This window comes from Parasteatoda tepidariorum, chromosome 10, assembly GCF_982258835.1.
Source record: "Parasteatoda tepidariorum strain Cologne lab strain chromosome 10, Ptep-v5.0, whole genome shotgun sequence".
In the NCBI taxonomy this organism is placed as follows: Eukaryota; Metazoa; Arthropoda; class Arachnida; order Araneae; family Theridiidae; genus Parasteatoda; species Parasteatoda tepidariorum.
This window is the reverse complement of record NC_141764.1, coordinates 34,505,621-34,574,539: the sequence shown is the minus strand read 5'-3', so window position 1 is coordinate 34,574,539 and position 68,919 is coordinate 34,505,621. Positions and strand designations below refer to the sequence as shown.

At 29.1% G+C, this 68,919-nt stretch overlaps 2 protein-coding genes and 1 long non-coding RNA gene across 3 annotated transcripts; all 3 read right to left on the bottom strand.

Annotated features, from left to right (window-relative positions):
* Positions 1-25,064: 25,064 nt before the first annotated feature.
* On the bottom strand, positions 25,065-26,977 carry LOC107450434 (uncharacterized). The gene is made up of 2 exons (XM_071183866.1): positions 26,971-26,977; positions 25,065-26,107 (listed from the first exon to the last, which is right to left on the bottom strand). The coding sequence occupies exons 1-2, from the start codon at positions 26,975-26,977 to the stop codon at positions 25,065-25,067; spliced, it is 1,050 nt and encodes a 349-aa protein (XP_071039967.1).
* A 2,776-nt stretch (positions 26,978-29,753) lies between these two features.
* LOC139426253 (uncharacterized) lies at positions 29,754-40,742 on the bottom strand. The gene is made up of 2 exons (XR_011637494.2): positions 40,532-40,742; positions 29,754-30,136 (listed from the first exon to the last, which is right to left on the bottom strand). It is a non-coding gene; the product is annotated as an uncharacterized LOC139426253 (long non-coding RNA).
* A 6,179-nt stretch (positions 40,743-46,921) lies between these two features.
* Positions 46,922-49,680, bottom strand: LOC107450448 (uncharacterized). Its single transcript, XM_087153677.1, has 2 exons — positions 49,619-49,680; positions 46,922-47,281 (listed from the first exon to the last, which is right to left on the bottom strand). Exon 2 carries the CDS (start codon positions 47,279-47,281, stop codon positions 46,973-46,975), a length of 309 nt encoding a protein of 102 aa, XP_087009803.1. The 5' UTR covers positions 49,619-49,680; the 3' UTR covers positions 46,922-46,972.
* Between the last annotated feature and the right edge of the window lie 19,239 nt (positions 49,681-68,919).

Below are 68,919 nucleotides of genomic sequence, written 5' to 3'. Positions count from 1 at the left end.
CATTCTTTTAATTAGAGCCCACGTTGACTCTTTTCCGTGACTCGATTCATTATTCGCTGATTCAGTGCACAGAATAAACAAACTGAACACAACTACCAAGATTGGTATGATTTTTCCAAAATGCATCTGCAACATAAAAAATTGTATGCCTGAAATTTTTGCATATTTTAAATACATACATATTATATTTTGAGTAATATTGTACATGTTACATTTTTAAGCTTAAAATTTAATATTTCATAAGCTAGTAATAAAAAAGCTTTGATTTCGCAAAGATTTGGTTGGTTGGTTGTTAATTTACGTCACACTAGAGCTGCACAATGGGCTATTGGCGACTGTCTGGGAAACATCCCTGAGGATGATCCGAAGACATGCCATCACAATTTTGATCCTCTGAAGAGGGGACGATTTCGCAAAGAAACTATTTTCCAATGAGCTGCACAATCGGTCTTCCCGATGAGCAGACCTAGTGCGTTCTCCAGAGGTGGTATCCACTCTTTCAGGACCACCGCAATGGGTGAGATACCGTTGGTCATGTTAATTTGGGCGTCTAGTTTCTGCCGGGGATGTCCTCTCTGGCCCAAAAGATAACCCAGTGTACTACTCAAAACAGTCCCCCCCCTGAGAACACACCTGTTACTAATGATGTTCAGGCGCAGAGAGGGAGGAAGAACTCCGAGAAAGCTTAGGGGTTACACAATGAGATTGGCATTGGCGTATTTTAGTATCTTCGAATCCTGCTACAATTCTTGAAGACTAGAAACTCGCCAATTCTCTCATGTCTTAAAAGAAGTTGCATACTCGTATTTTAACTGAAGGCACTAGGTATTTTTCATGTTATTACTGATATTAACTTTTTATGGACTTCGTTTTAAAGGAATGTATATCAGTAATTCAGTATTTTTTTGTGTTCTGAAAGTATTAATACAAAAAAGTCACTAAAATTGAATTGAAATAAAAAAAAATGTGAAAAAAGTTAATGTTTTTTTTTTCTTTTCCTGAGGTGGTAGCATATACACACATATTTATTTGCGAGAATTAAATTTTTATAAATCTGAATTTTTGAAACATTCGTTAACTACAAATAAAATAGTAACGAAAAATTAAAATAAATACCAAAAAATTGCTTATTTAAAAAATATGTAATATATATATATATATATATATATATATATATATATATATATATATATATATATATATATATATATATATATATATATATATATATATATATATATATATATATATATATATATATATATATATATATATATATATATATATATATATATATATATATATATATATATATATATATATATATATATATATATATATATATATATATATATATATACACTACCGGTCAAAAGTTTGCGAAAATTTTTAAATCTGCAAAGAAAAGGCCTAAATTCAAATGTTCATAGAACTGCGAAAAATCATTCAAATGGCATGAAAATTTGATATGTTCTGAAGTGAACCCTCTACTGTTAGTTACATATGATCAAATTGCAATACTTTGTTTTTTGCGAACTGAATCCAGCTTTTCATCACGGATTGTTTTTATGGTGAAAAAAGTTGTTAAATTTGAACGCTTGCCAAACTTGCAAAAAATATTTTTTGTACTTTCTGTTAATAGAAAATAGTTATTTGAACAGTTCTATGTAAGCCCTCAAAATTTCAAATCGATTCGATTTTTTTTTGATGAAGTTATAGAATTTTGAAAAACATGTGTACTTCTCTCGATTTTTGAGCATTCCACATATGCAGTCTTCTGGTCTATACATCTTCTATCAAAGAACTTTTTAATTTTTATGTTTCTATATTTTCAAATAATTAATATTTATCATAAAACAAATACTCTTATTCATTATTGTAATTATTATTGTTTATATTTATTGTTTATATTTATTGCTTACCTGTATTAGTTTTGTTGTGATATTTTTACTTTATATTAAATTAAATTAAAAAGTTATAACAATAATTACATAAATAATTCTAAAAAAATAATAACAATAGTATAAAAAATTTGCATTTTTATTAAACTATTTTATTTACAACAGGTCAAATATTTAACATATTCTTATTCATATTTTGTAATTAAATAAATTAACATTTAAATCTTAGATTCCTCGAACCATCCACCTTTTGCTTTTATTATAGCCTTACATATGCATAGCATTCGTTCTAATAAACCATTAATCACTTCAAGTGATATAGAGTTCCATTCCTGTTGTAAAATGTCCCATAACTGACTTCGATTCAAATATCAGAGCATCGTTTGCAAGAACAAACAAATTTTAGATGAAATGTGACATCTATGAGATATTGTTTTAATTATATTCATAATAAGTTCCTTGTAGTAACAATAATTACAATAATAAATAAGAATATTTGTTTTATAATCAATATTAATTATTTGAAAATATAGAAAACATTAAAATTAAAAAGTTCTTTGGTCGAAGATGTATAGACCAAAGGACCGCAAATGTGGAATGCTTAAAAATCGAGAAAAGTACACATGTTTTTCAAAATTCTATAACTTCGTCAAAAAAAATCAAATCGATTTGAAATTTTGAGGACTTACATAGAACTGTTCAAATAACTATTTTCTATTAACAGAAAGTACAAAAAAATTTTTTGCAAGTTTGGCAAGTGTTCAAACTTAACAACTTTTTTCACCATAGAAACAACTCATGATGAAAAGGTGGATTCAGTTCGCAAAAAACCAAGTATTGCAATTTGATCATATGTAACTAACTGTAAAGAGGTCACATTAGAACATATCAAATTTTCATGCCATTTGAATGATTTTTCGCAGTTCTATGAACATTTGAATTTAGAACTTTTTTTTGTAGATTTCAAAATTTTCGCAAACTTTTGACCGGTAGTGTATATATATATATATATATATATAAATATATATATATATATATATATATATATATATATATATATATATATATATATATATATATATATATATATATATATATATATATATATATATATATATATATATATATATATATGTACATTTCTTGCGATCAATGGTAACTAACGTAATGCTTTTTGATTTAGTTCTCGATTTAATGAATGCGACCAGAATTAAATTAGTTTTCTCATTCGCAACGCATAAATATTTTCAAATGAAAGTAGATAACCATGTAGTTACGTTTTTTGGGAAACGTCAAAATTAGACAGACGTCTGAGAAGTAAATTTGGTAATTATAAAAATTCATTTCCGGATAAGTATCTAACGAGGAGAAATTTCTGCATTAATAAATGAAAAAAAAATATGCATACTGAACATTAAAGAAAAGTTTTCTTAAGAAGACTATTTATGAATTTTCTTTTTAATTATTTTCACCTGTATTTTGAAAGAAAAATAAATAAATACTGATATCATGAAATATTTTTTTTTAAATTTACTTTTCGGAGGAAAAGATTATTAGTGAAGTTAAAAAAAAAGAATTAAAAAAAAGGAGACTTTATTTTCTTGCGGAAATTAAAAATATAATTTTTAAATTACTTATTTATAATTAAATTAGTTCAATGTACTTGGTGCGTATTTTTCCTAATAAATTCCTTGGTACATATTTTCCTTACTGAACATTAAAAAAAAGTTTTCTTAAGAAGAGTATTTATGAATTTTCTTAAATTATTTTCACCTGTATTTTTAAAGAAAAATAAATACTGATATCATGAAATATTTTTTTTGTTAATTTACTTTCCGGAGGAATGGATTATTAGTAATGTTTAAAAAAAAGGGAGACTGTTTATTTTCTTGCGGAAAATAAGTATTTGAATTTTTTATTAAAAGATCCGAGTAAAAATTTTAAAAAATACATAAATTTACTTGCGTTTTATAGTATAGTTACAAGATTAAATATTACCTTTAATTTTTACAACATCATCTATTTAACAGTATTTTTACAAGATTAAATTTTACCTTTGATTTTTATAACATCATCCATTTTACTGATTACTTAAACAAAATTGAATGAGAATAATGAATAGTAATGAATTTTAAACTATTTTTGGGGAAGCTATTTGAAGTAATTTTTTTTTTCATTTTAGAAACATTCAAAATAAATTTTTTTTTTTCATAAACACCACTCTTCGCTAGTTTTAAAATTTTTGTCAAAAGGTAAATATTTGAGAAGATGATTACGATTCATGAAAGATTATCCTGATTCATCACAGCGGAATTAAATAACTAATATACAATTTTATTATTGCAAGTGAAAATTGTATGGAACGAAAAGCGGACACTTTTAAAATGTGTAAAAAAGGAATTGCTTTTAAATATTTTTATGCTACATTTACTGTAATTAATAGATTGCGTCAATCTTTAATAATTTTCTTTTTTAAAATGTTACTTCAAGACTACCTATGTGTAGTTTTTCTACCTTGTCATGAATTCTAAGAAAAAAATTGATCTCGCAATTATGGAACAGCCTATTTAGAATTAAATTGCTAATAAATTAATATTAAAAAATTAGTGACAATAAGAATGCTGTTCCTCGTCCTGTTTAGTTCCTAGCATGTGGCTGCATTAAATCACACTAATTTACTAATATTGCTGTAAATAATCAATAAATAAATTTTAATAATAAACACACACTAAGAAAATGTCGTAAGAAATTTCATATTTAATTAACTTTACGTTTCATAAAATGCTGTGAGCAAAGGGGATTAAAAATATTACGAAATAACTCTACAATACTGATATTTTAATTACAATAAATAAATTTTGAAAAATAATCTCGCAAAAAGAAAGCAGTCTTTAAAAACTCTGAATTTCATTTTTGTTTTGTAAAATCATAACATTTTGTAAATAATAAATATTAACGAAAACAATAAATAAATTTTTAAACGAATTACAATAAATAAATTTCTAAAAATAATCTCGCGGAAAATAAGGCAGTCTTTAAAAATTCTGAATTTTATTCTTGTTTTGTAAAATCATAACATTTCGTAAATAATAAATATTAACGAAAACAATAAATAAATTTTTAAGAATAACCTCGCAGAAAAGAAAGCAGTCTAAAAACTCTGAATTTTATTCTTGTTTTGTAAAATCATAACATTTTGTAAATAATAAATATTAACGGGACCAATAAATAAATTTTTAAACGAATTGCAATAAATAAATTTTTAAAAATAATCATCACTCAGAAAAGAAAGCAGTCTTTAAAAATTCCGAATTTTATTCTTGTTTTGTAAAATCATAACATTTTGTAAATATTAACGAAATGGCGCCAATCAGAGATAAACGCATCATGACTATCAACCCCTATGGAAAGAAAGATTATCTCAAGTACGATGGATTAGCGTCAACTCCCCACCTGCGATTGTAAAGGGAAGGGAGGGGGAGAAACTTTGATCGAGGAACACCTGTGACTTTGGGCCAGAAAGGATTCTCCCGTTTCTGCCACATTAGATGGCAGCACCGAGACTCAATTTGGATGCTAAAGTGCACTAGGAATTTAATTTCGCCGGAAATGCCAAGAGCCAATAAGGCACTCCAGGGATCTTTTACATGCCGCATAATCATACGACATGGCCGCTGAGGATTTTCTGCATCCCGAAAATCCGGTGTCTGGGCCGGGGATCGAACCCGCACACTTGGGCTCAGAAGGCCGACGATAAACCAACTGCGCCACCCAGCCGCTAGTTGTATCTAACACTATTAGAATTTTCATTCGGAAATTACAGTAAAATAGCGGACAGCAGTCTGTCCATCCAATTAACCACAAAGTTTACGGTAGGAAGATTTTTTACTTTTACGGCTATTTACAACTAGAATAGTTTCAAAACCATAAAAATGAAAGTTAACTAGATATTTAAGTTAGGCTTTTCATTAACTAATCTGTTTTGCAATTGAAAAATCAACTTAAGCATCAAAGAATTCAATATTGAGATTTTTGTACATTGGGCTTCTTTGTATGGTTAGATACATATTGCAAGAAAATTTTTAAAAAATACATTTAGTTTTATGAGTTTTTTTTTGGAATTCCATTTCATTTCGTTTATAGCATTAGCAATAGGAGAAAAATAGTAATCAAACCATTTTTCTCGGAACCTATTGTGAAGCACCTATGCTGCTTTTTTTTCGCATGTCACGTGGGAGGTCAGGGCCCGCCGGGGAGAATGAAATTTTTGAGTCGTGGTGGCTCAGGGGATAGATCCCTCACCTCATCCCCTCCCTTTTGATCTAATGATCTGGATTCTCGCATTCCAGGACTCAATCTTAATGATTTGAGGGGTAAACCTCAAATATGATAAATAATTTCTGCAGATGATATTTTAAGTTATGAAATCAGACACACAAAAGCACTTTCACTGAATATAATCATACCTTTTTTCGATGGATTCACTTTTCTGACCCCCAAAATATAGAGGGTAGCCGTAATCTGGGAAATAGGATTCCAGTAGTTTGGGAAGGAGGACGCTCCAAAGTTTGGACCCCTTAATTTCAGTTTTACTACAAAATAATGCAAAATTTGAGCGAAATCGGTCGAATAGTTCCTGAGAAATAAAATTTTAAGTATCTGACTTCAATATCTCAGGAACTATTCGACCTACTTCACTCAATTCTTTTTTTGGATGTAAAATTACATTCTTTAAAATGAGGCAAAAAATTTTCAATTCGCTTAAAAAGTTCTTAAGATATAGCAAACTGCGCAAAAAGTAAAATTAATATTAAGGGGTTCAAACTTCGGAACGCTCTCCTGACCATATTTCCCAGATTCAAGCTACCATTATATTTCGAGGCCAATAAATCCGAATCTAAATCCGAATCCGGGAAGAAAAAAATTTATGCTTATTCAGAGAAGGCACGTTTTTGTGTCTGATTTTGTAACTTAAAGTATCGTCTGCACTTATTAATTTACATATTTTAGCTCATTTTCTCGCGCCATTAAGATTGAGTACTTAAACGCGAAAATCCGATCATTCGATCAAAAGTTATTCAAAATGATTCGTTTTTTTTTTCTCTTCGCACACTGTACGTACATAAAATTTCGTTGAGGACGTGATTCAAATGTTTCGAATCAGTTCACGCGTCCGTGACATAGTCAACAGAAGAATGAGTATCAAAAATAAGATGTAAACTATCTGTTTCGAACCGGATGACATGATTTTGCAGGCCTTGAAAAAATCGTAGCAATCATGTACTGAATTTTTAGATAGGAATATGACTCATTAAATTTCTAAAATTGTAGTGAGGAAAAAAGGTAGAATCTGCCAATTCGCATACTAAAATTAGTTTTCTTAAAATAGTATTTTTTTAAAAAAATAAAAAAATATTGATTCATGATAAATTGAAATTATTTAATAACATATTTCGAGCAGTATGTTCCGTTTCTATAAAACAAACTATTCAATTTTGAAATAATTTTCTGCAAATTTCTCTATCTTAACAAGCTCACAACTAGTGAAATACGATTGAATATTTTTAAAAACAGCTATAAGATATTAAAAGAGTCATATTTTTGAACTAAAATCTAGGTTAAGCATCAATGTTTATAATTCAAAAAGACAACAATCGCCTCTTCCACTCTACCTGTTTTTTTTCTTAATGTTTTTTTGATTTTTGTAGAATTTTCTGTTTGTCGAAACCATTAAATTTATTTTAATTAGCTGAACTAGAAGTTTTTTAATTTGATAAATATATATAACAAAAGAATGACTGAAAAATACTAAAATTCTCAATTTAGATTGAAAGATATTTATTTACAGTTAACTTGCTGCGTTGCTTAATTTTAATTACCAAAAATGATAAAAAAAATTACCAAAGGAGGAGCTTTGCAACTTAAGGAAAAGCAGTACGATTTATAAAATTTGGTTGAGTAATAGGAGACATTTTTTTAATATTTAATTCTTTCTTTCGATATAAAATTCTGCTATAAAGTTATTAATTCATCGAAGTGCTGTTTCATAAGTAATTTTTTCTTTAAAACATGTCTGAGTTATTACCGATGAAAACTGAAAAAATCAATTCTCTCAAAAACTGATTATTATTTTAATTTCTTTTTCCTTAAAGCATGGCTAATTGCATTAATACTCAAGAAAAATGGGAAAGTTTAACTTTTTCAGAATTTTTTTTTTATAATTCTTTCACACTGATAGAATTTAATAAGCTTGACGTTACTCAACGTTTTCCAGACTATTTCTTTTCACGCTCATTTGACTATTAAATTTTGTTTTAGTTCCGCGTTATGTAATTTCTAGTTTTGCATAAATATTTTAATTTGGAAGAATGTTGAAAACCATTTTCCTTCATCTTTTATCAATTCATATACAATTAAAATTGTGACGCTATTCTTTGATGTACAGACGTAAAAGCGATTTATGAAGAAAGAAAAGGGAAAAACGCTAAAGAAATCAAAACAAGTGTGAAGATACACTGTAAAAAATTCCGGATAAAATTAATGTGCAAAGAACTGGCACTTTGTGTGCATCATCCTGAAAATTCATTTTATCACGAAATTTTATTTTACCGTAAAAATCATTTTACCATAAAATTTGTTTTATCGTAAAAATTAATTTACCTTGAAATTTAATTTATTGTAAAGTATTTAACCATAAATTTTACAGTAATATTCATTTAATTAGAGTGATTCAATGATTTTACTTAATTATTACTGTAAAAATTACGGTATATCGGATTATTTGTTCCATAACATGTTTCAGTAAGAATGAATTTTATCGTAATTTGACATGGGATTTTATGGAGAGTAAGCGTACCATTTATGCTCTTTTTTTTTTTTTTTTTTTAAATCAAAAATTTTCTTAAAACCACAAATTTTATTAAGTTGCTCTAAACCAGTTGAAAACTTGTAAACGCTTTAAAACTTATACATAAAGACATTCAATAAATTGTTTAAAAATTATAATAAAATCATGTGCATTATTATATATTTTAAAATTAGCTTACAATACTTCATAAAATCTATTGTGGTAAAAGTATTTACAATAGACTTACCTTTTTTTCGTGGATGAGTAGTGTGGACAGTGTGTAAACTTTTTTAATTATTTGACTTGCTTTGTGAAATTTGTAAACTTTTGGAAATAGTTTAATTTTTTATTAACGTACTGGGAAAAATATTGTAACGATTATGAAGATGAGATTTCAATTAAAAAATTGCTGATGTGTTATTCATAATTGAAGCTAAGTCCTTTTTGCATAATTTCTATTACATATCCTTGAAAATTCATTTAATTTTAGTTTTTGATGACACATAAAAATGATATAAATTAATTGGAATAATATTTGACTAATAAAACCGATGATAATAAAATTTAACCTTGAACCTTGTGCGCCAAAAGAAGCCTTGTGCGCCATCTAGGAACCAAATCTAGAACCCGACACTCGAAATTTTTGCTCTGTAACAATCGTACCCTTTTACAATTGACCCCACTCTCCCCTAATCACCATACTTATCACATATTATAGAACCATATTTTATGGTTTATTTTACCAAAATCATTGCCGAAATCGAGTTTTTTGATGTTTCTATAAAGCCAGGAACAGGGTAAAATTTACCATATTCTGATTATTTTTACCATACTTTTTTTTCTCCCCATAGGAATTTCTAGCATATATGATTACATTTTTATCAGAGTATTCCTAACTAATTCGAAAAATATTTTGAAATAGTGATTAAGATTTTCTTCTCCGATCTCGTCAATTATTATTCTTATTATTATTGTTGTTATTACCATTTTTATTATTATCATTACTGTTATCATTGTTGTTTTTGTTGTTATTATTATTATTGTTATTACGAGAATCAGTATCAATGAACGAATAAATACAGATCAATATTTTCTATACTTATTATTTATCAAAAAAAAAAGAAGCACGCAGTTCTTAAGTGAAATTTTGCTTGAAATATCTAGGCATTTGTTTCAGTGACTTTTTTTTAGAATGTGTATAAGCAATTATTAACATCTTCAGGCCCACCAGTGCAGAATTTTACGAATTAAAACTTTTCAAAATTTCTGCTAATGGTACGTATATCTAGGCTTATTGGAAAATCTGGATCTTGGTAAAATGCCGACATTATTAAGCTCGCTTCATTGAGCCTTGTAGACGCAAAGTGATTTTACAAAGCGTTTAAGTTTTTCAACTAGCCTACGACATTTTTTATAATTTTACTTTAGATTGAATATTTGTACAAAAGAATAATAATTTTCATAAATATTGAATTATTATAAATGAGTATTGAGCTGTTATTATTTTTCAAAAAGTCGCGTTTTTAAGATTCGATTTTTCAGGAGCTATTTGACAGATTTCGCTTATCTAATTGATTCGAATGCAGTTTTACCACTTAAAATTACATTCTTTAAATTGATGTAAAAATGGTATACCTTAGAATTCAAAATTTTTTCGACTATTATTAAAAAAATAAGAAAAAATAAGAAAAATTTATTAAAAGTTTCTTTTTGCATCTTATAAAATAAATTTATAATTTTGGGCAAATATTTTTCAATTCGTTTGGAAAGTTCTCGAGGTATGGTGAAATACACAAAAAATAAAATTAACATTAAGGGGTCCAAATTTAAGACCGCTCCCCCAACCAAACTATTGGAACCATATTTCCCAGATTGCGACTACCCTCCATATTTTGGGGGTCAGAAATCAAATATATCATAAAAAAAGATATGTTTATACAGAGAAAGAGCGCTTTTGTGTCTTAATTTGTAGATTCTAATCTCATCTACACTAATTAATTAGCATATTTGAGGTCACCCTCTCGAATCATTAAGATTGAGTCCTAGAACGTGAGGATCCGATCATTACAAGTTAATCAGTGTGGTCAATTTATTTTTTTGCTATTTGTACATTTATGTTACATAATATTAACACACCATGAAATAAATTCCGTTAATTGATTATTTTAAACTTATCTTACAAATATAAAGGTTGATTTCTAGCGATTTATAAGGGTAAAAAAATATTTGTTATTTTATTATTATTACCCAAATGTTTATAAACACTATATTTTTAATTACTCTTACGGAAATGAATATTGAAAAAACATAAATATGTTCAGATGAAAAAAATGAACATTTTCTGTTGCAAAAACGTCTAATTTCCCGTAATGGGATGAATTTTAAAAATTGATATTTGAAATTGAATTTCAGAACAGGATAGTACTATTTTGAATTGGAAAATAGATTAACTTCTAGATACAAATATGTCTTGTTGCATTACTAACAATGTTGCAATGAAGAAAAATAGCAAAAACTGCTGATTTGTAAATTGTATATTTTTGCATAAGAGCATACTTTCTGTTACTTATAGCAGAAATAAAACTGGTCATCTTTAAATTTGAAGTTCATTGGTTATATTCACTGGTTAACGTTATTTTTTAAAGTTATCTTGTATAATATGCCTCACGCGACGCATTATTTTCATTTTTACTTCATAAAAAATGCATCGTTTCTTATGGATAATGGATATACCATACTTTTTATACCATTTTGTTTTTAATTTTGAGTTATGGGTGCATTTTTAGCGGTAAGGTTATTTGTTTATCGTTTTGAAGTTCTAAAACAAGAAATCTTTTCATGTAACAGTTTGTGAAGCTTAGAGGTATGTTTAAGAACTTTACAACTCCTTAAACAAAATGAAGTATGTATTAAACTTTTAGTCTAAAAGCTTCATTTTTACGTTCACCAGAATTTTCTTGAACTAGTTATTATCGTGGTAATAGATTTAAACTAGAAGACTCTAAGTCTTATGATTTCGAGTTTTATTTACACTTTTTAAGGTTAAGTTATCTACACGCAGAGAAAGATTTTGATAAAATTACCTTACTGTATGATAATGACATTTCAAGTTTTAAACAAATTTGGTTAATTAAAACAAAATATACCGTATTTAAAGCATTCATATGGTAATGCTTTCCCGGAAATACCGGTTTTCAAAGTTATAGTTCAAACTAACACATATTTAGAATAAAATTAAAAATTTAAGAGTAAATTTTAACAAAAGATTGGTTTTTATGTCATGCTATAAGATATGATTAAATTACTAAATTTTGCCAAAGGTTTTCACAAGTTATAAAATTATATTTTATTGTTAAATTTACCAAAATCCTTACCACAGCTCCTCGATAAAAATTACCGAGCTTTATGATGTTCCCATGAAACCAGAAACATGGCAAATTTACCATATTCTGGTAGTTTTGACCATACTTTTTCCCCATTGTATTATGGTTATAGGTTTGAGCTACGATACATAGATAACCATTTAACTAACCGTGTGTTGAATTTAACGGTAAGCGTTAGAACTAAACAACTCTTAAAATGACACAGAATATTAATTTTTTTTCAAAATAGTTTTTTTTCGAGTTATCTAGTTTTGATACTTTACTGAAGATGTGTATTAATTATTAACTGATTCAAAAACATATTTTAGAAAAATATCTTTTCTGTATTACATTACATAAGTAAATGAAATATTTCTATATGTCACATTAAAAAATGCATTTCTTTATTTATTTATTAATAAATAAAAACATTTATAAATTTTATATAATGCTTCATTTTTTTCAATATGAAAGAACATTATCTGAAGAAGAATTATTAATTGTGTTTAAACGTTTTTATTAAAATGAATTTTTTTATCGTTTGGATGGGAGAATATTTTTATCGTTTGAAATAAAATTATGTTTTTTTTTATTTCATCAAGAATTTTAACTTAAAAAGCAAATAAATTTATTAATTATCATTTTTAAAACAAATTTCCAAAACAGGTAAAGAAAAGAACACCATTTAAAATTAATTAACGAATATTTAAATTATAATTCATTTAATGAAATTTATCTCTTTTGCATCTACACTTTCAATAAAACAAAAATTCTTCAGCATTAGGAAATGAAAATAAAAAACTTCCACCAGCTTTGATAGAACCAGCGTCGTTTAACTTTACAGTCAGTCGTTTTAACCATTCGGTCATGATTAAACTCAATTTACATATTTTTTTTAAACTTTATTTCTTATCTTTTTATTTTAATAATAAATGTACTGGACCTAGAGGGTTTATATCTTGATGCACAGGCTGCTATTGCAGGGCTAATTTTTACCTCATCTTATGTTTTAGACCATGATCTTTAATTTAAGTTTCGTTTCCTATCAATATGAATTTTACAGATATGTACTCTCCTTGTTAAATAAATAACATGTACGTCATAAAAGGAAAATCAAACTTTTTTTAGTTGCATTACTTATTTATAAATCAAATTTTTTTTATATGTCTTAATATAGGTTTTTTTTTCCTTTATCAAACCAAGTTTAACATATGCTTAAACATTACTTTTTTTTTAAAGTTTTAAAAAGTTTTTTTTCAAAGGAATGCCTTATATTATATTTAAAGAACTATTTTAATACTTCACATTCTAATTAGAAGAAGATTTTAAAAGAAATATAAGGACAAAAGAAACAGTTTAGAAAAAATCTTAATCTCATTTTTATTTATCTACCTTTTTAAAAAAAATAACTTAAGTAAAGCCCATAAATAAGGAAACAAATTTTTTTTGTGAAAGCATGTAAAGAAATATATGCATATACGGCCTACTACAGAAATAATTGAGTTTTAATAAGAAACTTTCAAGCTCCCAAAACATATTTTATCTCTAAATTTTCTCTTTGGGAAATACAATTATTGACGAAATTTTTTTGGTCATAAAATGTTTCTTAAGAAAGTATTTTACATTAATTTGGATAGGAAATATATTGAGCGGCGATACTAGATTATGTAAACATCTACACTTAAAGGATTTTAGATTTGTAAAGTGTAATTTAAATTTCTTTGTGAAGAATTAAATAGTTTTCAGTTTCCTAAAAAATTAAATAGTTTTCAGTAAGAGAAATTCGTTTAACTATCAATAGTTAGTTTTTTTTGTCGAATTAGAATTAAACTTCGTAACAAAATAATTTTTATCTGTACTATGACCTACTTTTTTCTGAATTCAGACTTTGTCATGCGTGCTTTGATAAGGGATTTTAATCTCCATCTATGCTCATAAACTTATAAAACTTCTCAGACATTCCCTCGATAATATAAATTAAAGTTAGCAATCCTGAATAGTTACATTTGAATTTCGAATTTCAATCATTTATTTTTTTGAACATTGATTTTTTTTAAATATAAATTTTAAATGTCGTACCATGCAGTGTACTCTGAGCTCCGCATCCGTGATAATGACAAAAATGACAGCCAGAATTGCTAATATTTTAATGTTTTGAGAATAAAGGTTAACAGTAAAGTTTAAAAGTATCTCAAGTTCCATTTTTTTTTTGTTCCAACGTGATCGATAAAAAAATTCCTATGTTTATTTTTTGGTACACTATTTGTATATCCATACGCTTAGAAATAAAGAAATATGGTCAATAATTAGGTAAATGGTATTATGTTATTAATTCTTTAAACAATAAAGCAAAAATATATTGCAGTCAACGTGAATCAGATAATACGTCTTTGTACTTGGAATAACTGACAATTTGGTTTATTTATCATGTTTGGTTTATTTATGCGATGTGTCAATACATGCTTCAACATGTATTGACACAAGTGTGTTGCATTTTTGTATGAGTCAATTTTTTCGGACATATGTCTCTCTTTATACATAAGCGAGTTTTTCGGATAAATGTCTCTCTCTATACATAAGCGAGTTTTTCAGATAAATGTCTCGCTCTATACATAAGCGAGTTTTTCGGACAAATGTCTCTCTCTATACATAAGTGAATTTTTCGGATAAATGTGCCAGTTTTTCAGACAAATGTCTCTCTCTATACATAAGCGAATTTTTCAGATAAATGTCTCTCTCTATACATAAGCGAGTTTTTCAGATAAATGTCTCGCTCTATACATTAGCGAGTTTTTCGGACAAATGTCTCCCTCTATACATAAGCGAGTTTTTCGGATAAATATGCCAGTTTTTCGGACAAATGTCTCTCTCTATGCATAAGCGAGTTTAGCAATTTTAGCTATTTTAGCAATTTTGATAATTTTTTATAGCAATGAGCATTAAATAAATTTAGTTAGCATAGATACATAATTAAAATATAAAAATTCATACCCTCCTACTTGGTATAGAAGATTTTGTGCAGTGTTCAGTGCAGGTAAGAGTGCATTATGGAAAATTAGATTCTAAATACCTACATGGTGGTCTGAGTATCAAAAGAAAAATATGTTATCGAAATACTCCTATAGAAAAGGAGGAAAAAAGGAACAACAATCACATTATAGCAGTCTTATTTACATGAGCTCTTCAATTGCAGTTGAATAATCTCCTTTCATTGATGGTTTAAGCAAATTAATATTTACTGAGCACAGAAAAATACCTTGAAAGTGGTTCCACTAGCATTTAAGGGAGCATATTTTGAAAAATTTAGCATAAACCATAAGAAAATTGAATACACCAAAAAAGCTGCAATATGTTTTTCTCTTTCTAGGAAGAATATGTTTTCAATATGTTTCAATACCATATGTTTCCTCTTTCTATGATTTGTATATTGCCAAGGACAAATAGTCATAATCGAGAAGACAATTTCTAAATCTATAAGACAAGTAGTCTAAAATTTAAAAATGGTATTCTACGTGTAGTCGAAAATTTAAAATGGTATTCTACACACAGTCTAAAATTTAAAAATGGTATTCTACATGTAGCCTAAAGTTTAAAACAAATTTTTATTTTATTTCTAAAATGCCGAATTATTAATATTTTCGCCTGTTCAAAATAATGTGTAGTATTCGTTTTAAGGTTTTGTACGAAAAACGTTCATCTCCAAGTTCTAATTATTTTCCTAAAATTATGTGACGTAATCACATAATTGCAACGGAATATTTTGTAAGCAGCCGTATTTTAATATAAAAAATAAAAACATCTCTATACATCAAGCGGCTACTCAACTGTTTAGATTTTTCCCTCTCCTGTAAAATTAGTTATGGTGGAGTTGACCGTTATTATGACCCTTATGGGATATGACCATCCCCACTCTTACTTGTGCAATATTAATTGACTATATACGAGTATACTCGTATATCGTATACAACTCGTATATCAAGACTATATCAAATCAAGAGACTATGTAGTACAGTTGGCTTTTGTCATTATACTACATAGTCTCTTGATTTTAGAATGTACGATTTTATATCTCAATTCTCTCTTTTTTTCCTTTGAATAAGCTGGAAAACGGATTGCAGGAAGTGGCTTATCTTTTTATGTAAATATATACTCATAATTTGTTGTATTTTAAAATGTTCACAATACAAAACAAGCTATAACCTGAAATATTATTTTTCATCATTTATTTAATAAAAGAAAATCATTCTGAGTTTGAAACAAGACCTTGCGTAACAAGGAAACAGAATTGCTGAATTGAAATTTCATTTAAATAAAAAGACAAAGTATGGCCATAAACCATATTATGACTAGTAGTTTCATAGTCAAAAAATTATTTGTTGCAAAGTGTTTTGATAAATATCTATCGGAATATCAGCCATATCTTTGAAAAGCTGATAGAACTGACCAACAAGACTGAAGAGTTCACCAAAAAGGGCTCTTTTTTTTCTTGAATGATGCATTGTTTCAGGCATCTCTTCAGCAGCTTCAGAATATGCACATACCAAAACACAGACTAGAATGAGGGCGAGAACAATCTTTCTGGAATTCATCTAAATTTAAAATTATAAAATATGTTAGAAAATGTTGATTCTAATAATTAATTTTATGTATACATATGTATGGAAAATAATGAAGATTAATGACAAAAGAAGAAGAAAAATTAATAAAATAAAATTATTTCTTAAAATATTGTAAATTTTTTTATTTATTAAAAAAAAACACTTGTTAAAAATCCGGAAAACAAAATAAAGAAGAGATATAACCTCTTCATCAGCTCACACGATTACATCCACAAAAAGAAGTGCTTTCTAATATTGCATCAATGCAATAGTGTGAGGAGCACTCAAAAAAATTGAAACGAAAATCGAACCCGTTAAGTAAAAAAAAATATACCAAATAAAACGTATCAAGCAAAAAACAGAAAATAAAATGTAAAGAAAATACAGAAAGACACGAGAGGAAATCTATAAAGCGAGGAGTGCATTCGAATGATTTGAAATATTTTCGTAATAAGATTGCCGGATTACAAAATATGCATTGATATATTTAGCTTTGGCTATATTGATGCAGTATTAGAAAGCTCTTCTTTTTGCGGATATAATCGTGAGAGCTGATAAAAAGATTATATCTTTTCTTCATTTTGTTTCTTGGATTGTTAATAAGCTTTCTTTAAAACAACAAATAAAAAAAATTACAATATTTTTTAAAAATTATTTTTTTAAATAATTTTTCTAATTCTTTTGTTATTAATCGTTATTATTTTCCATATTTTCTCAATATTTTAACTTATTTTATGAGTTCTATGTACTTGCAGCCTATAAACAGTTAATAAAACTTAAATAACTTATATAAAACTTAAATAACTTATATAAAACTTATATATATATATATACAAAATCAAAACAACTCAGACTATCTCTTTAGAGCTGTAGCTTACGATTCAAGAAGCTTTGCTTTACTTAAGACAGCGGTTCTGTGAGCAGAAAAATTTGGCAGATTATAAATTTTGATGAATTCATCGATAAAGAATGAAGCTTTTTTTATTATTATTATTAATATTTTCAAAAGATATCACTGAAGTTTTATTGATTATTTATCTTCTGTTAACTAATTGTATAGTTAAGATATAAATATAATTCATAATTTTAAAACAACAAAAATGTAACTAGTTTTTCATGGGACAAGTGCAATTAAACAGCCATAATATTACATAAAAACCAATAAAATAATTTTTTTACTGAATAAACCAATTGTTGTAAGATTCATTTCTAACAATTCATTTCTAAATTTCATCAATACATTTCTTTAAATTTGCATTCCATGCTTTCAGTTCGAAGGTAGGATTAAACAGAAAACAACACTTAACAGCTATAAACAGCATGCTCGTAGCTTGGTCCTTGTAGCGTAAATGACATCAACATTAGGTAAAGATACGTAACATTTAAAATAAATGCGAGCATGCGCAGTTGCTTCAATCGATTGTACAGGAGAGTACGGAAACTGACGTAAAAGTACGAAAACTCCCAATTAGCTAAGAACAATACTGAGAAATAAGGATCAATAAATATATTGTAGATAAATTCTGTTAACTATGAAATTCCACTCTGGCATCATCACGAATCTTTTCTAAAAACACATCGACCCTTGCGCCCTCTAACTGCACATAAAGGAAACGGTTAATATAATATATTTAAATAAATAGCACTCAAAAGTTATAATTTAGTACTTCTGTCAGATTTTTGTTTATTTTTGTGCGATACCATGGACATTGATTACATTTATATAGTAAGAAGGAATGAGATACTTCTTTGAATCTGATTAGTTTCAAACTTTTGTTTTTTCTCGCTTCGTTCCAATTAATATTACTGAATAAAGATAATGTATGCAAGTGTTTCAATTTTTTGTGCATATTCTGCATTTATATTTGTGTAAGAACATAAAATTCTCAATTAATTCGAAATTTTTTTATCTTAGATTTAAAAGTGTCGAAAAGTGTTTCTGTTGTATTTTCATTTAATCATGTCTATTTCATTCTGTAATAACGCTTTTCTAAATTTATTCTATATTTAAAAAGTTTTAATGTTGCTTTATAGTCCAGAGAAATATATATTTTAATTAACGTTGAATCAAATTTAAGAACGAGAAAAAGGGTCTGAAATTAAAATATATATAAAATAAATCGTTCTTTAACTAAGCAAAGCGAACTTTTGTGTTTATTGACAGACGATGTCCTTTAAAAAACATCAAAGTATTTTATAAAACTAAAATGAAACAAATTATTAAACGATTGCAAAGAATTTAACAAATTCAATTAAAAATAATAAAAGAAAGCGAAAAAATCAATCTAATTAGTAGTTTTTTGCCGTAGCGTGGCTCTAAAAACGTTTTTGATATTGTCACCATTTTCCCGCGCAATGAAAAATAAATAAAGAAATAACGCGTTGCCTTTCTAGCAATGCTCTAGCAATAGAATGGGAATTCTTTATAGATTTCTCAGTGAATAAGAGATAAAGAAATATTTTTTTGGTAAAAAAAATACCATTATTTTTATTAATTCTTTGCTGATAAAAGCCAAAGATATCTGGATCTTTCTTTTTTAATTCTGAAAACATACCATGTTATTTGATTTTCTAACCAATAAGAATGTAACGGTAGCATTCAAAAATAATTTTAGATGATTATGTCTTCGACTAAATTTTTAGAGAGGTTCTGTGTACCAAAAAAAACATCATCCTAAATAACTTTTGATCTAATGATCGTATCGTTACTGTCGAAAGAGTGACCTCAAATATGCTAATTCATTAGTGCATACGATATTTTAAGATGCGAAATCAGACTCAACGTACTTTCTCTGAATAAACATACCCTTTTTTTTTCGGCGGATTTGGATTTCTGACTCACAAAATATAGAAAGTAGCCGGAATCTGGGAAAAATGGTCTCCATAGTTACGTTAGGAAAGAGACTTACCCCTTAATGTAAATTTTACTTTTTACGTATTTCGCCATATCTCGGAAAATTTTTAAGCGGATTGGAAAATTTTTTGCACATAATTATAAAATTCGTTTGTCCCAAGATAATTCCATGCAAAAAATAAATTTTAGTAAATATTTATTTTTTATTATTTTATTAAAAATAGTCTGGAAAATTTTGAATTCTAAGGTATACCATTTTTAAAAAATTTTAAATAATGTAATTTTACATGGTAATGCTAGATTCGAATCAATTTGATAAGCGATATCTGTCGAATTGTTCCTGAAAAATCAAATTTTAAAAAACACGACTTTTTTAACAATCATAATAACTCAATATTCAATTATAATAAGTAAATATTTATGAACTATTTTCACGCCATTTTAAAGTATGTAATTTTGCATGTCAAAATACAGAATTTGAGTAAAATCGGTCGAATAGTTCCTGAGAAATCGAATTTTAAATATACGAGTTTTTTAAAATTCAATTTTTCAGGAACTATTCAACCCTTTTCTCTCAATTATAAACGAATTTTATAATTCACTTAAAAAGTTCTCGAGATATGGTGAAGTAAAATTAACAATGTGGGGTCCAAACTTAGGATCGCTCGATCAAACGAGGATAACCATACTTCCCAGACTGCAGCTAGATAGCGGAAGTCAGAAATCTGAATCCATCAGAAAAAAAGGTATGCTTATTCAGAGAAAGTACGTTTTTGTGTCTGATTTCGTAACTTTAAATATCGTATGCACTAATTAGGTTATATGAGGTCACCTCCTTGAAGCATTAAGTTTGAGTTCTAGAACCTGAAGATCCAATCATTAGATAAAAAGCTTTTCAAAATGGTTCGTTTTTTTTTATGCACTGTACATTATTGTTATTTGCTACTAATAGTATATTAGTATATATATATATATATATATATATATATATATATATATATATATATATATATATATATATATATATATATATATATATATATATATATATATATATATATATATATATATATATATATATATATATATATATATATATATATATATATATATATATATATATATATATATATATATATATATATATATACGGAACAAAATAAATAAATACAAAAAAACACGACTTAAGAAAAACAATAAGTTTCATTTATTGCGCATAAGCTGCAAGTAAACAGAACTCATTAGATAAATTCAAAATGAAGATAAAACAAAGGAAAATAATAGACATACAAAGGGGGGGGGAAGAAAAACAATACAAAAAAGAGGGGGAAGAAAAATAATAATGAACAAAAATAACAAACAACTGGGGAAAAAAAGAAGGAAAAAAAAGGATGAAATTTTTTTTTAAAAATCCGGAAATAAAAGATATATTCTTTTCATCAACCCACACGATTATATCCGCAAAAAAGAGAGAAGAACCTCTTTCTTCAGAGAAGATCTTCATTTTGAACGTATATATATAGTATATATATATATATATATATATATATATATATATATATATATATATATATATATATATATATATATATATATATATATATATATATATATATATATATATATATATATATATATATATATATATATATATATATATATATATATATATATATTATATACATATATTATAGTTTAAACAAAATTTTATGAACATGATAGCAAATGAACTTACTTTTTTTAATTTGTAAGCCGTTGAACCAATGTGTTAAGGTTTATATTTAATATGATGAATTTTTTTTTCAGTTTCCTCAATGCTTCTCTTCGTGAGAAGTGGATGGAAAGAAAAAGAATTTTAAAATAGAAACTGATGATGCATGACCTATTCGGTAATAATATCAGTATCATCTGCAATGTCATCATAAAGAATTTCTAGAAAGACAATATTTATTAAGAATATTTAATTAGTATAAAAACATTAAATTTTGAAAAATGATTAAACACCGTTATGTGATTAATGCTCGCATGTATAATGATGTAAGTTATTCTTTTTTATTTAAAAAGTTCCATCATAAGTATTTTTAATGATAGAGCAAAAAATGATTTTTTTTCAAAGTAATTCTTTTTGTTTCAATAAAATAAGAGTTTTGGAATGGCATTGAAGAGTTCTGTTTGCATGTAAAGATTATTTTAAAATTTCTAAAGTAAAAAAGTGTCATTCAAATATATGTCTTTTAATTAAATTAGTTAATTATTCTTTAAATTAAATATTTTAATAAAATCTTTTAATTAAATTTTAAAACTTTATTTCCATTAAAAGATTTTAACATAATGAAAAGCTTTAAATATAATAAATCTCTTGGTAGAACTATATTTAATTATAATGATGAAAGCAAAAATTTAGGGAGTATTGATATATCCGATTATGAATGTCACTGTGAGGAGGATAAATATTTTGATTTTGTAGATAAACATCATAAACATATTATTGCTGGTAATTTAAATATTATAGAAAACTTATATAGTTTTATATTATAGAAATTATATAAATATAAATTATATAAATATATAGAAATATTATAGAAACTTAGGAATTTAATGATAAAACGCACAAAATTTAGACCCATTTACCATATATTAATCAATAAAATTCTAAAATACTTTCTTAATGATCTCATTAGTTTTAGTTTAAAGATATCATATAGATTCTCTTTATCTTTAGGTATGCTAACAGAATGGAAATGGGTTGTTTGTTATTACTTTAAAAACTTTATTTTTAATAATAAGGATAATTTAAATAACAGTAAAAATTCAATAAATTTTTCCAAAATTGTTCAATCAATTAAGCAACTTTAAAAAAAATTTGTAATTACTCCCATAGACAAAGCTAACAATAATTATGTAATCTTCTGTAAAAAATTCCATGTTGAACTTTTAAATACGGAATTAAAAAATAGTAACATAGTAATTAAAATAATAATATTGTCATTAAAAAAATTTTAGCTTTATATAAAAGATTAAAAATTAAAATTAGCAATATACAATTTCCTTACTTAATTATCAGTCCTAAATTTCATAAAATTCCTGTAAAATTTAGAACTATCACATGTGGATCTAATACTTATCTAACTAAACCTGGCATTACTTTCTCTAACTACTTAAATAAAATTATTAACAATATTTCTAAAGAAGGTTTCTCTTGGATTATCACTAATAATCAACCGATTTTAGAATTCATTAAACATAATAAAATTAATTCTATTGCGACTTTTGATTTCCAGGATCTTTTCAATTACATTCCCCTTTCTAAACTAAAAGATGTCCTTTTGAATTATTACTATGATTTTAAAAATATCCTCTGTTGCGATTTCGATTATTGGGAAATTCGGATTAATTTTTGTTTTTCTCGTAATTATCTTTACAATGGAAGGGATACTTTTCTTCAAATTGATGGAATACCGTAATCTAATTATTCATCTCTCTTAACTAACTTATTTTTGCATTATTATGAAATAAATTATACTCTTAGTATTAAATTTGTTTTTAGATTTATTGATGATTTAATTATCTTTAATTTTCAAGATTACACTATTTTAATAAATAATATTTACCCCGAGGAATTAATCTTGCCTCGGAATCATGAGGATAATATTAATTTCAATTTTTTGAATTTGGGTATTATAAAAGAAGAAAATATCTGCTTTGTTGAATTATACGATAAAAGAAATGATTTTAATTTTAATAATTAAACCAATTAGTTGGAATTCTAATGTTTCTAGTAACACCTATTTAAATACCACCTTTAAGGAAATTAATATAATTAAAAGAATATGCAGTGATATTTATTTATCCAGAAAACAAATAGATAAACTCTTTCAAAATTTGATAAAAAAAACAATGAATACCCAACTAAAGTAATAAAATTCTATATAAAATCATTGAGTTAATCGTATATTATTGTGGATATATTTACTAAAAATTTTCTTTGTTAATATATATAATTTTTCCATGTGCAAATCTATTTCGGTCAAATCCGTGGCCAAAATTGTTTACTAAAAAATTTATTTGTTAATTTAAATAATTTTTCCATGTGCAAATCCATTTCGGGCAAATCCATGGCTAAAATTATTTAGTAAAAAATTTCTTTGTTAATATATATAATTTTTCATGTGCAAATCCATTTCGGGCAAATTCATGGCTAAAATTACTTACTAAAAAATTTCGTTGTTAATATATATAATTTTTCCATGTGCAAATCCATTCCGGGCAAATCTGTGACTAAAATTGTGTGGAAAACAGGCAATTCATGTTTCTTTCTCTTTTCTATTTTATATATCTTTTTTTCTTAAACAAATATTTATTTTCTAAAGTTATTTATTGTCAACTTCTTTAAATTATCCAGTATAATATTACCTTGCGCACATCCATTTTCAGACCCATCTTTGGTAACTAACCATAAATCTTAGTTTAAACACACAATTGCAACTCATTTTCCGGATTTAGCCGGTTTTGCAACAGAACGTGATTTCCAATCGTAAAATCGAATTTCCCATTTTTACTATTCAGTTAATGACTTAAAAAAATAGAAAAGTGCTTATCTAAGCAGATGACAGAGAGAGAGATAACATTTTCACTTTAACAAACTTTTTTGGTTGTTATTAATAATCGATGATTATTATTGTAACAACTCTCAATTGCAGTATTTTAGAAAATTATCGCTGTAAGAAATACCAGGCAAAATGCTGGGCTGTTGCTCTTAGCTTTAATACAATAACTGTGGGGAATACCGGACAACAGCTCTTAATATTACAAACAAAAGCATCTTTGTAAGGAATAGTCACGTCAACTCGAGTTCAACGAACACTCTGGATTAAAGAATGTTATACTTTGGTCATTTTCTAATTGTTATAGGTGTGTAAGACTGTATATTTATATTTATATTTATGAACTAGCTTAATATCCGTTCTTCGCACGGGATGAATAGACAGAAAGTAAAGAATCAATTCATCAGTACTGAGAAACACAAACACAACGAAATCATACTAAAAACTGAAACATATACACCGACACACTTAAAGAGCTTGAGGAAAGAACCAGGTGAGTAAAAAGTTTCTGGAAATTAATGAATCAGAGAAAATGATTGCATCAATATGGGTATGTTTAATGCAGCCGAACTGTTTTTGCTTTCCCCTTAATCTTAGCATAACTAATCCACATTAGTATTTAGTATGCTTGCATGAGTTTTATTTAAAATTTATTTATTTATTACAAAAGCCCAGAAGATTGGATGTGACGCCTTCCAATATCTCTGTGCATTACAATTTAAAAACACAAGGGCAGAACACGAGTCAAGATGAGTAGCTTCAAACATTTGATGTTGTCCACACAAGGGACAAAAAGAAGAATCACAAAGCCCAAATCGATACAAATACCCGGGCAAACAGTCATGACCTTTAGTAAGGCGGAAAAGTGCCACAGCTGCTCTTCTAGGAAAATCTGGAATCAACTGTTTATCCTCAAGCAGTAGGGCCCTTCAGAGTTGCATAATGCTTTCTGTCTTATCCTGGTGTTACATCTTCTTTTTATCAGGAGTTTGACTGCGTGAAAGGAGTGGCTTTTCAAAGGTCTCTGGAGGATCCCTGCCCCCTGTTTGGTTAAAAAGTCGGCAACCTCGTTTCCAGGAATCCCACGGTGGGCTAGGATCCACTGGAAGGAAACAGAGATCAACATTACGAGCTCTCTGCACTCCAGAATACGGGTATTATACTGTCTATCTGCAAAAGATTCCAACGCAGACGTGAAGTCTGACAATGTAACCACTGTACAGAATGATGAAGAGTGGTTTGCCAGTTGTTTCAAAGCGATATAAATAGCCTCGATTTCACCATCGTAATGGGGGGAATGAGCGCCAATTGGTGAGTAACACGAAAGAAGATCACAATACACACCGGCTCCAGCTCCGTCTTCATCGCTAAACATCGATCCATCTGTATAGACGTGTAACCATGTATGTCCAGGGAATTTGTTTTCAATAGTAGATAGAGCAATGGCACGGAGCTGTTGATCTCTCATATGACACTTATTAACCTGCCTGTCTAGACTCAGACACACCGAGATCCCTCCATAACTCAAAGGGCAAACAGGCCTATAGAGACGTTTCGGATTGAGGTGGACATTTATGTCATTAGCTGCCGGAAAGGCATATTGTAAAAAATCTCCTTGTGTTTTAAGATTTCTCTTTGCGTTGGTGTCGTAATCCCTACAAAATGTATTGTTGGGTAGGCGAATTAGCCTTTCATAAAGAAGGATTGCGTCTCTTTCAATTATGCTTCGTACTGGAGGGTTTCCAGTCAAACACTGCATTGCCAGAATAGGAGTGAATCTTATAGTGCCAGTAATGGTACGTAGAGCTTGGTTTTGTTCTATGTCGAGTTTTTGAATGGTGCTAGCAGCAGTAGAGATAAGGACTTCATTACAATAACTGAAAATTGGCTGATAGACAAATTTAAGTGTCCCGGCTGCATCCCCATTTGCAACCAGCCAACCTTTTTAAAACAGGAAGTCTCTTAATAATTTTTCCACACACTTAATCAACATGTCTTTCCCTTCTCAACTTAGAATCCAAACTGCATCCTAAATACTTCGTGCTTTCTGATCTTTGAAATGCCGACTTCTGATCTTTGAAAGGACGACTAATTTAGACAGAAAAATCGGCAGATGGTCTTGGATTTATTAACATGCATGGCGTTGTCAGAACACCAAACACTGAGTTGCTCAAGGGCTTTAATAAGTGTAGCGTTAAATAAATAATAGCCTGTCCTGGGAGTTCTTTGGCTCACTCGCCCACATAGCCAGGTCATCAGCAAACAGAGCAGTTCTTATCCCGGGAATATTTTCCAATGAGTTGATCCGATCATTGATATAAATATTAAACAATAAAGGGCTCAAAACAGCGCAATGTAGAAGTCTAGATTCCATTTGTTTGAATTTGGATACAGAGTTTCCAAATTTCACGGTACAAAACCTCTGACTGAAGAAATCACGTAGCCATCGTGATTTTATTGTTCAGAAATTTTGTTACTAAGAGGTTTCGTTAAATACTTCGTGATTTCTGATCTTTGAGCTTTATTTAAAATTAGGCAGTGTTAAATAAAATTATTAGTCCCACCTTCTTAGAAATCGGTTATAAAATATTTCGGATGCAATTTTTTTATGTCTTGAAAATGTCGCTTACCTGGTTCTTCCACAATTGAATTATTGCTAAAATACAATTGCTAAAATGATTTTAATTTTTTTTATTTAATATTATTTGTTGCCCTTTTCGGTGGCTTTATGTTATTGAAGTAAGCAAATATCGTTTTTTGTAGTTTATCCTATTAGAATAAAGATAAAATGCATTTAGTCTCACTTGCCATGATGCTATTGCTCGCAGCCAACTCAAGATAGTCAAAATTTACCACTATCAAGTAATTTTTTCCTCACATATCCGATACATATTCCTGTCGAGGGGTATGCAAAGCACTTATTTCCAATGTATCGGTATTAAAACCGCTTAGTATTGATGTAGTTTTAATAGTCACCAAATATGTCAATATAATATTTTATACCTATATTAGTACATTTAGTACTTATTACTTATTACTAAGGCCCGGATTTTGATGACATTTGCATTTTTTTGCATTTTTTGCATTTTTGGACATCTTTTGTCCTTTAGAGCATTTTTTGAGATTTATAGGGCATTTTCTTTAAAATTTTGGGGCGTATTTTGCATTTTAAAGCATTTTTTAAACTTTTTGTTAAATTTTTCTAATTTTCATTATTTTTTATAATTTTTTATTATTACACTGGCTTCCAAACAATGAAGAAAATTTCTAGGATATTAACAGGTGAAGCAACATCTTTTCAAATTGAAGAAGAATTGTCAGTAAGTGTGACCGTCCTTTTCAAGTACGCACCAATAACATCAGTAGACGTTGAAAGAAGCTTCTCCTGGTATAAAAATTTGCTTTCAGACAAGAGACGCTCGTTTACATTTCAAAATATTAAAAAAAAATTTAATAATCCACTGTAATTCTGATATTTAGTAATATTATGAGATGGAAGTTGTTATATTCATTTAAGTTTCTATACAAAATGAAAATGTTTTGGAGTCAATATATTTTCCTTTTTTTTGTTATTTTTGGATATAAAACATATTTGTCGAACTTTAATGAACGTAGAACAAGTATTGCATTGCTTTATATTTTTTGAAACGACTCGTAATAATTTTGAAGAGTAAAACATTGTTTTAGTTCAATATTTTTACTTCTATTTAAGTCATGTCATAAGGCATTTTTAGCGCAATTTTCGCATTTTAAGGGCATATTTTGCAGTTCATAAGGGCATTTTTTGCACTTTTTAAGGGCATTAATTGAGATTTTTTAGGTCATCCAAATCCGGGCTCTACTTATTACCCTTCAATGTTTCAATTACTTGCGAAATGCATTTGTCAGTAGCAGCCAACTGAAGCCAATTTTTAAAAAATATCAAATTCTTATTAGAACTCAATAAGGATTTTGGAGCATGATCCTGACTTTTTAATTTACTGCTAAAATATTCATAAGTAGTGGGGGAAAAAAGCTCTTAAAATATTAAAACACTATCTTTGGTGCCACTGAAAAAAATATTTTCTGAAACTACAGAAAACCCGTTATAGAATTCCTATCAAAACTGCACCAATTACCATAATACCAGTAGTACATATTACCGTCAGTAGTACATATTAATTGAGTGTTATCGTTATCTATGACTGGCGTTTTTCTACGGTTTTTTTAAACAAATTACCCATTAACTCTTTTTTCCATCTCTCCTTTTTGGGACACCTTTATTTTTATTTTATTTCAATTAATACATATTATCAATATTAATTAAGCATTAGTATCAATAACAATAAGGCGGTATTTACGATTCCTCAAGACAAATAAGCATTTTTCTGCATTATTTTTTGTTTTTTGGTACATAAGTTATTTTTCTTATTTCAATTAATACATAGTATCAACATTAATTAAGTATCATAGCTGTCAGTGATAGCTTCATAATTTCTTACGGTTCTTCAAGACAAAAAAAAACTTTACTTCACTGCTTTTAATTAGGCTAATAAAAGAAATAAGCTGATAAAGGAATTAATAAAAGAAATGAGCTATGTACTAGAAAGTACATAGCTTATTTCTTTTATTTCAGTATCCTTAAATTAATTAAGCATCATTGGCGTCAATAATAATATGACGATTTCATGCCTTTCTCCTAAACGAATTAATATCATTTTCTCATTAATTTTATTTTTGGATACAAAAATATTTTTTTGATCCACTTACCGTTGATTTTAAGTAACAATTTTTAGTAAAACGTTTTAAAAGAATTAATATAAATAAAAAAGAAGCACGTGGTATCTGTCAACTTCAGAAGTTTAAGTAGACCACGCGTGTTACCATGTAATGTTGTTCCTTGAATTTATCCGACGTAGCGAATATGAAATATTTAAATATGTGCAATAAACTCTTTTTTGATCAAATAAGGCTATAAGCTCAAATATAGTTATAAGCTATAATTATCACCGTTATTTCAAAAAATATGCAAAAAATTGAATCGTCTATAGTTAAATTTAAAACAATGACTAACACTTAACCAATCCGAAAATTTCATTTCATTTTTCTCTCATCCCGCTCGAACGGTTCGAGGTAGAATGTTCTAATGTAGACAGTGCTTCAAACTATCTGTATGCCAAATCGCATTGCTTTTTGTCGGGGTGTTTAGGACTCTGTAAAGGACACACAGACAGACATTTCTTATATTTATAAATGAAAAATTAAAAACATGAATATTTCTTTATTATCACACTTTACAACAAAACAATACGACAAAATTAAGAATCGAATTATCAAAATTAATGTTTTGAAAGTATAACGTTGATTACGGATAGATTTTAAAATGCAAGAAATATAATTCTATATTTTTTGAAGTATTTTACGATCATCTTAATCACACTTTCAAGTATCACGACAGTAGCCTGATTAATGAAGTTGAGAAATTGTTCTTCATTAGAACTGCTTTCCAATGTGACGATGTCATTTACGTCTGACAACATGGTCTTTTCCGTTTGCTGTATATCGATATTACGGCACATTATATTTATACACATGAATAAAAATTAGAAACATGAATATTTCTTTATTATCAGAATTTAAAACAGATAAATACAACAAAATTTAGAATCGTATCATCAAAGTTAATATTTTAAAACTGTAATGCTGATTATAGATAGATTTTAAAATGCAAGAAACTTATTGCGACATTTTCTGGAAATATTTTACAATCATCATAATTACTGCTTCAGGTATCATAACAGGAGCATGCAAGATGTGACTGAGAATTAATTCTAAATTATGAACTGTTTGCCGGACGATGTCATTTACGGCTGACATCATGGTCCTTTCAGTGGAGACATGCTGGGGTTGCACACCGTCGCCTGTTGTTTGAGCTGCAGTTAGTAAAATATTGGCTAACAACAAAACTGCTACTACCTTAATGTTCAGCATCTGAAAAACACTTCAATGATTTATATAGTGCAACAAAATACCTGAATTACTACTTTAGTTAATATTGCGATAAAATACAAAATACTTGAAGTGTACTGTAATTAAAATCTTGTATATATTTCAATGTGCTTGATGGCAATAAGCTGATGTAACTATTTCAATGTTCTTGTTTGTGGTTTTTACAATTTTTTTAAAACAATCAAAAATTAAATATTTTATTTAAATTTAATTGTTTTTTTTTACTTTTTCAGGCTTACTTCAATATTTAAATTATTTAAGATTTTTTGCTTCAGTTATTTATCTATTTAAAATTAAAATGATTTTAAAAGCAAAATTATGGCAATGTGTTTGAATCTGTACGAATACAATAAAATTTGTTTTATAGTGACATATAACGCATGCAAATTTACTGAAAAAAAATAATAATATACCTAGGTTGTAGATACTTACTTTGTCTACAATTTCATAAATATTTTTATAAGGAACAGGTTAACCTACTTATTTGATCAAAACAATCGCACTATAAGCTGAAGCAATTAGTATATATCTATACCTGGTTTTCTTTTTAAATACTATATTATCCTGAAAAAAATATGGTCATAACTACTGGAATATGATAAGATTTACCGTGTTCCTGGCTTTAAGAGAACACAAAAAAGCACGGTAATTTTTACCGAAGCGCTTTGACTTTAGGAGAATTAGCAATATAATATTGTTTTATATATTGCGTTAGAATTTGGCAAATATGGTAAAAATTGGTTATTTCATAGTGATACCTTAGAGCATGGGATAAAAACATTTATTGGGTTAAATTTACTTTTCTGTTTTGTATTTTCTACTAAATGTGTGATAACGCGGACGATTATTCCGAAAAAGAATTTCCGGTAAACCGTTACCATATGAACGAAAAAACTACCAAGTAAATGGTTTTAATAGTTTTTGGCTTAATAACCAGAATTAAGGTCCTTTTACCGGTTTTTATACCACTTTGTACTTAAAAACTTAAAAATTATTCATATATATTCTTACAAATTTTTACCGGTTTTTATACCACTTTGTACTTAAAAATTTAAAAATTATTCATATATATTCTTACAAATTTAAAAAGTATTAAATAAGTTCTTTAAAAGGAACACAAAAATGCATCTTTACTTTTTAAAGCCTATAAATGCCATCAGTATATTTATAACAAATTTTAAAATTATGAAAAACCGAAAAAATTATCAAAATGAAATTTTTTTCAATTTTTAAATCAAGCATTTTTATTTTAAAAATAATTTGATTTCAATCGTTTACGATTTGAAAATAAAATTCAGTATATTCACTCAGGAAACCCTGGTTTAATTTTAATATTTTGCCAAGTTAAAAGTTAGTACTTAAGTTCTGATCTAATTTCTAAATCTGAATACTTATATACATAAATCCAATACTAAGTCTGAATATTAACAATACTTAATTTGAAAATAATTTATTGAAATTTTATATTTCAAGTACAAATAAAAATTCGCATCGAGACAAAAATACGAATTGCTTATCAAGAACAAGATTAAAAAAAAATTTCTAGAGTACAATACCAGTTTCAGTGCAATTAGTAATTCAGATTAGACCAACAGAACAATACGAATAAAATACCTTCCTCAATATTGGTTGATTGAGCAAAATAATATAAAACGAAAAAGTATTATTTATGTATTATTTATGTAAAAGGAAAAAAATTACGTTATGCATATTCTTCAATTGAAATCTGAAACTTAACAAAGATCAAAAATAAGTGAATATACGCTGGAATTTCACTTATAATTTTTTGAATTAATTTCTAATGATTCGAAACACTTGCGTTAGTTACATTAATTATGTTTTATTACTTAACACTTATTTTTTCAGGTTGACTTAATAGACAAATTAATGGTTAAAAAAATTTAACAAAAAAAAAAAGAAAAGGAGAAAAAATTCCGAACAAAAAGCATATTATTTGCAGAAATGTACTATTTCATAAGACAAGAGTTCCCTTAAAGAACAACCTTTAACTATTTTAAATTATTCAACAAGAAAGGATTTCACATTTAAACAGTGCCCATGTAATTGAGATTTCATTTATTACCGTAATGTAGCATGAATATGTATATGTATATTCATACTATATGGTGGTGATACTTAAAGTTACCCTTTTTAGACCAAAATAGTGTCCATTTTAAGGATTGAATGTCGATTTAATTTGATAATGTTGTGTCGGTGTAGACCACGAGGCAGAAAAATGCAATAAAAATAATTTCGATCGGTAGATGACGAGCGATTTTTATGAACGAGAAAAGAGGTTAATGCAATTTAGAGAGGTTTAAAAAGACTGTAATAATTCTTCCTAATGTCATTTCAGAAGCAGTAGAAGGAATTTTAAAAAGAAATTATGAAATTCTAGATTTGTTAAGGAAGGGAAGGACAAGACGACAACAGTTTAATGAACAACTGAAGCTGAATGCATTATGTGATCAGTATTGCTATAAATAAATCGAAATATCTTTCATGCTTCGGTTTGACGCTCTAAACGCGTTTGACGGAAGTAGAGTGACCATTGAACATATGCTATTATTAGAACCCTTTAAATAATACGGTAATATTATTAAAATTATTCGACAAGTATGCAGCCATTTTTTCAATTATATGAATAGGTTGCTTATAATCTAGAAATCGAAACTTAATTTAAAAAAAAAATACACTTTTCAACACGTGGGGCATGTACTAACTATACTGATGAATTATTTTCTAAAACGCTTATTGAAATGAGAAAAAAATTTTAAGAAGTTCAAGATCATGTATAAAGTCAGATACTAAACGCAATAGGAAATATTGGCTTCACAAATTAGAAATATTCCCATTTTTTTGTAGGGCTGGGGTGTGATATGCCCCGAAAGCGTTCTCGCGGGTATTGAATAAATGTCATGACTTTATTGAAATTTACAATTTTGCAATTTATTTCAGTTTTTGTAAGTAATTTCAATAAAGACTTTAATTTACATAGGTTAGTCAAGCATAAGTTGCTAAGAAGTAATCACTTAGAAATGAAGAAGGAGAAATTACTAAAAATAAAACAAAATACAAATTGAAAAAAACTATTGTTTCAAGTGAAATAAAAAGAACAAAATAATTTAATTCTGCCAGACCTTAAAGAGGAAGCATAGGGCGCATGACTACTGAAGGATTTTCTACAGTGATAATTGTAAGTTCACACAAAAGTAATTCACCATACATTTTTCATTTTATGTCTGACAAAAATAAAATTATTTTACTTTATAAATCATTCATTTACTCTATAATCATTTACTCTATAAATCATTCATTTTCTTTATAATCATTTACTCTATAAATCTGTACTATCATTCAGCTATAGACATTCTAGCTATTCAAAAATATTCCATAAATTGAGGATAAATTCACTTTGGTAATCTATACTATCACTCTATAAATCTATATTATCATTCAGCTATAGACATTATAGCTATTCAAAAATATTCCATAAATTGAGGATAAATTCACTTTGGTGTTAATGTGACAATAAATTCTATTTCATTGGCCTGGAAACTATCGAAACTTGTTTTGTCATCAGTCAGCTTAAAAAAATTCTGAGCATTCTAGTTGGAAAAGAAAAATGATCGCGGAACTTCCATTGACAATAATTTCGCCATTTGGTGATAAAATTCTTTTTGTAGCAGTGAGGAAATAATTGAAACTTGTTTGGTCATTAGTCAGCTCCAAACTAATCTGAGCATTTCAGTTCAAAAGAAAATAATCTGATCTATTGACAGTAATTTTTATTTGGTGATAAAAATTATATTTGTAACTGTCCGAAAATAATTAACATTTATTTATTCTGTCCTTAGTTAGGAAACTGAGCATTCTAGTTGAGAAGGAAATTATCGGAATTTCTATTGACAATAATTTCCCCACTTGGTGATAAAATTCTGTTTGTAGTGGACAAAAAATATTTGATACTTGTTTTGTCATTAGTCAGCTCCGGAGAAAAATTTGAGCATTCCAATATGAAAGAAAATAATTGAAATTTCTATTGTCTAAAATTTCTATTTGGAGATAAAATTCTGTTTTTAGCGGTCAAGAAACAAACTTGTTTTGTTATCAGTATGCTTAAAAGAATCTGAACATTCTAGTTCACTTACCTTATAAGCTTGATCATCACATAATGAATGGATCGTTTTCGTCTTTTTATATGCTATAATTTCAACCAAAATTCAAATTTTATTTTAAAATTTTAATAATGTCTCTTTAATTTGTTTATCTTAATGTTATCAAATTTTTCTGCATTGTAATGGTTTTAAATTATTTAAATAGTTGTTATGATATTACTTTTTCAAGGTTACCTGTTTTAATCAGCAGTCATATGTTTTGCTTTAAAATTACTATTTTATTTCAAATAAAAGAGTATAAGGGTGATTCTCAAGAAATATGACAATTTACAGTCTTTTGCTCCAAGACCTACTACTATAATATTCAAAGAACTTTTTTTTTTAAATTTTATAAATAGCATTGCTGTTAGTATTTTAAAATGACTTTGTACCACTATTGACTGCTTTGTATTCTTTAAAAATTTAATTGAATTTCAAATTGTCATTTTCCTGGTATGTCACAAACAATATTTCCAATAGTAACTAGCTTCAAAACTTCCCAAAAATTTTTTAATATCTAATTTTTTTTATCTCAACCGTTGTAAGCATTTCTGGAATATACGCAGAGGTTATTATTTACAAAAACTTCGTTTAAAATAATTTTTTCTGTCAATAATTTGTTTGTCGCATGAAAATCAGTCATTTTCCTGGCTACTTTTATTTAGTGATTTATAACCAAAATAGGGGTCTGGTCATCGACAATCACTTCATCGACAGGCCATTTCATCGACACCACTTCATCGACAGGCAATTTCATCGACTAGGTCATTTCGTCGACAGGCCGTTTCCTCGACAGGGTTGTTTCGTCGACAGGCCATTTCGTCGACAGGGTCATTTCGTCGACAGGGTCATTTCGTCGACGGGGTCATTTCGTCGACAGGGTCATTTCGTCGACAAGTCATTTCGTCGACAGGGTCATTTCGTCGACAAGTCATTTCGTCGACAGGGTCATTTCGTCGACAGGGTCATTTCATCGATAGAGTCATTTCGTCGACAAGGTCATTTCGTCGACAGGCCATTTCGTCGACAGGGCCATTTCGTCGACAGGGTCATTTCGTCGACAGGGTCATTTCGTCTACAGAGTCATTTCGTCGACAGGATCATTTCAACGACAGGGTTATATCGTCGACAGGGTCATTTCGTCGACAAGTCATTTCATCGACAAGGTCATTTCATCGACAGGGTCATTTCGTCGACAAGTAATTTCGTCGACAAGGTCATTTCTTCGGCAATTGATTTCGTCGACAAGTGATGTCGTCGACAGGGTCTTTTCATTGACAGGGTCATTTCCTCGACAGGGTCATTTCGTCGACAGGGTCATTTCGTCGACAAGTCATTTCTTCGACAAGTCATTTCGTCGACAAGTCATTTCTTCGACAGGGTCATTTCTTCGACAAGTTACTTCGTCGACAGGGTCATTTCGTTGATAGTGTCATGCGTAATTCTGAAACTATTTCAGAGATTTAATCTAAATATTTTTATTATTAATAAGAAAAATGCACTTATTTAATCTTATACTAAAGTAAAATTCTTTATGGCTGTTTATTGTTCCAATTGCACTAAAAGAAGTTCGCTTTTTAAATTAATTAATAGGTAGTTGAGAAGCGTTTAAACGGTTGATGTATCGAAATCTACATTTCTACATCTAAATCGTAATAGCTCGACACTTATTTTCAGGATAGGTAAGAATTGTCTTCAGAACATTACCAAGCATGATATCCGGACCGTGGTCACCAGTTAATATAGTGTGACGTTAACAATCAAATTGTTTTTAATATCGAATCAAATTATTAAAATATATTTTTAGAATTAAAAGTAATAAAAATATATTACAATGAAAATTTAGACACTATTTCAAGCAGGGGAAAGCTAAATTTATTGCTGTACAAATTTTCAACATTTTTACATAAATTTTACAAAAACATAGACTTCAGTCCAATTCTCACAGAAATGAAACCTAATTATTATATTTGCATAAGTAGAAAAAAAATCGTCCCGCAGTTGACTGATCGTTAAGACACGGTTCCCAGCAGATCACCGAAGTCAAGCATCACTGGCTGCGGTCAGTGTGCGGGTGGGTGACCTCTTGGATCAGTCTGCGTAGGGACCGAGTGTGTGCGATATCGGTCCTCGTTAAACTGTTCTACCGTAAAGTGTGCTCAACTTCGCGTGCAGGTCGTCGGGCTACTGAAGCGGGGGTGCCATCCCCTCTGCAGAGGATTAAAATCGTGATGGCATGTCTTCGGATCATCCTGAGGGATGTTTCCCAGACCGTCGCCAATAGCCCATTGTGCAGCTCTAGTGCGACGTAAATGAACAACAACAACAGAAAAAAATTCTAGGTTTTTTATGATGGAAAAGTAATTTCTTAATGTTCACTTTAATTGCAATTTTTAAACTTTTTGTTCAGCATCATTAACATTAGGACAGGAATATGCTTATTCGAACAATCGAACTGAGTCTTAGTTTCGTTACTACTATTAAAGATTTCGAAGAACAATAGGAACACAAACTTGATGTTTAGGTATTTACCGAGGCGGTTGTAGATTCCCACAATATTTAAAGTGCTACTCACCTTACCAAAAATGTTTAGAAGCACGGGCGTAATGTTGCAAGCGTGTTAGTGTTTGCTCTTCACAAAATGTGTTTTTTCTATGAATAGTAGATTTAATAATAGTATTAATTATTCAATTCTAATCCAATATTATTAAATTATACTATTTTTGAATTATACTATTATTATAATTAAATAATAATAGTATAATTTAATAGGAATAATAATAGTAGTAAGTAAATGATGAATTAATTCATTTTTTATTTGCAGGATTTAAATTAGACACATTTTGTTTAAAAGAAAATTAACAAAATGTCAAGCCTGGAATTTAAACGTAAGAATAAGTAACTCTTACTTTACGAAAAAGAAAAAAAAAATCTTGCAATTAAAATTTGACCAATTTTTTAATAGTATAAATTTTTAACTGATTTTCTGCACAGGATGAAAACACAATTTTCAAACGCTTACTGACAACTATTAGCACGAATCGCCAATCAAAATTTTGATTATTTTCTGCCTGAACAAGCCAGGAGGCTCAAAACTAAAATTCAGAAAAAATGAAAATAAAAAATGCATATATATTTAAAATATCAAATTTGTTCAGTAGACTACAAATGAGAAAAAATAATTATGAAAATTTTCATACATAGCGAAAACCACAAGGGCAAAATTTCACAAAATATTCTATCAACATTCAAAATTCCACTTTTTTCGTTTTGGTAACAAAAATTCACATTTCTTTTTCAGAACACATATCAAACATGATATTTAAAAACATTTCCATTTCCGATTACACTTTCTAAAGGACTTATTGCTCGCCTTTAAAATATATACTCTCAATATATTTTAAAATATATACTTCTTTAAAATATATACTCAATTGCTTTTGCGATGATAATCTACAATAATGTACATTAAAAATTAATCTTAGAAACAAATGTGTTAAATATGACTAGAAAAAAATTGTGTAATATATAACTTAAATGTGTAAAATACAAGTAATGTTTCGTTTTTGCAACGTGATGTGAATAGAGGAGTAGGCAATTTTCAAATAAAAAGCTTTTTTCCGGCAACTTCAACATACTATTAAGATTTTGCATCATGCTAGGATTAAAAAATTTCATCAGAAATATACTAAATTACAAAGAAGTGCAAGGGGCATAACGTCTAATGTAAAAAATCATAAGATTAGTTTCAAAATTACGCATGACTTTGCCTACAAAATAATCTTTTCTTAATATTGTCGACGAAATGTTGACAAAATGACCCTGTCTTCCAAATGACCCTGTCAACGAAATGACCCTGTCGACAAAACTACCCTGTCGACGAAATGACCCTGTCGACGAAATGACCCTGTCGACGAAATAACCCTGTCGACGAAATGACCCTGTCGAGGAAACAATCATGTCGACGAAACGATCATATCGACGAAATAACTTGTCGACGAAATGACTTGTCGACGAAATGACCCTGTCGACGAAATGACCCTGTCGACGAAATGACTTGTCGACAAAACGATCATATCGACGAAATAACTTGTCGACGAAATAACTTGTCGACGAAATGACTCTGTCGACGAAATGACCCTGTCGACGAAATGACCCTGTCGACGAAATAACCCTATCGACGAAATGATTTGTCGATGAAATGACCCTGTCGAGGAAACAATCATGTCGACGAAACGATCATATCGACGAAATACCTTGTCGACGAAATGACCCTGTCGACGAAATGACCCTGTAGACGAAATGACCCTGTCGACGAAATGACTTGTCGACGAAACGATCATATCGACGAAATAACTTGTCGACGAAATAACTTGTCGACGAAATGACCCTTTCGTCGAAATGACCCTGTCGACGAAATGACCCTGTCGACGAAATGACTTGTCGACGAAATGACCCTGTCGACGAAATGGCCTGTCGACGAAACAACCCTGTCGAGGAAACGGCCTGTCGACGATATGACCTAGTCGATGAAACGGCCTGTCGACGAAATGACCTAGTCGATGAAACGGCCTGTCGATGAAGTGGTGTCGATGAAATGGCCTGTCGATGAAGTGATTGTCGATGAAATGAATGCGACCCCCAAAATAGATAGCGCCAGCAATCAATATCTTATGTTAATAGATTGATTAGATTACCATCTTATCTGAACATGTCTTATTGCATGATTTGAAGAAATTTTTTGTTCCGAATTGTCATGTTTCGAAAGAATCACCCATAAGTCAATGCTCAATTACTTTTTAATCTTGTAATTAAGTCAGACTTTCTGTTAAAAAAATAATTTTATATAACTTAAAAGTTTAAATGAATGGTAAATCATGAGCAAATATAAGATAAATAAAATTTTAGAATAAATAGAATATATTTTTTAAGAAAATTATTGAAAATTATTATTATCAACGCAAAATGAATGGATCTTTTTCTTCTTTTTATATGCTATAAGTTCAATCAAAATTCAAATTTTATCTTAAAATCTTAATAATATCTTTTTAATTTACTTAGTCTAATCTTATCAAATTTTCCTGCTTCGTAATGGTTTTAAATTATTACTTAAGTTTTATTAAATATGTTGCTATGATAATGCTTTTTCAAGGCTACCTGTTTTAATCAGGAGTCATATGACTTATTTTTAAATTATAATTTTATTTCAAATAAAATCGTATTAGTTAATGCTCAATCTCATTTTGATCCTTTAGTTAAGTCAGTCTTTATTAAAAAAGATAATTTTATATATTTTAAATACATGATAAATCATGAATAAATGTAAGAAGAATAAAATTGGGCAGTAAATGGAAAATATTTAATAAAAACTGATTAAAGAATTATTAAAAATATATTTATTAGCCAATATTTTTATTTAATCAAAATTATGTGCGATATTATATTCGTAAAATGATTATTAAAAGTAAAAGGGTGGGACAAATGTAATGAAATCTGATTCATATAATTATAAAATTAAAATGCATATTTTAATTTACTCATATTCAAGTAAACTATCAATTAACATAATCAGGTATGTACTTTACTGCATTACTAAGGTTTCATTTAAAAATTGAAAAACATTTATGCAAATACGTAAATAAGGCATAAAAAAGTAGAACTGAATGGAGCCCTTTTAAGGAAAGTTATTCAAAAACTTTTAAAAAGAGAAAAATTCAAAAATATTGCTATACAATCATATTTATTCATAATCAGGTACTAAACTAACATTATATAATCACGTACTTTGCTGTATTACCAGAATCTACTTACAAATTAAATTTCAAAAATTAATAATAAGAGGGATAAAAATGTGGTATATGTCAGAGATCTTTTCAATTTAGAAATGAGTCAAATTTTAAAAATAAAAACATATTAACACCACATGTTCTAATTTACCCATATCTATTATTATACTTCAAAACATTAACAATTACTTCACGAAATGAAATAAGCAAGTACTTTACAATGAAACTAGGTACAAATTACAAATTAAAGTGTATGTTTAAGACATAGGTAATTCTGGGAAACAAATTGCTGAAATTTATACAAGTGCTTTATCTTGCCAAATTCTGGTGAGAGGACTTCAAATCTGAAAATAATTTTGCTCCTCAATCTAAATCTCATTTCAAAATGACATTTTTAGCACTTTTTTCGAAATAGAAAAGTTTAAAATAGTTACAAATAACAGCAGGACTCATAAATGCTGCGATAAACTTCTAGCAAAGTTAGTCATCATGAAGATTAAAACTGCATGGCTATGAGATTTTCCAATCAGGCGGCTTTAACGACCCCGCTCTTCTCTTTGGCGTTTTCTAAAATGCATTTTTTTTTAATTTTGGACACTTGGTGTTTGTCCCATTGGCGACAGGAACGCCAGAAATGCTACTCTGTTCTCGTTACCCGTCCCGCAGTGGACTGATCGTTAAGACACGGTTCCCAGCAGATCACCGAAGTCAAGCATCACTGGCTGCGGTCAGTGTGCGGGTGGGTGACCACTTGGATCAGTCTGCGTAGGGACCAAAGGTTTGCGGTATGGGTCCTCATTAAACTGTGCTACCGTAAAGTGCTCGACTTCGCGCGCGCAGGTCGTCGGGCTACCGAAGCCGGGGTGCCATCCCCTCCGCAGAGGATCAAAATTGTGATGGCATGTCTTCGGATCATCCTCCGGGATGTTTCCCAGACCGTCACCAATAGCCCATTGTGCAGCTCTAGTGCGACGTAAATTGACAACAACAACAACTGTTCTCGTTACCCAGTGGGCACCTGTAGCAAAGCCGCGTCGGTGGAGCAGCGTCGCTCACGTCACACAACCACAAACCCGTTTATAGGGCGGGTCTTATTCACACACAAAGGAGAAAGGACGTGGAACGCAGAGAGAGAAAGAAACATCCATGCCCTGAGCAGGATTCGAACCCGCGGCTAATGGCTCCGCAGTCAGGCACGCTAACCACTCGGCCACCTGGTCGTCGTAAATTTTTCTTATGCCCACCTGTGTTAACATCCGTCAATTCCAGCATATACTTTGTTGGCTTCTCTTACAGGGGCACCATATTAGGTGGGCCAACGTCGCTCCCACAGTGAGGACAGATAGTACAGAGAAGGAAAGAACATCCATGCCTTGTCCGGGATTCGAACCCAGAACCTTTCTGATGCAAAGACAGTTCCCTGCCCCCTATAGAGGCCGGTCGGCTGCAAAAACTTGATTCTAGATTTTTTTATATATAGTTCAGGTAACAAATTTTAAAAAAAGTAATCACTTGAATTATAATTGGAACCAACTACAGTCAAGCGGCATATCTCCAAAACAAGGAGCGAGTCACTAAAGGCAGCTAGATTGTTAATTAGCTGCTCAGAATGCTTCCCTATTATGAGCTGTTCAGAAGTGCACAGTTTTTGTAAAAGTTGATAACAAGCCGTGGTGGCTCAGGGATAAGGCACTCGCCACCAAATGAGATGACCCGGGTTCGAATCCCACCAATGGCTGGTCATTTCACATTCCGCTTCATGTAACGCAAATGCGGGTTAGTTCCTTCAAAAAGTCCTCCACGAAGAGTCAAATTTCTCCAACACTTGATCCCTTGTCTTCTAGATTGGGTTCAAAATTACAAGGCTACAGAGTTGAACATCGGTAGTCGTAAACTCAAAATTGGGTCGGTTGTTCAACGACGGTAATAAAAAAAAAGTTGATAATATCTATTATTTTTTTATTTATTCATTTTTTGTTATTTTTGGCATCAAGTTAAACGAGAGTTTTTGAAAAGAAAAAAAATAGGCAAATAATTGTTATTTAAAGGAAAAATCGCAATAACTTTTGAAAAATTGGGAATTCAAAATGGTCCTATCAGCAAGTCAAATTTAAACTCTGTAGTTATATTTCAGCTGACTGCAGATCAACCAATATAAAAACAGTTGATTTCATCTGGAAAGTTTACACAGTACTTAGGGTTTAGTAGGGCACGCCTAGTGACATCCAGGGCAATACTTTTACTTTCGTTACTTGAAATGAAAGTAAAAGTAAAAAATACATACTCTTACTTGTACTTCGTTACTTTTTAAATTTAGCACTTTTGCTTGTTTTTTCATAACTTCTTTCGAAAAAAGTACAAGTATTTGTAACGAGAATTGTAAAGGAATCGTTACTTTTTTCTGAATTCTGATTTGTAATTAAATTTTATTTTATCGTCTACTGTTCTCACATTCTTTACCATTCTCAAGGAAAACAGTCTTTTTTTGTTCCAGCTGTCCACAATGGGAAGAGCAAGGAGGTCGAAGGTCACAGCAGGTTCATCTACCTAGAAACTAACTAGGTTTCTAGGCAGCATCTAGGTTTCTAGCAGGTTCATCTGCCTAGAAGCTAGGTAAGTGCCTAGAAATTGACAACCACCCCATCTGCTTGAAAAAAATTCTTTCTATTAGAACATTTTTGTTTTTGTTATAACAAAATGTTCTGCTCTTGGTTTAAAAAATTGGTTTTTTGTAGCCTAGTTTTCAAACCAATTCCTTATACTTCACTGATATCAAATCATCCTTTACTAATCTCCCTCCGAGGTGATATATACCGAAGAGCCATTACATTATGACCACCCTGCTAATAACATGTAGGACCACCTTTAGCCCTCAAAACTGCTAGCACCCGCCGTTGCATTGATTCCACAAGGTGCTGATAGGTAGTCTGAGGTATCTGGTACCAAGCGCTCACCAACTGATCCTACAATTCCCTCACATTGCGAGGGGGTAGCGTGGTAGTACGAATTTGGTTTCCCAAGTTGGACCACAAATGCTCTATTGGATTAAGGTCAGGTAAATTTGGGGGCAAAGACATGACTTGAAAGTCACTGGAATGTTGCTCGAACCAATCCATTCGATTTTACCCTTATGACATGGTGCATTATCCTGTTGGTAAACACCATCCCCCTCAGGAAAAACTGTTGCCCCATGAATGGGTGAACCTGGTCTGCACCTATGTTCAAGTAGCTTACAGGCGTTAGGGATTGTTCTGTGAGGGTTATGGGTCCTAATGTGCCCCATGAAAACATTGTTCCTGGGCGAGAAGCCATGAAAACATGGGCGAGCCCATTGTTATAGATGGAGGGTGGTCATAATGTAATGGCTCTTCGGTGTATGTGAATCCCTTTACTGTCCGACGAGAAAATTCTTAGTTTCAAATGTCATTCCATTTTATCTTTATTGCTTCAGGAAAAGTGTTGTCGGACTCCTTTCTGAGCTTATAATTTTCTCTCCCGTGACATTGCTCATCTTCAGGATATTTTGTCTCATTTTCGCAGATTTCTTTTTGTGTAAATTTCCTGGTGGTCTTTTTTTTTAAGAATTGTTAATAAGAAACCATAGAGAAGCACAACCTTTAACTTAAAATTTGACTCACCAGGATAACCATAAGAGTTTGTTCATAAAAGTTGCTTGTTCACAATAGTAAAAAAAAAATTCGAACCCTCTAGTCCTTTTTAAGGTAAGTTAAAAAAATATTTATATACTTTTTTTCAATGCCAGATGCCATAATCATTTGACATTGTGTTATCCATAAAAGGTGAATAGTTGAATTATTCGAGGTTTTTTTATGTATATATATAATTAAAGAAGCTCTGCTTAAACTTACTTAAGACAATATCATTCAATATTTAATGGAAGGGTCAAGTTCAAAGTTATTTGTCAAGAGGAAATTTAAAATGATCAGTTTCTTTTGATTTTTAATTTGCGTAATATAACTACAATAACTATAATCAATTTTAAAATTTTTGAGGTCTACTTTTCTTTTAGTCTTTATCTGCAAAAAGTATTCACTTAAAAAATTTAAATATTTTTACGAACAAATATATACATTAATCAAATACATAATGAGTTTATGATCGTCACTATAGAGGTCACGCAGGAAAATGACAGTTTTTTGTATGAAATATCTGTTGGCTAAAATCAAACGATTTACGTTCGCCTGGCTATCTGACAGCCTTCGTTTTAAATCATTTTTAAGCTAAGAAATATGTCTTAACTCTTTTAGTTCAAATTTTGGAAAAATGTTTTGACAATTTTCTACTATACTGAGTCAGTTTTAAGTTTAGTTGTTGTCCGAAAAATGAAGACATGTGAGTGTGAGGTATATAGAAACAATCTGTATAGTGCTCTTACAATGCACATCAAACATAAATTAACTTAGGCTGTGTTTAAAGTAGAATTTTTTCTGAAATAGAAACTTCCTCAACAAAGTAAGATATCTTAAATTACACCGGACTTCATACAACACTAAAATATAAAGTTAATAAACATCTGGATAAGAATAAACAGAATAAGCGAAAATGTTATAAAAGGAAAACTTTTCAGTTTCTTTTTTCTCCAATCCTTAACCATCTGCGTCTAAAATGTAACAATAGTTAACATCATGCTTTCATATGAAGTTATGGAACACTGAACACTCCAATGCTCCCAATCACTGACTGTGCGTTAATTAACTGATTGGAATATCTTTTATGAGATAATGTGTATGCATGGTGTTCTTACTGACCGCTTTTAATGTATATTTTTCCCAATTCTTATAAAAAAATATAGTGAAAAGTGGATCTACATTAAAAGGGTCACCAACTGGTATCCAAGAAAAGGAAGAAAAAATACTATCGATTATCTGACATCACTAGTAAGGGTGCCGAAATCGATAATATCACAGCTTGATAAAGTATCGAAATAATCAGAGGTGATCATTTAAAACACCTCATAGCTTCATTAACAGGCTTCATTCTCAATAATTATTTATCAAAGTGTGGGGATGACTGTCACGAATAGCTGTGTCTGTCTAGTTATAGGCTGCACACTTATAGTAACAATGTGTTATTTACCTCAGGGACGGGATAGCCTGGTTGGCAGGGCACTAGACCCATGTCCATAAGGACGTGGCTTCGATCCTTGCTGACCGAAAACTTCTCGTGTAGTAAATGATGACTGATGAGCGTTAAATCTGTCGGGTCGCAAAATCCTCTATGTTCCCATGACAAATCATACCTCTGAGAGTACTGATTCAGGAGTTTCCTTGTCTTCTGAATTGGGTTCAAAATTACAAGGCTATGGAGTAGAACATTCGATTCGTGCATTTGGATGATGCGATGTTAATAAATGAGCTAATTATAATAAGCACAATTTTTGCAAATTATCATCCTTAGACTACTTAATTAGTGATTAATAGTGCCATTTTTTCTAGTAATAATATAATTTAATGCAATAATATAATTTTTAACCAATTAATATAATTAATTGGTTAAAATAATTTGATTTAAGACGATTTATTTTTATGAGAACTTGGATGTGGCTTTCAAATCTTTACTAACTGAATTGGCTACAACCTTAAAGTTCTATGCTCGTTAATGAGCTAATTTATAAATAATCCTTTGTTATAACTGGAATAAACTCGATAATCAAATGAACACACGTTTCTAGTTCCTGAACACTACTCTAACATTTACCCATATTTATGAAAAGCAGGTCCTTCATTGATTTTTTTTTCTTTCCTCTTTTCAAGTTACCTGCAAATGTCCACAATATAATGAAAGATCTTAGAAATAGCTCACCCACGACATTTAATAATTTAGGGGGAAAGTATACTTCCAATATCTTTTTAAATGAGATGACTGGCGTCCTCCTGAAATTAAAAAAACTCTGGCAGTAAGATTTCTACACAGATTTTAGAAAATTCATTGTTTTACCTATTCAATTTAATATTCTAAGAATAGAATTCTTTCGCAAACATTTTCTAACAGAAATATTTCTTTTCAATATTTAGAAAGGTAAAGAGGTGAGTTTTTGAATGTTATTTTAGAAATTTTGCTACCAGACTTCTTAAGGAATCTTGCTTCGGCTGGTCAGCTTTTTATGAAGTATAAGATAAAAACCTTTCATAATATTCGTAACTTGACAACATTTTGATTTAACAAAAATATAATTTGTGATAACCAAACAAGTAATAGATAAACACTGATTGTGATAGAATCAAAATATCGCAAACGAAATCACTGGACATAGCTGCAATGAATCACAGCGTAAATCCTTGGACATAGTTGCATTGAATGTAAAAATTACTAGCAGAAGAACAGCTTATTACACCAAATATAATGTACAGTGTGCAAAATAAAAGAAATAAACATCCTGAATAACTTTTAACCTACTGATCGAATTTCGATGTTGGATCCAATCTTAATGGTTCGAGGTCTTTACCTTAAATATGCTAATTAATTGGCATTTACTAATTAGTTTAAGCTAGGAAGTCTGACACATGAAATAAACAGTTTAATAAAGTTCAATAAATAAACAGTTTAATGACAGTTAATAACAGTTTAATGACCCTTTTTTTCTTGATGGTCCCGTATTTTTGAGCTGCAAACTATGGTGAGTAACCATGATCTGGAAAATATTTTTCCCAATAGTTTAGTCAAGAGTGTGTCATATAGTGTGTAGATAGTTTAGTCAAGGGTTTTTGGTCTTCCCAAAGACAGCAAAACAGGGTAAATTTCATGATATTCTAGTAATTTGGAACATACGTTTTTTCTCAGTGTAAAAACAAGCAAAAAGAAAATAGAACAACGCATTTATTTGCATTTTTGACAACACCAACATTAAATAAAAACTATATATACATTTCGTATGCCATTTCTAACAGTTTTATCACTTCTAATGGTACTGCGAAATTTGCTCTGAAATAAAATTTTACTGCTTGTTCTACAATCGCAACCAAAAATTGGATTGGACTGTCAGTGGGTTGCTCACTGGTTGTCATAGATGATTCTGAATCTGATCCATCGGTTGTCATAGATGATTCTGAATCTGGTCCACTGTCTTGAGGGCTTCTCTTGAATCTTTCATATTCTTTGCACTGAACAATAATCACCAGAAAGCATAACACAAACAGAGGCATCAAAATTTGTAATACATGCATCTGTATGAAAATGTAATATGATTATTATATTACAAGACGAAGACAATAAATAAAATTTTTATACACGCATATGCATGTGTACAGTGCGCAAAAAAAAAAATAAACGGACCACCCTGAATAACTTTTGTCTAGTGATCGGATCTTCCCATTTTAACATTCAATCTTTATGGCAATTATTTAGTAAAGACTATAATTTAAGTTATGAAATGAAACACGAAAACGTTCTTTCTCTGAATAAACATGCCCTTTTATCAACAGATTCATATTTCTGACCCCTTAAATATAGGGTGTGGTTGCAGGAATCAGGGAAATATTGTCCCAATTGTTTGATCAGAAGAACGGTCCAATATTTGGACCCCTTAATGTTAGTATAACTTTTTGCATATTTCACTATATCTCGAGAACTTTTTCCTTGATAGCTTAAATTCAGTCAGTTTATACCACGCCACGAAACTTTTTCTTTTCAAAATATTAGTTTATAATGAGAAAATCTATTTATTTCAACAAGAGTAAATAATAAACTTAACACTCAAGAAGATCAGTTTGAATTAAACTGCTCATCTCATGAAAGCCATGTATTTTTAAAGAACTTTGACAAAAATTTAAATTTGAAGAAAAGACGTATTAATAATTTCCTAAGCAAAACGTCTTTCTATGTCTATCTACTTTCCTTTAACTTATTTTTCTAGTTGTGGATTATTTTTGGGCACCTATTATAAATTAAATTTGGCACATAATTTTGCATCACATTTTTCAATATAAACTGAATTGGAAATCTAAAAAGTTAGCGAACGAACTGTTTCGATATACGCAACAAAAAAAGCTGATAGTAAATTGGAGTTATATAAGAATCTAAAGGAAAAGAAATTGACTTAAAGAAATATTATTCAATTATTTTTTTCATTATAAATAAGAATTATTTCAGTAAAAAATCATTCTAATAACATTTATCACCTAGCGTAAAATTATTTAAATCGGATTCAAGTTCTAGAAAAAGAGTTTTGTTTAATTCAAGAATCTAAAATTTTAAAAATAAATCAAACTGTTTTCGACTGAAAAAAACAAGACGGACGTTGAAGTAGATAAATATGAATCTGAAACTAATGAAAACTTTGGGGAACAATTTTTTTTCTGCTGCATGAGGTTTTTGAACGGATGTTAAATATTTGCGCGTTGCTGATTTCAAATCTGCAATCGGCTTCTCTTTACAAACTACTGTTCTTATGCAATTTAATAATATATTCCGGGTAGACTATATTTGAGGGTGCCCCTTGATTCTCGCCAAGTTGTGATCGCGGTTGATCGCCAGGCTGGGTGATGTTGAAACCCAATCGTGATTCTGATTGGTTTAGATTTTAGCGTTACTTTTAAATGTTCAACAGTATATGTAATTTCAGAGAAATAAATATTTTTTAATCCCTTCAAATATATTTTTTTCATCAAAAAACACTTAATTCCAAATTAATTTAGTTCTGCTAAAATTAAAAATATATACAAAAAATTCGCGTTTGCATATTTGTGAATATATAGTAATACAAAATATAATAATATAAAATATAATAATATTTTTCATTCGATTTCAAGTTGTTAAATTTAACATAGCAATTTATTTCAAATAACATAAAATATGAAATGATTTTAAAAAAAAGGGATTTGGAGAAAAATAAGATTGTTAAAACAATTGTTATTACGATTTACTTAGTTACTTGAGGTAACATGGATCATGGGATTGGGCACTTTTCGGCTTACGAGCCAGCTATATGATCTTACCAAGTTTTAAATTAATTGTGAAATCAAGAAACAGCTAATAGAAGTAACTACTATTGTAATAATGTAGTGCAGTGTAAGTACAACGGAGCAGACAACGGAGCAAATATTTTTGTTGAAATGAGCAATGAGTTTAACAATCAGTAGCAGCATCTGTTGACAACCTTAGGCACTAATTTTAAATTTTATTGACAATAAAATGTCTTGCTTCTTCAACAGAACACAGCAAACCATAAATTTCTGTTTCTTAAACTGATTTCTCAATTATTCGGTCGTTATTAGTTTTGGATTTCTCAAAATACAAGTGTAGCTTAAAAAGATTTTACTTTGCTTAAAAAAATTACCATAAAATATATATTTTTTTTTATAATAAAAATTTGTTTCGTAAGATTCTTGACTAAAAAATAGTATGTTGATATTATTGATAGGATGCTTATATTTTAGCAAACAATATTATTTGATAATATTTAATATTATTATTTAAAAGTATGTTAATAATATTGCTGGATTTATTTTTTTAAACTTAAGTTAGAGTTTAATATGAGAAAAATACGTTGAAATAATATTTACCTTTTCGGCCGGTAGTTGTGTATCAAAATTCCAAGAAAATGAAACAATGAAACAAAAGTAGTAGAATATTTCATTTTATATCACGGTAAGTGTAATGATATTCATAGATTACATTTAATTGGATTTCAAACAGAAAAATTAACTCTAAGCAAGCAATGATCATATGAATTTTTTGCTAGATATTTCGATAACAGAGCTGTTATTTTTGCCACGTAAGGCTCTGTAACAAGACTGTAGCGAGTTATCGAAAAAAAATTAATAATTTTGCTTGCATAAACAGTTTTTTTCCCTAGATTTCCGAGATTTTGTTTTTTATTTCTCTCCATATTAAAATAAAAAAGATACTGTAGTCACCATCACTGTTTCAGAAAATTTTCGCAGAGCGTGACTCACGCAGTCATGACCTAAATAATATATCTGTATATTTCGAGAAAAATGATTAAAAGGCATTCTAATATTAAAATATTATTGATACAATCATTAATTTTTGCGTTATTTTAAGTCAAAGTTATTCATTTATTTTGCCCCACTTAATTCAATTTAACAAAAAAACTATTAACAGGAAAATTATAATTATTTTGCAGCCATGATCACTTACGTCTGTGAGTGGATCATCACAGGATTTCTGATTAATTTTAGACCAATTAAATTGTTATGTTTAAATGTTAAGTTCATTTATGAGTACATATCAACCCACATCAATATCATGAATTTTTTTGCACTTTATCTGCAATTCATCCCAAATCATGAATGGATCTGAAAAGAAAAGAGCAAGCAGTTATAAGAAATAAGCTGGAAAACGTAGCCTCTAATGTAATTTATGTGAAGTTTAAAAAGTGTGAAATGTGTGATTCTAAACTAGACCAAAGTAGTAAGAGTGATTAAAATGATGTGAGTGAGTAGTGTTGTTGTTGTTTCTAATCCCAACTGCCGCATGGACTAGCCTGCTTGGTGGAACCGAGCAAATTTAAGGCAAAGTGTGCGTTTCTTGTTTTTTCAGTGGCGCCATCCTATGGTCAAGAATTCGTCCTCAGTCACACACACGTCACATCCCGTTTTATAGGGCGAGCCCATTCATACATCTATCCATTCATCCACATATCGTAATTTTGACCTGAATCAGAGAACGATCGATCTCCAATCCAGTACCCCCAGAGGTATTGATTTGTTACGGGAACATGGAGGGCTTTGAGACTCGACAGATTTAACGTGCACCTGTCACCATTTACAGTCTTCAGCCGGCGGGGTTCGAACCCACGAACTCTCGGACACGGGCCCAGTGCCCTACCGACCAGGGTATCCCGGCCCGGAGTGAGTAGTTTCGGGGAGATGCAAGCAACTTCAGACGTGGTAGCTGGTGGATCGCACCGACCACACTGCTGACGCAAAATATTCTCAGTGGTAGATGGATCATGGGTTAGAATCCCCTTGCCATCGGGCTAATCATAAGTGGTTTTCGCGGTTTTCGTCTACATGTAACGCAAATGACAGTTAGTTTCAGTGAAAAAAGTAATCCACGAAGGTAAGTTTGTCTCAAGGCTTGATCCAGGAGTTTTCTTGACTTCTGGGTTGAGTTCAAAACTACAAGGCTACGGAGTTGAATATTGATTGTCGCAAACTCAGAATCGGGTCGACTCTTTAACGCCGGTTATAAAATAAAATAAAATATGGTATCTGAACTAACAGGTTTATAAAAGAATTAATTCATAGTTTAAATAATTGTTTCAGGTTTATAAAAGAATAAATTCATAGTTTAAATAATTGTTTCAGGTTTATAAAAGAATAAATTCACAGTTTAAATAATTGTTTCAGGTTTATAAGAGAATAAATTCAAAGTTTAAATAATTGTTTCAGGTTTATAAGAGAATAAATTCAGATTTTAAATATTTTTTTAAATGTAATTATTTTAAATTATATTTTTTTGGAAAATATGTTATTTATAAAAAAATGAAATTTATATCATACTAACATCTATATTTTCATTATTTATACATTATTCGATTATATTTTCATTAATTTATTCAAATTGTTAAATAATTTGAAAAATAAAGTGTTTTTACAAGACAAACGAGAGTCTTCAGAGGCGGAGGCTCTGATGAAGTAACAGCGAGTGAACTATTTAAAAAGAAATTAGTTGGCAGCTCTATGGGTTGGTGAGCAATAGCGTGCAAAAGGTAGAATCTCTAATCCATATAAAAGGTTGTTTTAAAAAATTAAAGCTTTTAGGGAATGGAAATAAATTATTTAATTGCTTTTTTCGAACAATAAGTTTAAGGCCGGGGTAGCCTGGTCGGTAAGGCACTGAGCCCTTGTCCAAGAGTTCGCGGGTTCGATCCCCGCCGGCCGAAGACTCCCTGTTTAGTATATGGTGACTGATGCGCGTTAAATCCGTTGAGTCGCAAAGTCCTCCATGTTCCCATAATGTAAAAGTTTAATTAAAATAATTTTTGGTGCATATAAAGTAACATTATTTATATATTATTATTAAAATGGATGGGTAGGAATCATTGGTAAAGTACTTGTATTTGGATATAGTCATGATAAAAAAACAATTAAATGATTGAAATGTCATGATGAATATATTAAAGGCCGAAACATATGAAAGGGTAATTATAAAATTAAGGGGGATGTGATCGTTAAGGAAAGTGATTGTACAATGCATTTGTGGGATAACAATAACCCAATAGGTTCAAAGGGTCAGAAAGTGTGAGGTTTGAACAAATTGGAAAATTTGGTATCACCAAATTTGGAAAAGGGACGAAACTAAAAATAAATTTAAGATTAAAGATAAAAAACGATAAAGTCATGCTATATCCAAACAATATATATGATTTAATACAGTAAGCTGATGTTTCCAATAAGAAAAACTAATAAATTCACATTTATGCATGCCCATAACAATAAAAAAAGGTACTCACCACATACAGAGGGAAAAAGGGTGATAACTAATAGCTATAAAGGTAAAGCTAAAAAACACAATCACACAGAACTTTCTGTTCAACTAAACATTTATTTTTGTAAAACTACTTATTTTGATCATTTCGTAACAAACAAACAATATGATTTCAACATATTTTGTGGCACAAAAAAAAATATCTTTTAAAAGGAAATGGGTGACAAGAGAATTTAAAGAAACCAAAGGCGTCATGCAAAAAGTTAAATATAAAGGAACGAGTAATTTAACCATTAAAATAAATATGAGAAGAAAACTTAAATTTGAGAGGGCTTTTAATGTTAAAGAAAATTAAAGGTATAAAATGTTGATTTTAAATTTTACAGAAATTTATTACAGCTATGGATTTAATTTAAAATAAAGGTTAGGAAAATGCAAAAAGAAATCCCTCGATACGGACCGAAGTCCGCATCTCGGAGAAAAAAGGGTAACCTGCCCGAAGGCTCGAGAAAAAAAGAATGTATTTAAAAAAGTGACTTAAAAATTCCTTAACTGGTATAGGACCAGAAAAATTACGACTAATTAAATTTAAAGAGGCGGAGAGTTTGAAATTTTAAGGAAAGAGATTGGTTAGTTAGCCCCCCTAAAATTAAAAGAAGAAAAAGAAAGGCGTGAATAGAGGGGTTGGCTGACTTTCTCCACAGGAAGTGCAATGACCGCAATGACCATGAGAAAGGTCAACAAGAAAGTAATAAAAGATTGCTAAATTTAAAAAAAAGGAATAGCGTTTAAAGAAAAATTAAAGGCTTAAGTAAAATTAGAAATAAAATTGTCACATCACATTAAGTGTATATGTGACACATATCAAATCAATACCTCTGGGGGTACTGATCCAGGAGTTTTCTTGTCTTCTGTATTGGGTTCAAAACTACAAGGCTACGGAATTGAACATTAGTAGTCGTAAACCCAAAAGTTGGGTCAGCTGTTCAACGACGGACATGTAAAAAAATATAAAAAATAAAAAATAAAAAAAACATTACATTTAATAATTTACCAATTTACATTTATTTCAAACAAGCTTAAATGGAAATATGCATAAAAATACGACCTAAAATTAAATAATTCATTTTGACTAAAGCGTCATATAATTTATATTAAATTAAGTATTATATGCATATATAATACTATAATAGCAAGTGTTATTTCATTGGTCGTTACCAACAAAAATCTAATCTAAATTGATAGCTTGCATCTTAGTATCAGAGAAGAGAAAATGAACTGAAATTTTTATGCAAACATAAGTATTTAACATTAGAAAAGAAATATCATTTGCAAGAATATCTTTACATAAGATTCGCTATAGTATCTAGATCAAGGCAATATTTTAATCATGATAAAAAAAGGAAATTAAAATAATTATCTTTAAAAATTATTTTTTGCTATGTAGGCCATTAAAATAAGTGACTAAAGTAAGTTTGGAAAAAAAATTGCCTCTGTTTGCTAATGATTTTTGAACCACTTAACATTTAAGCGTCATTGTAAGAATAAGCAAAATAATGTCATCTGAAAGTAAAACTGAATGTTTAATTGCAAAATTCTTTTTAATAAATTCATATTATTAGTGCAGAAAAATTATATGTCACAATAAAATTACGATCAATTGCAGTAGATATTTTAAAGTTTTTACTCTAACACAAATTAAAGAATACCGTATTAAAGTAATTTCAAAACTGACATTTCCCAGTAACTATGTTTTGTGATTGTACTGAGTGTATTGCTTGTTACAATTGAGCAGTCATTCGAAAATACACATTAAAATTCAAGAACAGTTTAACATCTTTTTTTTTAATTTTTAGCTGACTTTGGAACAAGATTCTTGAATGCTACACTATAGTGAAATACACCGAAAAGCCATTACATTATGACCACCCTGCTAATAACATATAGGACCACCTTTAGCCCTCAAAACTGCTAGCACCCTCCGTGGCATTGATTCCTCAAGGTGCTGATAGGTAGTCTGAGGTATCTGGTACCAAGCGCCCACCAACTGGTCCTGCAATTCCCTCACATTGCGAGGGGGTAGCGTGGCAGCACGAATTTGGTTTTCCAAGTAGCACCACAAATGCTCTATTGGGTTAAGGTCAGGTGAATTTGGGGCAAAGACATGACTTGAAAGTCACTGGAATATTCCTCAAACCAATCCATGACGATTCGACTCTTATGACACGGTGCATTATCCTGTTGGTAAACACCATCCCCCGCAGGAAAAACTGTTGTCATGAATGGGTGAACCTGATCAGCAACTATGTTCAAGTTGTTTACAGACGTCAGGGATTGTTCTATGAGGATTATGGGTCCTAATGTGCCCCATGAAAACATTGTTCCTGGGCGAGAAACCATGAATACCTGGGCGAGCCAACTGTTTTAGATGGAGGGTGGTCATAATGTAATGGCTCTTCGGTGTAAGTGTTGCATGTAATCTTTTATTTACTATTTAAATTAACTATATAAAATCTTATCAGTTAAAAATTCAAATATAATTACCGTACTATATGGTGATGACATTTCCGGTAAAAAGAAACCATAATTCTAGTTATTACAACCAAAGTGTACGGAATTAAAACCAAAAATTTTAGTTTTTTAAAGTTATTGTTCCGATTGCCATACATTTAGTAAAACATACAACTAAAAAGTAAATATTTAACTGAATAAATGCTTTTAATGCCATTCTCTAAGTTATGATGATAAAAATACTAAATTTTACCACATTTACCAAATTTTATCGAATATTACAAAACAATATTTTATTGCCAATTTTACCGTAATTATAACCACAGTACTTTTTACTTTAAGGGGAATCTTATTGTACTTTAAGGGCTTATTTGTACTTCATGGGAGTCTGTAGAACATATATCAATGTCAAAACTCACCTTTTTTGATGTACCTTTTTAAGAAACTACTTATGATATATTTTTTTAGGGATATTTGAGATTATAGTAGTTGTATACTGTGATGATGTTTTAGCATGATGAGAGATCATTTGAGTTATGAAAGATTTTTGTTCAAAAATGATTAAACTTTTTAACAAATAAAAAGCTCTCAGTTCATAATTTTTTTAAACAAATTTCTGACAAAGATATGTATTAACAGTTATCACAGTGTAAACATGCATGTGCAAGTAATCCGTGAAAAAAACTGAGGCAATATTATCTTTATATGTTGAGAAAAGGCACATCAAAAAAGATCAGTTTTAGCATTATTGGTATATGCTTACCGACTGCTTTAACGGTTATAAATAAAAAGCTTTTTTGTGTATCGAAAATACATTTCCTATGTATTATCTCAAGCGTGTTCAACAAAAAATTTTAGTTTAGCTAGATATGAATATTTTTTTCTAAAATACCTGCTACACGTAATTTTACAGAGCATTAAGTAGAAAGAAATAACCAAGACCTATAACAGGATTAGACTATCGATGTGAAAAATCTACTCTTAAGTTAAAAAAGATAATGAAGTAGAAGAAACAAAATGTTTTATCCGTAGTATCTTGTAGCATTTTCAATAACATGCAGTAAGATAACTTTCTTAAACACATTTTCACCAGCACATTTGCTTTATTGAAACATAAATGATCGAAGCTGTTTTATCTTTTTGCAGTTTCTGGAAGCAATTTCAAAAATATGTGTTAGATGAATAGTAAAAGATTTCTACTTCATTCTAAAGTTCTCTTTTCACTTTGAATGATGCAACAGATTTATGCTGGTTTATGAATATAACTTAAATTTACAGTTCAAAAAACATAAGCGCATTTTCAAAAATAGTATCTTAGACTCAAAGAGAAGACATGGAGACCAAACTAACATAATCGACTCTATTATGTCGATTGTTGATATAATTATTCTATCTACAATCTATTAATTATTGTATCTACAATCTATTAATTATTATATCTACAATCTATTAATTATTATATCTACAATCTAATGATTATTATATCCACAATTTATTAATTATTATATCTACAATCTATTATTTATAATATCTACAATCTATTAATTATTATATCTACAATCTATTAATCATTATATCTACAATCTATTAATTATTCTATATATATGTAAATAGATCTTTTTGAAATTTTCACATTTCGGTTTATACCCATATTTTTTAATTACTTTTAAATTAATTCGTAGAATAAATATTAGTATGCAAAATTAACCCCATTCCTATAAAAAAGCTGAAGTTTAGAATTGTTTACTTAAGTTAATATTACAACTATTTATTACAAACTTATAATAACAGTTAAATTTCGCTGATAATAACTACTAATTTTAAATCGCTGATTTTTTCAGTTTTCATAAGAAAAACGTAAAATAATGAACTTTTGTATGAATATAATCCCTTTTTCAAGCAAAGAAACAGATTTCATTAAGTAATTTAGCATGTACAACAGAATTTTGTCATAAATCTTCCCTTAATTTAAGATTCAGAAGCAATCTCCAACGTACATTCTCAAGATATTTTATTGGTTTGCTTGTCCAAAAATTTGGATTCAATGTTATACCAATTGCATTGAATCATCTTTTAGATTTTAAAAATTTTCGTGTATCTCGGCACCAAAAAAGGTGGCAACTACTTTTCCCCACAGCATCAAAATCCGATGATAGTTCCTGGAGTAGTGAAATACCTAGATAAATTAATTTGTAATTATAATTAATTAATTTGTAATTATAATAATAATTATTATAGTTATAATTAATTTATAATAATAATAATTAATTTATTTTTTATAGTAATAATTAATTTATAATAATAATAATAATAATAATAATAATAATAATAATAATAATAATAATAATAATAATAATAATAATAATAATAATAATAATAATTAGTTTATAATTATAATAATAATAATAATAATTAGTTTATAATTGTAATAATAATAATAATAATAATAATAATTAGTTTATAATTATAATAATAATAATAATAATAATAATTAGTTTATAATTGTAATAATAATAATAATTAATTTATAATAATAATAATAATTAATTTATAATTATAATAATAATAATAATAATAATAATAATAATAATAATAATAATAATAATTAGTTTATAATTGTAATAATAATAATAATAATAATAATAATAATAATAATAATAATAATAATAATAATAATAATAATAATAATAATAATAATAATAATTAGTTTATAATTATAATAATAATAATAATAATAATTAGTTTATAATTGTAATAATAATAATAATTAATTAATAATTATAATAATAACAATAATTAATAATTATAATAATAATTAATTAATAATTATAATAATAATAATTAGTTTATAATTATAATAATAATAATTAGTTTATAATTATAATAATAATAATTAATTTATAATTATAATAATAATAATAATTAATTTCTAATTATAATAATAATAATAATTAATTTATTATTATTATAATAATAATAATTTTATTATAATTATATTTAGTTTATTTGGTTCTTTAAAAATTTAATATATTTTAAAAAAATTCCGAAGTTATGAAATGTTATTAAGGGGGCATGTGCACCACGTGCCCCCTTGACGCTATGCCAAGAATGCTCTTTTACACTACTTGCTGTAAAATAGCAGCCAAAAACCAACACACTTAATACACAGTTACACTAAAATTTATAATTACAGTACGATATGATCCACATAATAATCAGTGAAGCTATTTTTATGACATATAGTAGGAATCATTAATTTAGGGGGCCTGCATATGTTAATTCTTAAAATAAAATGAGATTGAAAATTAAACATATGAGTAATATAGAAAATATTGTAAACTAGGCAAAACAGAGCAGAAATGGATAGAAATTATACATTGTAAAAAATATTCAATACAGTTTACTGATACTTGAAAATTAAAATATAAGCATTTTTATTACATAGCATATAGATATTTTTAACAGCGAACTTTAGTTTCTGCTGATGCAAAAGCAACATTAAAAGCAGCAGCAAACACTCGCCGATTTGGTATAGGTCGTAAACAATTACAGACGAAATCAAAATGCGCCAACATTGGAAATTTCGATTGAAAGATTTTATTTTTAGGGTTGTTTGATGCCAAATTCGGAGACATATTACACAGTTTTTTCAGTGTACAGATAGTTCTATATGTAATATTTATATGCCTGAAGCACTTGTCTAAATAATTCGTCTAGCATTATGCTCGTATTTTGCATAATACGATGATCGAACCTTTGTTCCTAAAATTGTCGTTTATGAACTACATACTAAAAAGATATCTTTACTTTGTTACGACTAGTACGAAAATAAACAAAAGCTCTTTAATAAGTAAAAGCGAAGTGAATATTACATTTAAAGGTATTACATTTCAGGGGTATTTTAAACTAATAAGTGGTAATGTATATTCTACAAAAAGGCAAACTTTAAATAATCTTTAACTTAGGTTCTAATTATTTTATGCAAAAAATCTTATTTTTTTAAACATAAATTAACATTCTACTTTAAATAAAATTAAAACTCAAATTATTAAACTAAATTCTGTATGTAATGAATTAAACGAAAAATTCTTTTATATTAAATACATCTTTTTCCTTATTCAAATAGTTAGTGTACGCTTGCTGCTCATAGTTTCTACAATTAGCGCACATTCTTCTAAAAATTATTCAACCGTAAATTAAACCATAATTAATTTCACATTTATCGAGACACGCAAGTTATTTAAAAAAGTTTTTACAGAGAGTGTTGCGAAAATCGTCAATTTTAAGAATCAATAAAACAAAACTATTATTTTACTAAAAAGGCAATAACAACAATATAGGCAATGACAATTAATATTGGCAATAACAACAATACAGGCAATAACAATAAATATAGGTAATGACAACAATATAGGCAATAACAATAAATATAGGCAATAACAATAAATATAGGCAATAACAATAAATATAGGTAATAACAACAATATAGGCAATAACAATTAATATAGGCAATAACAACAATACAGGCAATAACAATAAATATAGGTAATGACAACAATATAGGCAATAACAATAAATATAGGCAATAACAATTAATATAGGCAATAACAACAATACAGGCAATAACAATAAATATAGGTAATGACAGCAATATAGGCAATAACAATAAATATAGGCAATAACAATAAATATAGGCAATAACAACAATATAGGCAATAACAATTAATATAGGCAATAACAACAATACAGGCAATAACAATAAACATAGGTAATGACAACAATATAGGCAATAACAATAAATATAGGCAATAACAATAAATATAGGCAATAACAACAATATAGGCAATAACAATTAATATAGGCAATAACAACAATACAGGCAATAACAATAAACATAGGTAATGACAACAATATAGGCAATAACAATAAATATAAGCAATAACAATATATATAGGCAATAACAATAAATATAGGCAATAACAATAAATATAGGCAATAACAATAATGCAATAAAGGGCAATAACAACATATACTTAATAGATTTTTTTATAACTTTTTATCTTTAATTTTATGTAATTTCGAATATTCAAAACGCATATGAAACGTATCCGCCAAAACATATCAACAAGCTTCCAAGACACATATTGGATTACTTTAACTCAAACACTATTCATTAACAATTCACATGTTATCCATCGTTAAATTAAAACGACGGAATGTTCTCGCAAACCTCAGTACTGAAAACATTTCTCTAGATATTGGACATCTGCTCCTAACTCATATTGTTTTGAGTTATCAGAATTTCTCAGGAAATACCGAAGAATAGCTCAAGCCTATCTCGAAAGTCATATGTTAGCCTAAACTAGGTTTGTATTCACTGAGCTGATTCTAATTAAAATTTAATAACAGACATGTTGCTTTGGTTTCTCTGTAACCGTACACCAGAAGGATATTAACTGTCCCGTACGAAGTGAAATGTTTTCCTTCGTAGAATTATTACCTGAAGGTTTGGAATTATTCTTAGAAATCAGAGATAAAATAGTTATTAATGTCAGCAACATATAATGCCATTTTCATAGTTTAATGGAACACTAATTTTAACGTAACATTATACAATTGCTCAGCTGTTTACGTGTTTTACAATATGTTTAACTTTCAGATTTTTTTTAGGATTGCACTTATATTAGTTTGAGAGGAAATAATTGGATATATATATATATATATATATATATATATATATATATATATATATATATATATATATATATATATATATATATATATATATATATATATATATATATATATATATATATATATATATATATATATATATATATATATATATATATATATATATATATATATATATATATATATATATATATTGAATGTAAATGACATTTCTGATGAAAAAATCATAATTCTGAGTAATAAAAACAAAATATACAGTATTTAAGTAACTTTAACCTATGTTTCTCAAAATTCTTATTACCACACATTTGGTAAAAAATACAGAATTGATAGTAAATTTAACCGAATAAAGGGTTATTATGCCATGCTCTAAGGAATAGTGATAGAATTATTACCACACATTTGGTAAAAAATACAGAATTGAAAAGTAAATTTTACCGAATAAATGGTTTTTATGCCATGCTCTAAGGAATAGTGATAGAATTATTACCACACATTTGGTAAAAAATACAGAATTGAAAAGTAAATTTTACCGAATAAATGGTTTTTATGCCATGCTCTAAGGAATAGTGATAGAATTATTACCACACATTTGGTAAAAAATACAGAATTGAAAAGTAAATTTTTCCGAATAAATGGTTTTTTATGCCATGCTCTAAGGAATAGGGATAAAATTTCTTAATTTTACCACATATAGAAAATTTTATCATGTAATATAAAGCCATCTTAATTTTACCAAAATTATTACCGAAAGGGCTTCGGTAAAAATTACCGTTCTCTTCGGTGTCCCCATGCAGCCAGAAACGCTGTAAGTTTTACCATATTCTGCTAATTTTGACCATGCCGTTTTTATTAGCGTACAAAAACTGACAATACGTATGTAATATGTTTAGTAAACCATGTGAAGAAGGGATTAACTTTGTGCTTCATGAAAATCATGGGAGAAGAACGGCTGGGAGATGTCCATAAAAACTAATTCTAGTAAAAAACTAATTTCAAGGAGGACAGGAAGCGTTTTTCTCAGCACGACCAATTTTCACTGCTTAATAATTCTCGGGGAGAGTCGATTTTCAACGTTATTGACTGGTATTCCTTAAAAATGCAGCAAATAATGATCCAATCGTCATTTTTGTGAGCAATGGACCTAAATCGTTTCTTCTTCTTTATCTTTACATATGAGAAAAGCTAAACGGGAAAAGAGCACTAACACTATTACATAAACCATTTTCTTGCCAGTTTTCTATTTTGATTTTGAAATTGAATTTTTCTTTTGAGGTTTCCTAAATTTTGCTTTTTGGCACTCCATTTTAAATTATTTTGTATGAGTTCTCCCATATTCTACTCATGGTGCAACACTGCCATTTTTCAGAAACAATAAGAGAAATTATATAATAATTATGCATATTTAACTTCCTAACTGATATACTATTAAAAAAAAAGGATTACACAAAATTGATAAAGCATGTGTCAAAAATGTGTCAAAATTGAGTAAACATGTGTCAAACTCATTATTAAATACAGTGATATGCTCAAAAACACGTCTAATAATCCGTCTTCATTTATAAATAAACACGGTGGTAAAGAAAGTGCTGATTAAAGACATTCTTTATCTGTGAAAACATTTAGAACAAAGGTAAGAGCAGTAAATTTTTATCTAATTTGATATTCTTTTCGTTAGATCTTAGGAAACTAAAAAACTTTGAATTTAATCACATTTGAGGATGATGTGTGATTTTGTTACATGATGGATCCTTTTTGAGACTAATCAATTTCGTCAACATGATGTGTCACTTTTTAGATTACATAATTTTGAGAAGTCACTACACTCAATAATGAGTACTCGAAATTTTCAAGTTCTACTATATTTGTTTCGGAGTTATTCCGACGCATTTTTGCTCAATTTTAAGAAACCCTTTTTTACAAAGTAAAATGGTATTTCTTACACGGATAGAGAAATATAACAGGTGATTCCAAAAAAGGCAATTTTATAAATATTTTTACGCATCAAAGCTATATTTCAGAGCTTTGTTCTTAAGTTAGAGACAACACTATTTGCAATAGTTATAGTTTTAGATCTAATGAAAAAATATTATAAATAAACTAGCTGACCCGGCAAACGTAGTTTCGCCATATGAATTATTTCTAGAGTATGAAAATATATCTTATTTATTGTAAGAGTGGTATATGAGTGAGAGGCATGGAGTGCTGTGAACGATGACGGAATGTGAAACAACACACCAAATAATAGTTTTCTTTTAATTTATTGTAACTTTTTTTATAAATTATATATACAACGAATTCTGAAAATATTAGTCAACAATATTAATCTCTTAGTGCAATGGAGTGTACGATATTTTTTGTCATTCCATCTTTAGCTAACACAAATAAACTGGATTGTTTGCCCACTCGAGAGCATGCCACGTATAATTGTCTGTGTGAAAAACATGGTGTGCTCAAATCTAAGACACAAACCGACATTGTTTGGCCTTGTCAATGCAAATGCCTATCTAATGGGGATCTGATTGAGTTTTAATGGAATTGGCACATGTGTGGGTATAACAGGGATTCGTGGAAGTAATATACTTTCACCCCGGAATTTGTCATTTAAAATAATGACTTCGATAACGTTGTTCATTAATTCTTTAACGACTAATCGCGTGCCATTGCACAACCGTGGTGGGTTCAAATTAAGAAGCAAAATAACCGGAGATCCAAATTTGAGTACTAAATTATGCGGTGGTATGCCTGGTAAATCCAATGAGTTTAAAAACTCTGTAGGAAAATTTTCAGCTTCAATAGGATCGCAAACTGTATCAACGGATTTATAGTTACCTGGCAATAACTGTTGTATCTTCAGATTCAATTCGTTGACGTCCACATTTTTTGCTGCCAGTGAACATCGGTGTGTGTGTACAATGGGAAATATTAGGTTAATGAGAGCATCTTGTAAATCAATGATTGTGCAGAGATCGTCCGGTAATTTTATGCATCCAGTCTCATCCTTAGTGACTTTTTCATGACCGATATCTAACAATTATTTTGAGAATGTTTCAGCAGATGGATCTTGAAGCATTTGGACGCGCATATTTACTTTTAGTTGAACATTTTCAACATTACTCCACAGTGGAGATGATTTCAAGCAAGCATTGATCTCATCAGCGTACGTTGAACGCGGAATGACAGGAAGTGTTTGTCTGAAATCACCTGAACTGCCGCCAAATAATTTGTCATTGTTTATTATATCTTTCAATGTCCTATTCAACGCCTCAAGCGAATGTTTGTGTGCCATAGTGCATTCATTCTAGATGATAATTTTACAGTGTTTCAACACTGTGGCCATAGAGCCATAGTAACTTCATTGGAGGTGATGTACCGGCCAATTTGGTGCAGCGTTACTTCATCGTTGTTATTCACTGGAAGAGCAGTTACATTGGTATTTTCAACTCGAAATACTGCCATATCACTGCCTTTATTCACATTCTTGCAAATATATTTGATGTTTTTCTTTTAAGGGCGAGCATAAGTATTAGAGTTTAATATGACTTGTTGCAACGTGAGTGAATATTGTTTTTGATTTATCATGTTTCTATGTCTAGTTTGGATTGGAATATGATTAAATAAAGATATATTTAAAATATACGTTAAATCTGTCCAAAAATTGAAAAAAAATAGTTATGAACCTATTCTCAGACCTACTGAATATACATATAAAATTTCATCAAAATCGGTCGAGCCGTTTAGGAGGAGTTTAACCGCTAAAACTGTGACAAGAGATTTGTATATATATAGAAGTTCAAATGTATTAAGCATTGTTAAATTAGTAAAAGTCTTATAATGCAACGCTGAAACAAAAGTAGTAAAAAGCAATTTGTCTTTGAAATATATTTTGCAAAAAAAATTATTATTGTTCCACAATTAGGAATTATACTTTCATTACAAATACTAGAAATTGAATCCTTTTTATCAATTATTTCCTCCAATTATGTTAATTGCCCTATTTATAAGCTAGAATTGAGTACTTTTCATCATTATTTAATCCATTTATGTTATTTGCCCTATTTTTAAGTAAGAATTGAATACTTTTTATCAAAATTATTTGCTCCATTTATGTTAATTGTCCTACTTTTAAGTAAGAATTGAGTACTTTTCATCGTTATTTACTCCATTTATGTTAATTGCGAATTTTTTAAGCAACAATTGAGTACATTTCATTAAAATTATTTGCTTCATTTATGTTAATTGTCCTTTTTTTAAGTAAGAATTTAGTACTTTTCATCAAAATTATTTGCTCCATTTGTGTTAGTTACCTATTTTTAAATAAGAAACAAAAGTATTCACAATGTTCTTAGTCTTAACTCTAACCTATGGCGATCTAATCAAAATAATATTCTAAATCAAAATCCCGATCTAAGAACTAATGTTAAATCAGTAGAATCTTATAATACTTCCTTAGAACTCAGTATCAAAAGACATTTTATCTCTTAAATATATTTAGTAAATAAAAATAATCTGCCATAAGTAGGGATTATATTTTTATTACATATAAAAAAAAATCGTATACTTTTCAGCAGAATCATTCATGAGGTTTGTAAAATAAATAACGAGGTTTTATAAGTCCCACGTGAGTAGCTATCACGTGACGTGACGTGAAAAGATTAAAGTTTAGCCACAAGTGAACGTGACTTCGATCAAAGCTATTGCCGCGAGTTTCATATAGTATTTGACCTTAATCCTGTTTGCACCAAAATGAAAAGAAAAAATGTATAATAGAAAGATGACTTGAACGTCTTTTCTTATTTAAAGTACCCTTAGGTAAGAACGTGAAAATCGTTTTAAAATCCCCGGTTTTCATCTTTAGGTAGAACTTTTAAAAAAAGTATAAAATGGAAAAATAGTTCCCAACTTTAACAAGACTTTTTACGAGAGATTATTTAAAATATAAGTATATTAAAAAGAGTAAATCATTAAAGAGAATCTTTTCAGGGAACATTATTCATTCATGCACTCTTGAAAATTGTTGGAGCATTATAAGCAATAATATCATTCAAATTTGCTGTATCCTTCATATGGTGCTAAGATAAATCAAATTAATAGGCTTCTTAAACTTTATTACATAATACAATGGTCCAGATTGAACTGAAACATGGTTTAATTTAACATCTTACTGAACCAAATAACCATTCAGCTTTGCTGCATCATTTACGTGGTGCTAAGTTGAACCAAATTATTATAATCCTTTAACTTGGTTAATGAACAATTGTGGTTCTATTTTAATAAAAAAATGGGTTGTTCAATTTAAAAGCCAATGATCTATAATATCGATCAAATTCGCTAAATCTTTTATATGGTGCTAAGGTAAACCAAATTATCGAACTTCTTAAACTTAATTGCATGGTACGATGGTTCACGGTGAACGGTAAGATTCATTTCAAGGTTCATTTTAACATTTTATTGACGTACCATAACAACGTTCAAATTTGCTCCATCATTTACACAGAGCTAAGTTGAACCAAATTATTTTCTTAAACATGATTACACGATACAAAGGTCTTACTAGAACGAAATATGATTCAATTCAACATCTTAAGGGCGCTTTTTCATTACACGACACGATACCGACAAAATCGGACGACAAATATGTGAACGACAATGCCGTTGCCGGATCGTTCAAGCAATTGTTTTTTCACTTGTCCGATATCGTTCGTCCGAGAAGTAGAAATTCTTGTTCATTCAATGTTTTGAGCTTGAGTTGCTTGTGTTCTGTTTTGATTTTTTTCTGCAAACTTTAAATATGCCAGATGACAATCGTCTCCTCAAACTTTTTACTTTATTTTAAAAGAAGAAAGCTAGCAGTGCAGAAACGTTTTTGGGTGCGCGAAATGGTACTTACGTATTAACGCCACCGCAGTTACAGATTTGGCGGTTTTTAAGTGCCGCCAATCTACACCTAAAATTTTTGCGACAAATCATGAAATAAAACACTTTATTTAAAATTTAAAAATTCAAAGCACTTTATTTAAAATCTAAGTAGTCAATCGGATGTCGGTGGAAAATGGGCCGATATAGAGTTTTAGATATATTCAAAACAGTGTCTTTTCTTTCACCAGATGTTGTCGCTATATGAACTCTGATAAATAAGATTCCAAATGATGTCTCGCTGTTCCCCTATGTCTTTTGTTCCTCCATTTAGCACTGCCCCTTATTCTCTCAACTGTTTGTGTATTATGAACTCCTGCATCAGGATCAATAAAGTTGTATTTATGATAAACTTTTACAAGTCGGAATCCTTCTATTCTCTTTGTTTGGTAACCTTTCCAACTGTCAGAATAAATTGTGCTACTATCTAAGTCCCACTTGCTGATCACACTGTCTTAAATTACATTTCCAAAACATACGTTTACCAAAATAAAGTTTCATGTCATGGAAATTGGTACATTTTAGTTTTTTTTTTTTTTTTTTTGGTAAAATATTTCTTGAAAAAATAAAATTGCATCTTATTCTGTTTTTGGCAAATCCCAAAGATGCATTTTCGTAGCACTAAAAAATGGCGTCAAAAATCAGAAAACATGGCAACAACGAATCCAAAAGATAGCTGCGTGTTAAAACGGTGTTGCTGTGTGCGAACAACAGGATTGCTCTTTATTGGCGCATTAGCACAACTTCTGCAACAACGTAAGTACCCACGAAACAAATGAGGTAAGATATGTTGAAGAAGATTTTTATGTGCTTTTCCATAAGCTACAAAAAGTCCCAAATAATTTTTTTTAATTACGTCCGAATGAAAGAAACCGAGAACAAGAGTGATGTTAATTAGGAATAATTTTTATATGGTTTTTGAATTAGCGTCTGCTCGCTAATTTATGTCTGTAATCACTTAACATTACTTAAATTCTTTAAATGTTTTAAAGTATTAACGTTTTTTTTTAAATCGAATTAAAATATTAGTTTTATTTAGAACAATCTTTTTATATGAATTTTTAAGTGAGTTTTATCAAATTTATCTTATGAAGCCGCTCTTTCATGTTTCAAAAAAAAGTGTCAGTTGAATCCGGGAACAGACTTTTTATTATTCAATCAAGCAGAAACCAGTAGTTAGATTGAGTTCTGTTTGAAATACATAAGGGTCTTTATTTGCCTTCTTATCAAACCATTACTATTACAAAAAATATTATCTCTTCATTAAAGCATATAATGAATTTATAAAAATTTTCAATAAAACTTTTATGATTATTTAAGTCTTTCAACCTCATTATAATATAAAAAATGCAACATCATAAAATTAAAAATTTATAACCAGATATGAGAATAAATTATAAAAAACCTTTATTTTCAAATTTTACATCTGACATGATCAAATAAACGATTAAAATTGATTAAAAGAATAAAATAATGATATCAAAAGAGGAGAGGAAAGATACGTAACAACAAATAAAATCGCCACGATTTGAGGAGAAACTTGCCTGCCTAACCGACATTTGATTCCGACAAACGATATCGCCTTGTCGGATACGACATAATCGTTATCGTATCGGTGAGTGAAAAAGCGCTTCGTTGCTGACCATGTATTTTACTTGACTCTATGTCGTTCGCCGACAATCAGATCCGTTTTGTCGTTATCGTGTCGTGTAATGAAAAAGCGCCCTAAGGAGCACTAATATCGTTAAAATTGGCTGCATGCTTTGCATGGTGCTAAGTTGAGACAAAAACGTATAGAATTAAAAAAAAGTCTCATTTTTTTCTTTACTTTACAAAATTTTCAAGATTTTTTTAAGAATTATTATCTTATATATAAAATCTCATGTCACAGTTTTAGTGTTTATATTCCTCCGAAATGGCTTGACTGATTTTGATGAAATTTCATATGTATATTCAGTATGTCTGAGAACAGGTTTACAGTACCGCTCAAAAGTATCAGTACACTTAGAAACTTATAAAAAAAATGGCAAAATTCAAAGTGTCATAGCTTCTTTAAAAATGATCAAAAATGCTTCTGCTTTAGCTCATTTTGAAGCTTAAAATCTCTACTTTTATGTACTCTAATTGTTTTTAATTAATATATTTTGCAACTATGTTCAATTACACTCTAAGCAATCATAGAAAATTGTATTAGTTTTTTGTGAAGTTTGACGCGATGTACGGGCACAAAGGGGTTAGATATTGTTAATTTTTATTATACCATTGAAAAATTTGGACTTTTAGCTTT

What these genes read in the sequence shown, in the direction of transcription:
- LOC107450448 (XM_087153677.1), bottom strand. Translation starts at nt 47,281, where the DNA reads ATGCATGTATTACAAATTTTGATGCCTCTGTTTGTGTTATGCTTTCTG.